The sequence below is a fragment of the Ylistrum balloti genome, unplaced genomic scaffold (genome assembly GCF_031769215.1).
Source record: "Ylistrum balloti isolate Yb309-2 unplaced genomic scaffold, AGI_CSIRO_Ybal_v1 Utg372214, whole genome shotgun sequence".
Classification (NCBI taxonomy): domain Eukaryota; kingdom Metazoa; phylum Mollusca; class Bivalvia; order Pectinida; family Pectinidae; genus Ylistrum; species Ylistrum balloti.
Window position 1 is genome coordinate 68,150 of NW_026783041.1, and position 70,219 is coordinate 138,368.

At 37.9% G+C, this 70,219-nt stretch overlaps 2 protein-coding genes across 3 annotated transcripts; both read left to right on the forward strand.

Annotated features, from left to right (window-relative positions):
* The first annotated feature begins 14,488 nt into the window (after positions 1-14,488).
* On the forward strand, positions 14,489-15,184 carry LOC132564350 (uncharacterized). The gene has a single exon (XM_060229005.1). It carries the CDS (start codon positions 14,489-14,491, stop codon positions 15,182-15,184), a length of 696 nt encoding a protein of 231 aa, XP_060084988.1.
* A 4,796-nt stretch (positions 15,185-19,980) lies between these two features.
* Positions 19,981-46,453, forward strand: LOC132564347 (E3 ubiquitin-protein ligase MARCHF8-like). Of its 2 annotated transcripts, none has more exons than XM_060229001.1 (4): positions 19,981-20,042; positions 29,792-30,107; positions 35,923-36,012; positions 43,764-46,453. In XM_060229001.1, the coding sequence occupies exons 2-4, from the start codon at positions 29,805-29,807 to the stop codon at positions 44,127-44,129; spliced, it is 759 nt and encodes a 252-aa protein (XP_060084984.1). In that variant the 5' UTR covers positions 19,981-20,042; positions 29,792-29,804; the 3' UTR covers positions 44,130-46,453. The 2 variants fall into 2 exon arrangements, with proteins under 2 accessions (XP_060084984.1, XP_060084985.1); XM_060229002.1 differs by lacking the exon at positions 19,981-20,042 and adding an exon at positions 27,745-27,804.
* The last annotated feature ends 23,766 nt before the right edge of the window (positions 46,454-70,219 follow it).

A 70,219-nucleotide genomic window follows, 5' to 3' on the forward strand; every position in this document is an offset into this window, starting at 1 on the left:
GACTACAACAGGAAACGGACTATTGACGCCGGACTACTGGACTACTGTTGAAGGACTACCACAGAAGAGGGACTATTGACGCCGGTATATTGACGAAGGACTACCACAGTAGAGGGACTTTTGGCGCCCGACTACTGACGAAGGACTACCACAGAAACACGGACTATTGACGCCGGATTACTGACGAAGGACTACAACAGGAAACGGACTATTGACGCCGGACTACTGGACTACTGTTGAAGGACTACCACAGAAGAGGGACTATTGACGCCGGAATATTGACGAAGGACTACCACACAAGGCGGACTATTGACGCCGGACTACGGATTACAAACTTTTGACGAAGGACTATTGATGACGGGGTATTGACGCCGGACTACTGACCACGGACTATAGACGTAGGACTATTAACAAACGACTAATGACGATGGACAACCACAGAAAACGGACTATAGATGCAGATCTAGTGACGAAGGACTACCACAAAGACGGACTATTGACACCGGACTACTGACGAAGGACTACCACAGAAGGCGGATTATTGACGCCGAACCACTGATTATATATTATAGACGCCGGACTACTGATAACGGACTAATGATGACGGAAAACTGATGCCGGACAATTGACGACAGACTATTCACACCGGACTATTTACGCCAAACTACTGATGATGGATTATTGACGAAAGACTTCCTAAGAAGACGAACTATTGACACAAAACTACTGATGACGGACTACTGATGACGAAATATTGACGAATGACTTTTCTTGACGGACTACTGACGACGGACTACCACAAGAGGCAGACTATTGACACCGGACTATTTATGACGGAGTATTGCCGCAGGAATATTGACGACGGACTATTGACGCCGGACTACTGACCACGGACTATAGACGCACGATTATTAACAAACGACTGATGACGATGGACAACCAAAGAAAACAGACTATAGAAGCAGGTCTAGTGACGAAAGACTACCACAGAAGACGGACTATTGACGCCGGACTACTGAGGAAGGACTACAAAAGGAAATGGACTATTGACGCCCGACTACTGACGAAGGACTTCCACAGAAAAGGGACTACTGACGAAGTACTACCACAGAGGGCGGATTTTTAACGCCGAACCACTGATTATATACTATTGACGCCGGACTACTGATAACGGACTAATGATGACGAACTATTGACGAAGGACTTTTGATGACGGACTATTGACGCGGACTATTTATGACGAAGTATTGCCGCAGGAATATTGATGACGGACTATTGACGCCGGACGACTGACCACGGACTATAGACGCAGGACTATTAACAAACGAATAATGACGATGGAAAACCACAGAAAACAGACTTTAGAAGCAGGTCTAGTGACGAAGGACTACCACAGAAGACGGACTATTGACACCGGACTACTGACGAAGGACTACCACAGAAGAGGGACTACTGACGAAGTACTACCACAGAAGGCGGATTTTTAACGCCGAACCACTGATTATATACTATTGACGCCGGACTACTGATAACGGACTAATGATGACGGAAAACTGACGCCGGACAATTGACGACAGACTTTTCACACCGAACTATTTACGCCAAACTACTGACGATGGATTATTGACGAAGGACTTCCTCAGAAGACGAACTATTGACGCCGGACTACTGACGAAGGAATTCTACAGAACACAGACTGTTGACGCCGGACGATTGACGAAGGACTTCCACAGAAGACGGACTGTTGACACCGGACTACTGTTGAAGGACTACCACAGAATTGGGACTATTGAAGCCGGAATATTGACGAAGGACTACCACAGAAGAGGAACTATTGGCGCCCGACTACTGAGGAAGGACTACCACAGAAGACGAACTATTGACACCGGACTATTGACGAAGGAATACCACAGAAGACGGACTATTGGCCAAGGATTACTGCTGATGGACTAAAACAAAAGACCGACTATTGACACACGACTTTTGACGAAGTACTACCACAGAAGACGGACTATTGACGCCGGAGTACTGTCGAAGGACTACCAAAGTAGACAGAATATTGACGTCGGAATATTGACGAAGGACTACAACAGAAGACGGACTACAGACGAAGGAATATCAAAGGAGACGGAGTATTTACGCTGGATTACTGATAACAGACTATCACATAAGACGGACTATTGACGAAGGACATCCTCAGAAGATGGATTATTGACGCCGGACTTCTGACGAAGGACTACCACAGAACAAAGACTGTTGACGCCGGACGATTGACGAAGGACTTCCACAAAGAACGGACTATTGACACAAGACTACTTTCGAAGGACAACCACAGAACACAAACTATTGATGCCGGACTATTGAAGAAGGACTTCCACAAAAGACGTACTATTGACACCCGACTTCTGAAAAAGTACTACCACAGAAGACGGACTATTGAAGCCGGACCACTGTCGAAGGACTACAACAGAAGACAGACTGTTGACGCCGGATCATTGACGAAGGACTTCCACAGTAGACGGACTATTGACGTCGGACTACTGTTAAAGGACTTCCACAGAAGACGGACTATTGACGCCAAACTACTGATTACGGACTATTGACGCAGGACTACTGGTGACATACTATTGATGCCATGCTATAGAAGACAAACAATTGACGCCGAACCACTGATTACATACTATTGACGCCGGACTACTGGTGACGGACTACTGATGACGGAAAACTGACGCCGGACAATTGACGCCAGACTATTGACACCGGAATATTGACGCCGAACTACTGATAACGGACTTCTGCCGCCAGACTATTGACAACGGATTTCTGACGCCGAACTACTTGTGACGTACTATTGACGAAGGACTTTTGATGACGGAGTATTGCCGCACGGACTATAGTACTACCACAGAAGACGAACTATTGACAACGGACTATTGATGAATGCCTACCACAGAAGACGGACTACTGACGAAGCATTACCACAGAAGACGGACTATTCACTAAGGACTTCCATAGACGACGGACTATTGACGCCGGACTACTGACGAAGGACTACCACAGAAGACGGAATATTGACACCGGACGACTGATTACGAAATGTGAACGCTGGACTACTGATTGCGAACTATTGACGCAGGACTACTGATGACATACTATTGACGCCAGACTACTGCTGACGTATTATTTACTCTGCACAACTGTTTACGAATTATTGATGCCGGAGTACTGTCGAAGGACTACCACAGAAGACGGATTATTGACGCCGGACTTTTTTTCGAAGGACTACCAAAGAAGACGGCTATTGACGCCGCCATATTGACGAAGGACTACCACATAAGACGAACTATTGAGTCCGGAGATCTGACGACGGACTATTGATTACGGAGTATTAATGCCGGACTACTGATTACGAACTAATTACGCCGGACTACTGACGAAGGACTACCACAGGAGATGGACTATTGATGACGGATTACAAACGCCGAACGACTGATGACATACTTTTGACGGCCGACTATTAATGACGGATTATTGACACCTGAAACCTGACATATCATTGACGCCGCAGTACTAATGACGTACTATTGACGACGGACTATTGATGACATACGTTTGACGCCGGACTACTGATTACGAACTATTGACTCCGGAATACTGATGAGGTACTATTGACGATGGACTATTGATGACGGACTATTGACGCCGGACTATTGTTGACGGACTATTGACCCGGACTACTGATTACGTGCAATTGAAGCCAGACAATTGATGACGGACTACTGACGCCGGAATATTGATGACGTACTATTGACGCCGGACTATTGTTAACGGACTATTGACGCCGTACTATAGAAGACATACTATTGACGTCAGACTATTGATGACCTACTATTGACACCGGACTGCTATTAACATTCTATTGACGCCGGTGTACTGATGGCGTACTATTAACGCCGGACTACTGATGACATACTGTTGACGCCGGACTATCGATGACGGACTATTGACGCCGAACTATAGAAGAGATGCTATTGACTTCAGAATACTGACGACGTACTAGTGACGCCGGGCTATTAATGACGGACTAGTGACGCCGGACTATTGATTACGTACTATTGACACTCGACAACTGATTACAAACTATTGACGCAGGACTACTGATTACGAATTATTGACGCCTGACTAATGATGTCATACTACTGACGCAGGACTGCTGATTACGAACTATTGACGCCTGACTACTGGTGACATACTATTGACGACGGACTACAGATGACGAACTAATGTTGCCGGATTATAGAAGACATACTACTGACGGCGGACTATTGATGACGGACTATCGACGCCAGACTACTGGTTACAAACTACTGACGCCGTAATATTAATGGCATACTATAGACGCCGGACTATTGTTGAAGGACTAACACAAAAGAAGATCTATTGACACCGGACGACTGACGAAGGACTATCACAGGAGACGGACTATTGACGCCAGAATTCTGATTACGAACTATTGACACCGGATTACTGATGACATACAATTGACGCCGAACTATTGATGAGGGATTATTGATGCCTAACTACTGATTACGAACTAATTACGCCGGACTACTGACGAAGGACTACCACAGGAGAAGGACTATTGACTCTTAACTATTAATGTCGGATTACAGACGCCGGAAGACTGATGACATACTATTTACGCTGGACTATTAATGTTTGTTTACAGACGTCGGACGGCTGATAACATACTATTGACGCAGGACTACTGATTACGAACTATTGACGCCGGACCTCCAATGACATACTATTCACTCTGGACTATTAATGACGGACTTTTGACGCCGGACTACTGATTACGAACTGTTGACTCCGGACTACTCATGACATAAAATTGAAGCCGGAATATTGATAACGGACTACTGAAGCCGGACGACTGACGAAGGACTATCACAGGAGACGGACTATTGACGCCGGACTACGGACGAACGACTACCAAAGGAGACGGACTACTGACGCTGGACTACTGATTACAAATAATTGATGCCGGATTACTGATTACGAACTAATTACGCCGGACTACTGTCGAAGGTCTACGACAAGAGACGGACTATTGACTCTGGACTATTAATGTCGGATTACAGACGCCGGACGACTGATGACATACTATTTACGCTGGACTTTTAACGACGGATTATTGGCGCGGGACTACAGATGACGTACTATTGACGCCGGACTATTAACGACGGATAATTGGCGCGGGACTACAGATGACGTACTATTGACGCCGGACTACTGATTACGAACTATTGACGCCGAACTACTGATAACGAACTATTGATGCTGGACTACTGATTACGAACTATTGACGTCAGACTACTGATTACGAACTATTGACGCCGGACTTCCAATGATATACTATTGACGCTGGACTATTAATGACGGATTATTGACTCCGGACTACTGGTTACGAACTATTGACGCCGGACTTCTAATGACGGATTACATACGCCGGACGACTGATGACATACTATTGACACCGAACGATTGATGACAGACTATTGACGCAGGACTACTGATTACAAACTATTGCCGCCGGACGTACAATGATATCTGTCGACGCCTTACTACTGGTGACATAGTATTGACGCCGGAATACCGATGACGAAATATTGACGCCTGACTATAGAAGACATGCTATTGACGCTGGACTACTGATGACATATTATTGACCCCGGACTACTGATGACGGATTGTTGACACTAGACTTTTGATGACGCACTAATGTAACTGGACTACTAATGACATACTATTGACGCCGTAATATAAAAGAGATGCAATTAACGGCGAACAATTGATGACGAATTATTGATGCCGGACTATTGATTACGAACTAATTACCCCGGACTAATGACGAAGGACTACCACAGGAGACGGACTATTGATGACGGATTACAGACGCCGGACTACTGATGATATACTATTGACGCCGTAATATCGAAGATATGCTATTGACGTCAGATTACTGACGACGGACTATTGACGCCGGACTACTGATGATGGACTATTGACACTGGACTACTGGTGACATACTATTGACGCCGGACTACTGATGACGAACTATCGACGTCGGACTATAAAAGACATACTATTGACACTGGAGTATTGATGACGAATTATTGACGCAGGACTACTGATGACGAACTATTGATGCCGGACTATAAATGACATACTATTGACGACGGACTACTAATGACATACTATTGACACCGTAATATAAAAGAGAGGCAGTTGACGTCAGAGTACTGAAGACGTACTATTGTCGCCGGACTATTGATGACGGAGGAGTGACGATGGACAATTGAAGACATTGTATTGATTCCGGACCTCCGATGAAATACTATTGACACCGGACTACTGGTGAAGTACTATTGACGCCGGACTAATTATGACGAACTATTGACGCCTGACTATAGAAGACATACTATTGACGCCGGACTATTGAAGACGGACTATTGACGCCAGACTACTGCTTACGAACTATTGTCGTCGGACTACTGGTGACGTACTATTGACGCCGGACTACTGATGACGAACTATTGACGTCTGACTATAGAAGACATACTATTGACGAAGGACTATTGATGACGGACTATTGACGCCAGACTACTGCTTACGAACTATTGGCGCCAGAATACAGATGACGTACTATTGACGCCGGACTACTGGTGACATACTATTGACGCCGGACTACTGATGACGAACTATTGATGCGGACTATAAAAGACATACTATTGACTCTGGAGTGTTGATGACGAATTATTGATGCCGGACTACTGATAAGGTACTATTGACGCCAGAATACAGATGACGTACTATTGACGCAGGACTATTGATGACGGACTATGTACCCCAGACCTCTGATGACATACTACTGCCCTGACGCCGGATTACTGTTGACATACAATTGACGCCGGACTATTGATGACGGATTATTGATGCCGGACTATAAAAGACATACTATTGACTCTGGAGTATTGATGACGAATTATTGATGCCGGACTACTGATAAGGTACTATTGACGCCAGAATACAGATGACGTACTATTGACGCAGGACTATTGATGACGGACTATGTACCCCAGACCTCTGATGACATACTACTGACGCCGGATTACTGTTGACATACAATTGACGCCGGAATACTGATTACGAATTAATTACGCCGGACTGCTGACGAAGGACTATTGATGACGGATTACAGACGCAGGACTATTGATGACGGACTATTGACGCCGGACTACTCATGACATACAATTGACGCCGGACTATTGATGACGGACTATTGACGCCGGACTACTGGTTAAGAACTACACACGCAGTACTACTGATGGCATACAATTGACGCCGGACTATTGATGACGGACTTTTGACGCCGGACTACTTCTTACGAACTATTGTCGTCGGACTACTGGTGACGTAATATTGACGCCGGACTACTGATGACGAACTATTGACGCCTGACTATAGAAGACATACTATTGACGAAGGATTATTGATGACGGACTATTGACGCCAGACTACTGCTTACGAACTATTGACGCCAGAATACAAATGACGCCGAACTATTGATGACAGATTATTGATGCCGGACTAATGATTACCAACTAATTACACCGGACTACTGACGAAGGACTACCACAGGAGACGGACTACTGACGCCGGACTACTGATTACGAACTATTGACGCCGGACCCTTGATGACAGACAATTGCCGCCGAACTATTGATGAGGGATTATTGATGCCGAACTACTGATTACAAATCATTGATGCCGGACTACTGATTACAAACTAATTACGCCGGACTACTGACGAAGGACTACCACAGGAGAGGGACTATTGACTCTGGACTATTAATGTCGGATTACAGACGCCGGACGACTGATGACATACTATTGACGCTTGACTATTAATGACGGATTATTGACGCTGGACTACTCATGAAATACTTTTGACACCGGACTACTGAAGACATACTATTGACGAAGGACTATTGATGACGGACTATTGACGCCAGACTACTGCTTACGAACTATTGACGCCAGAATACAGATGACGTACTATTGACGCCGGACTACTGGTGACATACTATTGACGCCGGACTACTGATGACGAACTATTGATGCGGACTATAAAAGACATACTATTGACTCTGGAGTATTGATGACGAATTATTGATGCCGGACTACTGATAAGGTACTATTGACGCCAGAATACAGATGACGTACTATTGACGCCGGACTATTGATCACGGACTAGTATCGCAAGAATACTGATGACGTACTATTGACGCCAGACTACTGGTTATGAACTATCGACGTCGGTCTAGTGATGACATACTATTGACGCAGGACTACTGATTACAAACTTTTGACGCTGGCCTATTGATGACGGACTATTGACTCCGGACTACTTTCGAAGGACAACCACAGAAATCGGACTAATGACGCCGGACTACTAACGAAGAACCACACAGGACACGGACTATTGACGCCGGACTACTGAAGACATACTTTTGACGCCGTACTATAGAAGATATGCTATTGTCGTGAGGGTACTGACGACGGACTTATTGACGCCGGACTACTGGTGACGGGCTTGTGACGCCTGAGTACAGATAACGTACTATTTGCGCCGGACAATTGAAGACAAAGTATTCACGCCGGATTACTGATTACATATTATTGTCGCCGGACTACTGATGACGGACTATTGACACTGGACTACTGGTGACATACTATTGACGCCGGACTACTGATGACGAACTATTGATGCCGGACTATAAAAGACATACTATTGACTCTGGAGTATTGATGACGAATTATTGATGCCGGACTACTGATAAGGTACTATTGACGCCAGAATACAGATGACGTACTATTATTGATGACGGACTAGTGTCGCAAGAATACTGATGACGTACTATTGACGCAGGACTACTGATTACGAACTATGTACCCCAGACCTCTGATGACATACTACTGACGCCGGACTACTGTTGACATACTATTGACGCAGGACTATTGATGACGGATTATTGATGCCGGACTACTGATTACGAATTAATTACGCCGGACTGCTGACGAAGGACTATTGATGACGGATTACAGACGCAGGACTATTGATGACGGACTATTGACGCCGGACTACTGTTGACATACTATTGACGAAGGACTATTGACGACTGACTATTGACTCCGGACTACTCATGACATACAATTGACGCCGGACTATTGATGACGGACTATTGACGCCGGACTACTGGTCAAGAACTACACACGCAGTACTACTGATGGCATACAATTGACGCCGGACTATTGATGACGGACTTTTGACGCCGGACTACTTCTTACGAAATATTGTCGTCGGACTACTGGTGACGTACTATTGACGCCGGACTATTGATGACGAACTATTGACGCCTGACTATAGAAGACATACTATTGACACCGGACTATTGACGACGGACTATTGACACCGTACTACTTACGAAGGACAACCATAGAAGTCGGACTACTGACGCCGGACTACTGACGAAGGACCACAGAGGAGACGGAGTATTGACGCCGGACTACTGACGAAGACTACCACAGCAGACGGACTACTGACGCCGGACTACTGATAACGAAGTATTGACGCCGGATTACTGATTACGAACTAATGACGCCGGACGACTGATGACATACTAATGACGCTGGACTATTAATGACGGATTATTGGCGCGGGACTACTGATGACGTACTGTTGACGCCGGACTATTGATTACGAACTATTGACGCCAGAATACTGATGACGTACTATTGACGCTGTACTAATGATTACAAACTCTTGACGCCGGACTACTAATTACGAACTATTGACGCTGGACTATTGATGACGGACTATTGCCTCCGGACTACTCATGACATACTTTTGACACCGGACTACTGAAGACATACTTTTGACGCCGTACTATAGAAGATATGCTATTGTCGTGAGGGTACTGACGACGGACTTATTGACGCCGGACTACTGGTGACGGGCTTTTGACGCCTGAGTACAGATAACGTACTATTTGCGCCGGACAATTGAAGACAAAGTATTCACGCCGGATTACTGATTACATATTATTACCGCCGGACTACTGATGACGGACTATTGACACTGGACTACTGGTGACATACTATTGACGCCGGACTACTGATGACGAATTATTGATGCCGGACTATAAAAGACATACTATTGACTCTGGAGTATTGATGACGAATTATTGATGCCGGACTATAAAAGACATACTATTGACTCTGGAGTATTGATGACGAATTACTGATGCCGGACTACTGATAAGGTACTATTGACGCCAGAATACAGATGACGTACTATTGACGCCGGACTATTGATCACGGACTAGTGTCGCAAGAATACTGATAACGTACTATTGACGCCAGACTACTGGTTACGAACTATCGACGTCGGTCTAGGGATGACGTACTATTGACGCAGGACTACTGATCACGAACTATGTACCACAGACCTCTGATGACATACTACTGACGCCGGACTTTTGTTGACATACTATTGACGCCGGACTACTGATGACGAACTATTGATGGCGGACTATAAAAGACATACTATCGACTCTGGAGTATTGATGACGAATTATTGATGCCGGACTACTGATAAGGTACTATTGACGCCAGAATACAGATGACGTACTATTGACGCCGGACTATTGATCACGGACTAGTATCGCAAGAATACTGATGACGTACTATTGACGCCAGACTACTGGTTACGAACTATCGACGTCGGTCTAGTGATGACATACTATTGACGCAGGACTACTGATTACAAACTTTTGACGCTGGCCTATTGATGACGGACTATTGACTCCGGACTACTTTCGAAGGACAACCACAGAAATCGGACTACTGACGCCGGACTACTAACGAAGAACCACACAGGACACGGACTATTGACGCCGGACTACTGATTACCAAGTATTGACGCAAAAGTACTGATTACTTACTATTGACGCCGGACCTTCAATGACATACTACTGACGCCGGACTACTGGTGACATAATATTGACGCAGGACTACTGATTACGAACTATTGACGCCGGACTACTGATGACATACTATTGATTCATGACTATTGATGAAGGACTATTGACTCCGGACTACTCATGACATGCTTTTGAAACCGGACTACTGAAGACATACTTTTGACACCGGACTATTGATGACGGACTATTTACGCCGAATTACTGACGAAGGACTACCACAGAAGACGGGCTATTGACGCCGACCTCATGACGAAGACTACCACAAGAGACAGACTATTGACGCCGGAGCAAAGACGAAGGACTACCACAGGAGACGGGCTACTGACGCCTGACTACTGATTACAAAGTATTGACGCAGGCCAACTGATTACGAACTATTGACACTAGAGTACTGATTCCGAACTATTGACGCAGTACTACTGATGGCATACAATTGACGCCGGATTATTGATGACGGACTTTTGACGCCGGACTACTGACGATGAACTACTACAGAAGGCGGACTATTGACGCTGGACTACTGATTACGAACTTATGACGCCGGACTACTTACGAAGAACTACCACATAAGACGGACTGTAGACGTCGGACTACTGACGAAGGACTACTACAGAAGGCGGCCTTTTGACGCCGAACTACTGATTACGAACTATTGACGCCGGACTACTGACGAAGGACTACCTCAGAAGACGGACTATTGACGCCGGACTACTGACGAAGGACTACCACAGGAAACGGATTATTGACGCCGGACTACTGTCGAAGGACTACCTCAGAAGGCGGCCTTTTGACGCCGAACTACTGACGAAGGACTACCACAGGAGACGGGTTATTGAATCCGGTGCATTGATGACGAATTAGAGAACCCGTACGACTGATGCCATACTATTGATGCCGGACTATTGATGACAGACTATTGACGCCTTACTACTGATGACATACTATTGACGCCGTACTATAGAAGACATGCTATTGACTAACGAAGGACTACCACAGGAGACGGACTATTGACGCCGGACTACTGAAGGACTGCCACAGGGGACGGACTACTTACGCCGGACTACTGATTACGAACTGTTGACGCCGGACTACTAATTACGAACTATTGACGCCGGACTACTGATTGCGAACTAATTACGCCGGACTACTGACGGATTACAGACGCCGAACGACTGATGACATACTATTGACGCAGGATTATTGATGATGGACTATTGACGCCGTACTATAGAAGAGATGCTTTTGACGAAAGAGTACTGACACCGGACTATTGACGCCGGACTATTGATGACGGACTGGTGACTTCGGAGTACCGATGACGTACTATTGACGCCGGACAATTGAAGACATATTCTCTCATATCCCGCCATTTTGGATAGAGTTTGCCCATGTAGGATAGCTATGTAAGAAATTTCTATCTTACATGGGCAAACACGTGCGCGGAGTAATCTGTGTTCAGGGGAAACAACTTTTACAGCGTCCGAAAATCCCTTGTACAAAAAATGACCGACAACCATGTACCCGATACCTTGCAGGTTTATGTCACGGGTCATAAAACACACAGTCGCTGAATAATTACAGGACACTGAATGACAGACAGAAGTACATGATTTCCAATATGTTGTCAAACACAAAAAGCTCCGAATTAATTCCATCAAACCGAACACCATCCTCTGCCACCATTTCATCAACTTCAACAGTTACTAGGCCTACATCTGATGTCACAGTGTGTTTACCATCGTCATCACAACAAGAAAACACGGTTAACACCTACAATCCTGTATCACAGAAACAATCTGAAACTCGCATCGAATTCTTGTTTGCTGGTTCTCACATTGAAAATTGCCAAATCACCGTAAATATCACAAATATTCCACCACCCAAATGTCGTCGAATCATGGTGATTGAGAGCGACAGCGACTCGGAATAGGAGATCGTGTGACGTCACGCCTTGAATTTATGAATGGAATTCCTTTGACTATGGTGACGTCATGTCAGCGTCACAGTATTTTGAAAAAAATGTTAAAACAGTAAAAAGATACATTGATATATTTCTTAAAATGATCAAATATGTGATTTTGATGATAAAACTATATGTTGAATTATAAAAATCCGTTCCTTGTTGATTTCTTTGAAGTATTTGACGGAACAATTTCTTTTCGCGGATGTTTACTTACGCATACTATATAATCACACAGAGATCATTTTTGTTTTTTTTTCATCTGCTAATAATATATTCATCCTGGAATATACCGAAAAATGGTTTGAAATTAGACAGCAAACTCAAAAAGTTTGCAAAATATGGGTATGATCGTTAAGAATATCCAGTTCGTTTTTTATAAAAACCTCGGATTAAAAAAATGAGAAAAAAAAATGAAGATAATGGCCGACCGACAGTCCTTTTCCCAAAATTTTGGTAAAGACACGAGAGAAAAAGACTCTTTCATTATGTGTGTATGTAGGATAGGGATATTCCACCCTCGTGGTTACAAAATATGGTAAAACCCTCGGCAGAGCCTCGGGCTTCACCATATTTTGTGACCCTCAGGGTGGAATATCCCTATCCTACATACACGCATATGAAAGAGTCTTAAAGTATTGACGCCGGATTACTGAAGACATATTATTGACGCCGGACTACTGATGATGGACTATTGACACTGGACTATTGATGACGTACTTTTGACGCCAAACTACTGTTTACGAACTATTGACGCAGGACAACTGATTACGAACTGTATACGCCGGACCTCTGATGACATCCTCTTGACGCCGGAGTACTTACGACAGACTATTGATCCCGGACTACTGACCAAGGACTATAGATGTCGGACTACTGACGAAGGACTACCACAGAAGACGGACTACTGACGAAGGACTACTGACGACTGACTACTTATGCTGGATTACGGACGACTACCGACACCAGGCTACTGTCCACGTGCTACCGTCGACAAATTACTGAAGACGAACTACTGACGACGAAGGTACGTCAGCAGACTAATGACCTGCATTATTTTGTAATTTATAGATGTAAAGAGTACAGAAACAATAAACAACATACACATATTCACCTAGATGTATACTAGCGGAAAAAAGAAACGCAAGTTCAGTTTTGGATATATGATTTTTTTATCCGTAGACCAAATGTTGTGAAATGTGATACATAAATACCTCAGTTAACTGTCTAAATAATCGTCGGCATAAATTCGGTCCACCGTGACCACGGGCGACGCTGCACGATTTGAACAGATTTTCCAACAAAGCGTGCGTCCGTACCACTACCACGTGCTATCAACTTGAAAACCATACCAAATCCAAGTTTTGAACAGCACACATCCGGTGCACAACATTTCATTCCAAGGCGATTAAAAAGCAGCATGTCGCGAATGTCCGAAGTTGATAGGGGTAGGGCTATTGCCCGAATTCTACAGTGCCAATCGCAACGTCTCGTCGCCCAGCAATTTGGAGTCGATGAGTCAACGATAGCTCAATTAGTTGGGCGTCTCAGGGCCACGGGAAGATTAGCTGACTGTCCCAGGAGCGGACGTCCACGCGTTACGACGCAACGTCAAGATCAGGGCATACGTCTCTTACACCTACGTAACCGATTTCAGACAGCGACGGAGACGGCAAGTCATATTGTAGGCACTCATGGTCGCCGTGTGTGTCCAAGAACAGTTAGGAATCGGTTGCGGGAGTTCAGTTTAAGGCCACTACGTCCCTACGTTGGTCCGCAACTTACACCCAGCCGACGTCAACGTCGAATGCAATGGCTGCGTGCACATCAGTTTCGCTTGGCCCGCTGGAGACGTGTGCTATTCACGGACGAGTCTCGGTTCACGCTGTATAGGTCAGATGGAAGAAAACGTTGCTATCGACGTCGCGGTGAGCGATATTTTGACGCATGCGTTAAGGAAAACGACCGATTCGGGGGAGGGTCTGTTATGGTTTTTGGCGGGGATTTCTCATGGCGTGAAAACACCTCTCGTGACCGTCCGATATTGGAATCAGTTCCTCATTCCTCATGGCCTTCCATTAATCCAAGCGCGAAACCTTACGTTGCAGCAGGATAATGCGAGGCCGCACATTGCTAGGGTGTGTCGTAACTTCCTCAACCAAAACAATGTCCCAGTACTCGACTGGCCACCCTACAGTCCAGATCTGTCCCCGATCGAGCATTTGTGGGACGAGCTGGACAGGAGGCTCAGGAAGCGCGTCAACGTCCCAAACAACGTCGCTCAGCTCACGCAGGCCATTCTTCAGGAATGGAATAACATCTCGCAAAGGACCATAAACAATTTGATGGGGTCAATGGTAAGGAGAGTTAGAGCAGCGACTGCAGCTTGAGGTGGGCACATCCGCTATTGATTTTGATCAGGAAATGGCGTAGGGTATCCACGTTTAAACGCTATCCATGCCAACGCCGTCTGTGTTGAGACAACAGAACTTATCAAATTTTAATCAGTCAGGAGGAATTAATATAAACATCTTAACAATGATATGATCATCCATAAAACATTTGAAATATTTACCACCGGACAAAAACTTGCATTTCTTTTTTCCGTTAGTATATCTCAAAGCATTTATCTGTAATTGTCATAGTAATAAACATATTTGTACATACGTTTTGACTTAAAACAAATTATAGCTATTATAATTCTTCTGTCAGCAAGCTTTGTATATAAAGCTTCATCATATTTACACTCTGTATATAGTGTCTGAACAAATTCGAACCTATTAGAACGTTTATAGATTTAATTGGTCTGTGTACATTGACATAAAAGATAAAAACCCTTTAATATATAAACTCTGGTCCTGTAAATAATGATATTTACCGAAGTCAATATACAGCTTGTGAGACAACAATCTTATACTATATAGGCCTATCTCCCTCTTAGCTGGTACTAATTCTTTATGTTTCAGATGAGCTATATAAGCTGTAAGACATTATTAAACACTTTGTGGCATTGTTAATAAGTAGTTTTAATTCTTACATACAATATGATAATCTGCTGTAATGTGTAGCGAAATAATACTTTAGATTTGATAAGTTCGAAGTTGCCGCCAGCAGCGATCTTGGATAATTTTTAAGCTCAAAATTTCACAAGCACATCGATTTCTTGAAAGTGTCATAGCGTTTGAATTTGTTCACTGGAAAGACGTATGGACGTACGGGTCGCTGATACAAAGCAATTTGAAATATGCTGGTGGTTAAGTAAGTCCCTGCTGAGCACCAAATCCCTTTGGAGGATTCTGAACCAAGAATATTCCCCGAGAGTTATTCCCCGTCACCCAATATCATGCGTGGTAGATGTTTAGTCGAAGATTTACAATTACATATACATAGTGTGTAAGATCTGTGAATGGTTCGGAAACCAAGAGTAAATGACCTACACTATTAGTGAAAGTGAATCGATCACAAATCTTTGCCTCACAGCTGCATCGATTTCTAATTGCAAAGCTATAAAGCATTGTCAGCTTCATTTCCATGATATTTATAAAGAGAAAAACCATTCTTTACTTCGAATTTCTTTGGTCTTCATTGCATTCATATTTTTATATGCTTATCTTATGCGTGTGCTTTAGATGTTATTTTTTTTCCGGCCATGCGACGAAAATCGTTTTACTTCTAACGACATGTCAACGACCAAAAGGTGAAAAAACCTATTGTTTTTATGTTTCTTATTGTTATTCTTCTTTCGAATTTGTGGGTTCGTAATCTTTTAAACGGTAAGGGATATGCACGCAACCTATATAGTATGTAATGGAAGTACATCCGAACTTGTTAATGCCGCATTTTAAGTCGGTCAAAAAACCAATATGGCCGCCATGACCCAATTACCAGAAATTCTAAAAACAGCAATAACTCGAAAATTATTTGTCCTTCAGATTTGCTACAGTGTATCTTATGTAGAGGAAGATCATATCTAATTTTTTTACATGTTAATAGAAATTCTTTTAACTAAAAAAGCTCGCCTAGGGGTCAATCTCACCTAAAAATAGAAAAAAAAATTATTATTTTTCGATTTTTCCCCCACAGTTCAATGCAGAATATTTATCCGATCATTTAAGTGTGAACATTTCTTCTGTGACGTCTTTCTTTCACGTTTTACATCTTTTTTTTAATTCCCATAGTTTTATGTAAAGTGCAGAGAAAAAGTTTGAAATTAAAATCACACCAAGATCCTACGATGGAATTTTGTTTAATTATCATGGAATATGTTTACTAACGTGCTCTCTAAATTCTGACGTGATTTTCAACTTTATCGAAAACCAAAATGGCCGCCATGACTAAATATTTGATTTTTGCCCTAATGACGTGAGATTTTGAAATTACCATTGGATATGTTATGTAGAATTGAAAATAAATGGCACGTCTCATGGGACATTTTTGTGTAAAACGTCAACTACCGGTTTTCGGTAGGGGTCAACGTTTAAAAATGCAATTGATGGTACCAAACTACCAGAAACTTCTTCTCGAGTTTGGAAAGGCCTAGAGAGTCGATAGTTCACATATACTGCTAAGGTAATTTTCTTTTAAGTTTGTTACTATTTGGATGACCTTGACACACTTTCTATGTCACGTGGGTCAATTGTATCAATATCATTAAATGACGTTTTCTTACTTTTAAAGAGGTAAACAGTTACGTGTTTCGGTTAACAACCTTCTGCGGAGACTTGCTTTTGATTGGAACAAGCAAAACTCCACAAAAGACAAACTTCCGGTTTTCCTTAGGGGTCAAATTTTAAAACTTCGATGTAGGGTACCAACGTATACGGAACTTCTTCTCAAGTTTGAAAGGGCCTAGAGACTTGATATCTAATACATATAGATTTAATATGATTGTCTATAACTGTTGTCAATATGGATGACCTTGACCCACTTTCAAAGTCTCATTACTTGCATATATTGATATCATTAAAGGATGTTTTCTTACTTTTAAAGAGAAAAACAAGTACGTAATTTGATTAAAAACCTTCTGTAGAGACTTGCTTTTGATTGGTTTAAGCCAAAGACCAACTTGCATATCTTTGTTGTTAATATAATTGATATCTAATATATATAAAGTTAATATAATTGTATATAACTGTTGTTGATATAGATGACCTTGACCCACTTTCAAGGTCACATGGGTCAATCATGTCAAACATTTTAAATAACGTTTTCTCAATTTTGAAATCGGAAACAATAATGAAATTAGGTAATTTTCCTTTTGTTAACAGTCGTCTGTTATCAAAACTTTTTGGAGAAATTAAACTTCCGTTTTCCGTTAGGTGTCAAAGTTTTCATTAAGTGCTATTTGGGCTACCAAACGTTTAGAATCTTCTTGAGTTCTGTGAAGCCTGATGACCTGATATTTCACATACGAACATAATGGACAATCGAGTTTGATAATACAAATGACCTTTACCCACTTTCAAGGTCACAGGCGTCAATCATGTAAAAGAATTCGTAAGAATTCATTTTAATATTTTTAGCAGTAAACAACTGTGGAATTTCCTTAAAAACCTCTTGTGGTCCTGTGGACACTTACTATTGTTAACAATAAGTAGTATTTTCCAAAAATTCAATTTCTGTTTTTTTCGGTACTGTTAAAAATAACGTTATACTGCATTATTTTGGATAACAGTATGCTCAGTGCTTTGATATTTAACTACTGGTGATTCCTTTTGTACAGAGTGCCACTGTATTGCAGGCATTGCCTTTAATTCCAGGCTAAAATTGGTGAAAAGCCCGTCAAAATTTCTGGTTAATGTCTATATAAGTACGCTATACATAAAGATATTATCATTCTCTTTTTGTTCCGTTGGGATCAAATATAAGCGTGATCAAAATTAGTATGACATGAAGGTCGGCAACCGATCTCACGACGTACCAAATGTGGGTCAATCTGAGAGAATGGCCGCGAATGGTCAGTAGTTATTGCTTTTCCCTTTCATTCCGGTCAATGTCCGAACTTTCAAATACTTATTCAAATTTTAATCAAAATATATATAATAGTCAATAGTTCTTTTATTCCGGGTCTTACAGAGAACGTCTCGCAAGATAGGTGTGTATTCTATAATACTATAATTGGATATCCACCATAGTAAAGTTAATTGTCAGTGTAATATTACACACGTGTCCCAGTTTTCTTCAACCTCGATTTGGTCATATTTTCACTCGGGTCTCATTCGCCAGAGCGTACTATCATTGGACTTCGAACGGTCGGTATTGAAGATTTTGCATTTTAAGAACGTCAAGGAACCACAATTAAAAAGCGACTACGGTTTCGACCAAAACTAATTAAATAAAATAAAGATTTCAACTCCACACTGGTAATGTGCATTGAAGGAATTGCACGGTACCTGTATTTACAGTAGATAACACTACTATATTGCATTACATTTATATTTAAAATCCTGCGTCATATAGATGACTCAGACATTGTGGTTTCCATGCAGTTGAGTATACCGTTGTCTTTACAAATCTTGAACGCATAAATCAAAGACATTAGGTGTTCACCAGGAATTCAAAATCCAGAGTACTCCGGATCTAAAAAAAAAATCTCGATGTGAGTACACACCGATAGGTGTATTATGGTTGCAGATTACCATCATCCAAGGGAGATAATGAGATATAACATCGCGACAAGCAATATGCAAGATGTTGTAAATTACAAGTTTTATCTATATCAGAAGGTTCTGACGTTTTCATAATACATAGTGTTATCTTAATGATGTATTTTTGCGATGCATTTACAATCAGGAATTACACAGCCAATGAGAAAATATTTCTTATTCATTCACCTTTTGAGAACGTCCCCAGTTTAGATGGGTTAAGCGCATGTAAACACATTGATCACGTGATCAAATATAAACCGGCCAAAACTGGTGACAGCTGAAAGTCGACAGGACTGGAACGCGTCGGATTTTTATATCTCGTTCAAGGTAAGCACTGGTGTGAACGCTGTATCGCAGATAAAATGACGGGTTTATGGATAAGCTTCCGTAGGAACAAACTTAAGCACTCAGTTATCATATTTTGAGTTGTAACTGGTGGTCGAGTTGCTGAACCTTGCAAGATCAGCCATGGAACAGCTGATCTTTCGAGGTCACGACAAGAATTTTCAGCAAACAACCATTTGGCTCATTTAACAACTTATTCTACATAGTCATGGATATCAATTGTTTCATTTTGAAACCATTTACATTGACCTTGTGAATACACGTGTAAGCCTTCATAAAAACAATACTCTTTGTTTATAATAAACTGCGTTTCACCTACTAATCAGGCCATTGTACGGTATGAAAATGTAAACACCCTACAGCTAACCCTTCGGTGAGTATACTGGGCAGTGCGCACCGAGTTTTGAAAAAAGGAAAACATGAACTATATTGGACCAGTTTTATTTTGTTTTATTTTCTAATATCAAAAGAAACAGTGCATGGCATCCTATTAGCTTTTGTAGTGATCGTGCGTTACAGGGGTCTAATTAGCAACAGTGACAACGTTACGTCGTCGGTAGCAGTTCAGTATTAAACTATTATTCTCGGATAATAGATATAAATATTTTTACCCGAGGCTTTAGTATTTGGTAGCATAACCATCTCGCGGTATGGAGTGGAATAGGTTATTTATGTATGTCAGGGAAAACGTAGCCCAAATTCTTTTGACGGCAGCGATCAAGTCGGCGCGGTTTGTGATTGCTTGTATTTTTTCTCCAGTCGGATTTTTATTATCCTCCACACATTTTCAATCACATCTAAATCTGGAAACTGGGATGGCCAGTCCAAACAATAAATTTTGTTTTCCGTTTTCCATTGAAAAGTCTTCGAAGAGTTGCGAATGGGCACATTATCATCCTGGAATACAAACTCTCCATTGGGAAAATGGTTGGCAATTACAGGCCATGAGTTTTATTCCTGAATATCTCTGTATTTCCTAGAGTTTATATTTCCATCACTGATAGCCCTCAGCTTACTATCTCCACTGAATTGTGAAACAGGCCTGTTGAATTCAATCATTAAATCCTTCAAACACTGTCGTTATTACTTTCACATGCTGATTTAGAGTGCTAATTAGAACACTAGTTGACTAACTTTTCACGGCCATCCACTTTTGGGTTTATTTTCAAAATTTTCCACCTCTTCATATCTTTTCAAAATCTTTGTAGACCGACTATATCCTAATGAATTTGCGACCTCTGTACCCAGTATCATCCATTCCTACAATCTGCTGTTTCTGGTCAGATGTCAGCTCTTTTTTATTTACTCGCCATGGTTTGCTGGATTGACAGATGGTGCAAAAAATGACAATTTATTAAGCAATCAGTGACGACACATGCATCCTAACTCAGGAATTCCAGTGTAAAAAATAAACATGATCTGTCTAGTATCAATAGATTTTAAGCAATGCGACATCATAAAATGTGAAATACTTTTGTCACCTCACTTTACCTTATGTTTTATAGGTAACGTTAATCAATCCACAAATATATTGTACAAACCATGGCCCTCTGTGATTTTTCCCCAGAGGACTGAGGGTCATCATTGCTTTAATTATTGGCTTACCTGTCACAATGGTCAACCTCACTTGCTCCAAAGGAAGGGCAACCTGATTCAGCTTTTCCAAAGGACAAGCTCACTTCTCTGAAAATGAAAGCTGACACATCTTGTTTGGATCTAACATCCCATCAATGTCGGTTAATATTAACCTTTCCTTGATTTCTAACTTTTGGTCTTTTGTGGTTAATTTGGTAAAGGGTCATCATGCATTACCAGTAGCTTTAAAAAGTAGCCTGACAAAAGTTTTTGAAAAAGAAAGGGCCTTGACCTTAATGAAAATACACTGTATCCGCTGGGATTTGAACTAGTGACCGGTTGGTCTCCAGCCAGAAAATATACTGCTTGACTAAAGGGAAATTCCCACTAGTCCAGGCTACTAAGGTCACCTGTACTCTTAACTTCTTGACTACTCCCTCATTGGACCCAGAAGACAACAGCAATCAAGGTTCAATATCTCTATCTAAGCATCTCCCACTGGACTAAAGAGAAATTGCTCTTCATTTCAACTTTAAAATCTGTGAAAATGTGACTTTCCTGACTTGTATGTTTATTTCATACATAGAATAAATTGTTGTTCAGAAAAAGTCACAGAATTATTAGCATGTCCTTTAAATTTAATGTCAGATAGTTTGGGTTACACTCTTCAAGATGACAGAATTTGGAATTGGTATTCATACATTTTTAGCCTACCATCATCAGATGGTGGGCTATTCAAATCGCCCTGCATCCATGGTCTGTCAGTCCATCCATAAACAATTTTTGTTATCGCTATTTCTTGAGAAGTACTGGATGGATCTTTCTTTCATTTCATATGTAGGCTCCCTTTAGTCCCTAGTTGTGCCCGTTTGATTTTGGGTTTGATCAGAAACACAAAATGGCCGATTGGTGGCATCTTGGAACTCCGCAAGTTTATTATCGCTATTTGTTGAAAACTACTGTATAGATCATTCTCAAATTTCATCTATAGGTTCAATTCAGTCCCTAGTTGTGCCCATTTGATTTAAAGTGTACATTTAATGGCAACTTTTTTTACATATAAATATTCTGTCGTGTTAAGTGAAATAAATATCGAAAACCCTAATAAAATCTGTTACGGCATTGCCGAGATATCGCTGTTTAAACTTCCCGGTTTGCACCTGTCATACACAAGCTCATTAGGGACTAGCCTCAACACCTGGATTTCCACCTGGATTCGTGTGACGTCACTAGTGTGAAACAATACAGAAAATGGATTCAGGAGTGTAAGCCTGGACATCTATGTTCTAAGGACGGCGTACTACCAGTACAGAGTACTGCATGGGAAATTCCTGAATCACCTGAGTATGTCAAAAGTGAAGTTACTTTATTCACAATAAACAATAAATTATAATTCTTTATATTTATTTACACGGATACATTATAATCATAAATGTGCAATTAAAACGTTAAAGATAAAAGATAGTATATATACAAAAGTTTCCCTTTTCATATGGAATACATTATATTTCACCAGTGTGGCCACTTTTTTTTTTTATATTTTTAGCCCACCATCTGCAAAGTCACACTCGCTTGTAATTTGTACTGGCATTATCAGTGTCTGTTTTCATCATGTGGAATGGATTCAGCAGTCATCAGCTAGTATTTGGAAAGAATCCTAATCTACCCTACGTAATGCAACCTGAACCACCAGCTTTGGACGGGACAACAACTAGTGAAACATTTTTCAAACACTTGAATGCTTTACATTAGACAAGAAAGGCATACATACAAACAGAGGCTGATGAAAGGATAAGGCGGATAAGTCAGTGGATCTATCAAAGACAACAATACACATGGAGAAGGTATCACAAAGGAAAATAATGATTTTGTCAGTCAGAACGACACTCCCAAGTCTACACAGGATATTTCAGAAACAATTACTGGTCAAGGCACGTCAGAAAACTGTGAGAAGAATGGTGACAGTGAAATAACCTTCCCCCAGAATGAAGGTCACATCAAGGTGAATCAGCATATTCAATACAAGTTGCCAGAATCTGAAAAATGGGCAAATGCTACAGTAGTGAGCAGAGCAGGCAAGACTACAGGAAGGAACAAAAATTGGTATAATGTAAAGGATGATGTCTGTAATGAAATGAAAAGTGTTGATTTGGGCCATGTAGAATGGAAAACTTTGAACAAAGGTCAAGAGGAAGTAAATGCTACAACTGATGACTAATCCTGATAGTGAGATAGCAAAACAAGTAGAATTACAGAAACTGCGTCAGTTTGATACATATGAAGAAGTGGAAGATAATGGACAAAACAAAATTTTTACAAGGTGAGTGATTACAAGTAAAGACAGTGTAACCAGAGCACGACTCGTGGCAAGAGGGTTTGGAGAACATTCATTTATACCGAAGGATAGCCCCACTGTTGGAAAAGGGGTTATGAGAATTTTCCTTACGATAGCATCTAGCAAAAACTGGAATGTCAAAACCACAGACATCAAATCAGCATTTCTACAAGGAAAGGAATTAAATTGTGATGTGTATATAAAAAGTGATACACAGGAAGGCTATCTTTGGAAGCTCAAAAATGGCCTATATGGGCTGAAAGATGGTGCAAGACAGTCCTTTTTGAGTGTGAAAGATGAACTTACAAAACTAGGTTTCAAACAGTTGAAACTTGACCCTGCTGTTTTCACTTTGATGAATGATGGAATCCTTGTTGGAATGATATGTTGTCATGTTGATGACTTTCTTCACGCTGGTGATGAGGCATTGGAGGAAATGATACACAGACTTAGGGAGCAATTTCTAGCAGGGAGAGTAGAGGAAGGGTGTTTCAAGTACATAGGTTTCCATATTAAGCAAAACAAAGATGGAATCATGCTTGATCACTCAGAGTATTTGGATAAACTTTATCACCCGCATACTGACCCTGGTTGTGCATCTCAAAAACAATGTCAGCTTACTGACAGTGAGCAGTCTCAATTTTGTAAGTTAGTCGGTCAATTGAACTGGGCAGTGCAAGGATCACGACCGGATATGGCGTTTGAACTAGTTGATCTAAGTACAAAACTTTCCAAAACATTGGTTAGTGATTTGTTGAGAGCAATCAAAGCCATAGGGAAGTTGAAGGATATAAAACCTATTCAGTTGTACCCACCCCTACAAGGACATCTGATACAGGACTGGGAAATTTTCCTTTTCACCGATGGCGCATTAGGGAACATCAACAATGGCAAAGGTAGTACTGGAGCGCACATTCTGTGGATTAAAGATCGGCTGGGAAACTGCTGTCCAATATACTGGAAATCTAACAAAATCAAGAGAGTAGTGCGATCTACTATAGCTGCTGAAGCATTGAGTTTGGAGGAAGGACTTGAATCTGCGGTGTACTTTAGAAAAGTAGTAGAAAACATTTGTGGGATTGAGGAGCACAACATACCTCTTGCAGCCTTCATAGACAACAAAAGCATTACAGTCTTCAAAACTTGTAGATGACAAACGACTAAGAATAGATATTGCTGCTATCCTGGAAATGAAACTTAACTGTTTTGAAGTCAAATGGTGTCCTGGAAAGATACAGCTAGCCAATTCTTTGACAAAGCGAGAAGCCTCAGGAATTGAACCGTTGGACGTGCTTCAAAGAGGAAAAATGCCAGAGGAATTTGTTTAGTGTGCTGTGCTTGAGAGGGGCATAATAATCCCTGTGACTAGAGGATGGTCTAACCCAATGATGGTCACTTGTATCAATATTTATCTGTATACATTGTTCATACCAATTGAACTTTTAATAATGGAACTGTCAAGTTAATTTGTTTTGTTTGTTTTTTTTTAAGATATATTTTCTTCAATCATCAACGTTTTAAGAATAATTTCTGTCACTAAATAGATGAATTGTAATTAATGTTAAGCTACTATAATGAGATAAGGGAGATAATCCTTACCATGTTCCATTCAGTTATTACCTCCCCAGTACATTCACTCTTACTCTTTTGAAGATAACTTTGTTGGGAGAAGTGTGTGAATAAATTGGTGGATAAAAGGAGTGTGCTTGTCACAGTGTTATAGGTGCATTAACATATTCTTTATAATATCTGTCCAAATTCTGGTATTATGGGATGTCATCGCCATATTTCTTTCTTGTATATTTAATTATGCTACAAATATCACTACTTAATTTACATTGATTGCTGATAAAAGCTAAAGACAGTCATGAAACCATTAAAGATTTATTACAAAATACACATACTAAAAAATTCAAATGTACATATAGCTAGTACACAAAAGTTACAGAAAATAATATCGCCATTCAATTTTTCATTATAATGTTTTACAGGGGATGTCACAAATTTATTTTTATAACTCATTGTTAGGGTGCTAATATTGAAAAAGGGCATTTGTGACACGTCATGTTCAATGAAAAAGGGCATTTAGCCATTGAAATAATTTACAAACAATGAGATCACTCAGAAAGGGCAGGGTGACAACAAAAAAAGGCAGGGTGGCAATAAATAGGGGCAGGGTACTGCGCCCTTAAAAAGGGGCCTAGGGGGAACACGGTTACTCCTGCGGAATGAACTGTCACAACCAGGCACATCCAAATGCCACGCATCTATTGCCGCGTTTGGACGAACTTTTCATGTTTAAAACTTAAACAAACCGCGCATCTGTCACAAGTTTTCGTTCTCGATCACACTTGTGACGTCACACATTCCCACTGATTTCAACAGACTGTAATGCGATATTGTAAAGGTGTCATTTCACAAATCTATGAATATCTGAAAAAATCCACAACCAATTTTTTAGTCCACCATTATCAGATGGTGGGCTATTCAAATCGCCCTGCGTCCGTGGTCCGTCCGTCCGTAAACAATTCTTGTTACTGCTATTTCTGGAAAAGTGCTGGATGGATCTTTCTCAAATTTTATATGCAGGTTCCCCTTGGTCCCTAGTTGTGCATTGTACCTTTTTTGGACTAATTCGAATTCAAGATGGCCGACAGGCGGCCATCTTGGAGTTTGAAAGTGAAAGTTTGTGACCGCTATTTCTGGAAAAGTTCTGGATGGATCTTTCTCAAATTTCATATGCAGTTTCCCCTTGGTCCCTAGTTGTGCATTGTACCTTTTTTTGGACTGATTCGAATTCAAGATGGCTGACAGGTGGCCATCTTGGATTTTGGAAGTAAAAGTTTGTTACTGCTATTTCTGGAAAAGTTCTGGATGGATCTTTGTCAAATTTCATATGCAGTCTCCCCTTGGTCCCTAGTTGTGCATTGTACCTTTTTTTGGACTGATTCGAATTCAAGATGGCTGACAGGCTGCCATCTTGGAGTTTGGAAGTAAAAGTTTGTTACTGCTATTTCTGGAAAAGTTCTGGATGGATCTTTGTCAAATTTCATATGCAGTCTCCCCTTGGTCCCTAGTTGTGCATTGTACCTTTTTTGGACTGATCCGAATTCAAGATGGCCGCTTGTCGGCCTTCTTTTATTTTAAAAAGAAAAATTTGGTACTGCCATTTCTGAGAAAGTACTGGATGGATCTTTGTCAGATTTCATAGGGAGCTTCCCCTTAGTCCCTAGTTGTGCAGTGTACCTTTTTTGGACTGATTCGAAATCAAGATGGCTACAGGCAGCCTTCTTGGATTTTGAGAGTAAAATCTTGTTACCGCTATTTCTGAAGAAGTACTGGATGGATCCTTCTGATAGTTCATAGGTATTGGTTTCCCTTGGACCCTAGTTGTGCATTGTACCTTTTTGGACTGATTTGAAATCAAGGTGGCCCACAGGCAGTCTTCTTGGATGTTGACAGTAATACAGCACAAGCATATTTTCTTTGATATTCTATCATATTGATTCAAGACCATGTCCATTATCCACCTGTAACTGACTGATATCTAATAATACTTTGGGATATTTTTCAAATGATATTTACTAATAGGTGCTTAATAGAAATATCTTGTGCCATCATTGAGTACATTTACAACACCTGTAATAAAAAAAAAATAAACAAAAATTCAAGAACTGAAAACAGATCCTCAAATGGTGGGCGCCAAGATCCCTCATGGATCTCTTGTATAATTTATACATTGACCGTTTTCTTTTTTAGATAAATGGCGTTAGTAATGTCTGCCAATGAATGTACACTTTAAGGCCTGATCAGAAAAAACTAATTGACCAAAAGGTATCCATCTTGGATTTTGACTTTGAAAGTTTTTATTGCTATTTCTTGAGAACTAGAGCATAAATCTTTCTCAAATTTGATATGTATATTTACCTTGATTCCTAGTTGTGCCTGTTTGCTTTTGGTACTGATAAGAAAAAACAAAATGGCTGCCATCTTGGATTTTGCCTAGTAAAGATTGTTATCCCTATTTCTTAGTAAGTACTGAATGGATATCTATCAATTTTCATACATATGATCCCTTTGGTCTCTCCTTGTGCTTGTTTGATTTTGGGTCTGATCAGAAGTAACAAAATGGCTTCAAGGTGGCCAGTTTGGATTTGGCGGGTAAAGATTGTCATTTCTGTTTCTGCAAAGGAATGTTCACATGTCTTATCATTAAGAGCAAAACAGAGAAGAAGGGAAAAGATCCAACTTTCAAAGAGCATATCAAGGTCGAACAATGTTTGGTGCCAAGATCTTGAAAAAAATGTAGACAGATTGATGGAATCTTGACTACTATTTGTCTTCATTTACGTATAAACAGAAAATTTGACAAGAAAGCACCAGTGTGCTTGGTCGAAAATACTTAAGTTTTATCACCATAAGAAAATTTATTGTTGTAATTTTTTATGAAATTAATAAATTTCTATATTCCACCGACAAAAATGTAATGAAAACCTATTTGTGATGTTCACCAATAGAAGCCATCAAATTTTCTTATTATCCCTAAGCAAACAGGCTTGTGATGCTGATGATGTGAAATTTGGCTTTTTATATATGTCTGAGGAGCTTGTCTGGGCTGCAATATGAAAACTGATATTTTTGATCTGAAGCCCTTCAGACAGTTTCTTGGTCAGATACCATATACTGGAAGTTAAAGCCATCTTGTGATTTTCATTTTAGTTTCTAATAGAGAAAAATAAATAAAAGATGGCTTCTGCAGGCATCCATCTGGATCTACTTCTGATAGTGATATGTACATTGAACTAGTCCCATCTCTGCATTACACAGCATGTGTAAAGTTTAATTTCTATATATAATAGCCATATGGTGTTCTTGATTATACATAAAGGATGTACATGCATGTGTATGCATTGTTCAAGTCAGTAATGTGTCCAGTATAATCGCAGAGGATTGGAGCTTAGGTTGAATCTTTTGCAAGTCTTAAGTTCATTAGAAAATGTGTGTGGTATTTTTAGCCCACCATCTGATGATGGTGGACTGTTCAAATCACTCTGCACCTGGTCTGTCGTCTGTAAACAATTTTCGTTATCACTTTTTCTTGAGAAGTACTGAATGGATGTTTTCTCAAATTGCATATGTAGGTTTCCCATGGTCCCTAGTTGTGCCTGTTTGATTTTGGAACTGATCAAAGCAACAATATTGCCGACAGGCAGCCATCTTTGATTTTTCAATGAAGTTTGTTATGGTTATTTCTTGAAAAGTAAGAGATGGATCTTACTTAAATTTCATATGTAGCTTTCCCATGGTCCCTAGTTTTTCTCGTTTGATTTTGGGTTAGATCAACAAATACGAAGAGGCTAACAGGCAGCCTTCTTGTATTGTTATTGCTATTTCTTAAGAAGTACTGAATGGATTTATCTCAAATTTCATAGGTATGTTCCCTTTTGTCTCTCCTTGTGCTCATTTGATTTTGGGACTGACATGTGGCCATTTTGAATTTGGCCGGTAATGATTATCATTACTGTTTCTGCAAAGGAATGTTTAAATGACAGAGAAGAGAAGAAAAAAGATCCAACTTTTAAAGAGCATATAAAGATCAAACATTGGTGGATATCAAGATCCCTCTGGGATTTCTTGTTTCATGATTGGAAATTAATCTGTTTCAATGATTTGAAGTTGCTTTGTGTAAAAGTTTGGCTTAACTGTTCTTTCAGTATTGTCTTATTCTGTACAATGAAAACGTTGGATAAAAAAACAGAATTAAGAGAAACCAGTTACTTCAAAAAGAGTAACCTGTGAATTTACACTTTTGTATTTTCAGGAATGTGTTATTCATGAAGAAAAACTCAGAAGAAATGGAGGAACCAGATTTTAATGTGTTGAACCTTGCTCAGGTTGCAAGCTCAAATTTGACTGTTGCAAGTATTCACACCATCGGTACCGTGAGCATGAGCAGTGCTAACCTTACACCTCTACCTCAGAAAAAGTTGTTCTACTCCAGGGAAGCTTCTGTTACAGGAACAGACCTCTTGCCGATTTGTAGGATCTGTCAACTTCCAGGAGATATAGCTGATCCGCTTTTCTCTCCATGTAGATGCTCTGGGACATTAGGCTTCATTCATTACACTTGTTTAAAGGTAAGGCTTTGACCATAACATGTATTAAGCTGTTCTAAGTTTGATAGGAGATGGGAAGTAGAATAAGATTGCAGTGTCAGCAAGCATATACATCATATATATATTTTGAGCCCACCATTTGATGTTGGTGGGTTATTCAAATCACTCTGCGAACATGGTCTATTGTCCGTCCATAACCAATTTTTGTTATCGCTAGTTCTTGAGAACTACTGTATAGGTCTTTCTCAAATTTCATGTATAGGGTTCTTTAGGTCCCTAGTTGTGCCTATTTGAGTTTAGGGCTGATCAGAAAAACAAAATGACCGACAGGCAGCCATATTGGATTTTTCCGTGTAAAGATTGTTATTCCTGTTTCTAAGTACTGAATGAATACCTCAAATTCCATATGTATGTTCCCTTTTGTTTCTCGTTGTGCCTATTTGATTTGGACTGATCAGATGAAACAAAATGGCTTCCAGACAGCCATTTGGGATTTGGCAGGTAAAGACTATCATTGCTATTTCTGCAAAGGAATGTTCAGTTTCTTATCATTAAGAGCAAAAACAGAGAAGAGAAAAGAAGGGAAAAAGTCTTACTTTCAAAGATGAAGTAAAGATCAAACAATGGTGGAGGCGAAGATCCCTCTGGGATCTCTTGTATAACTTCAGTCATAGCATTTTAACACATTTCAGATCTAGATTTGTCATGAATTGTAATGATTGCATGCACCCCATTCACAGAGCCAATGATAAGGTATTGCAGTATGTAGCCTTCTGTACATGTTCATACATAAGTGTGTGCAATGAACCACTTAGTCCAAAGAACTAGAAGGCCTGTGATAATTACTGCAGAAGTATCCACATACTTATAGTGTTTATTATGATGCACAATTGAAAAACCCTGACAGTTAATGTTTCTCTGGAAACAGGAATGGACTGTGCCTACACTTCATGTTTACCCATCAGTCTCCTTAAAATGACCCGGGCTTTTTGAAGGACGATAAAATACATATACACAGGACCCTGGGAAATGTTAGGATGGGCCTTGAAAAGACACTGGTTCACTTGTCCTGAGTGGATTTTACTGAAGGACAAATAATTTTTGGCAACTAGCTACACATGTAGTCCAGATGAGTTTTTTTCATGTAATTTCACAAACTTTTAAAATAGAACTACAGACCTAACCATTGGCCATTACATATTACTTTTGTGAGACGTTGTGCAAATCATCAAATGTCAGCACTTAAGCAGGCTATTTTGTGTTTCCTAGAATGAAAAGTGAACACAAGGAAACAAGTAACAAATACTATACCTACTTTAGTGGTAGAGTTAAAGTGTTCCGAGTTATCACAAAGTATAAGCAGTGGGTCCAAAAGTTATCTGAATGTCACAGCAAAAATTACTTCTGTCAACCAAATCAAAAACAAAGACATTTGCCATGAGAAATCTTACCGTATTTTACCGCAAATAAGACCCCCCCACCCAGTTCAAAAAGACTTGTCAAAAGAGGGGAGGGGGCTTATTTGCGGGCAATCCCCCTGATGTCATGTGTCCGTCATCTTGGATTTTTTGTCATAAGGAACAATAACTTGGCCTATCTGTCATCAAAAATAACCCAAAGACAAAAATGGGATCAATAATTTTATTAACAATATAACAAAATATATTTTACTGAGATCATCGTATTCCAACGCTGAAACACTGTTTCCACCGGCGTAACCATCCATTGGAGGCTATGAAGTTTTCAATGCGGAGTTGGCTGGCGAGTTCTCTCCCCTTAGACTGCAGCTGATAATTGGAGACAGGTCGACCCTCGGCGCGTTCCTCGACGATCCAGTCAAACACGTTGTCGTCAAACTTAATGGACCTTGGCGCTGGGTTGGTGCCAAGCTTCTTCTTGGAGTCTGTTCCTTTTCCATGGCCAAGGAGTTTCTCAAAGTCTCCATCCCACTGTCTGACGAGTTTCCTGTCGACGGAGAAATCTCTTGCTGTCTGATGGAGATTTCGGCCATTGTTCCAGCCCAGTTACAATGTCTAAGTTCTCCTTAACTGTTTAATGTCTTTGTGTAGCAGGCATGATGATTTGTGTCGTGGTTGGATTTTTACTCTCTATTTAACGACACTGATATGGCTTGAGACTCAACGTGTCAAAGTCTTCTCAATACGTCAAAGCGACACTGTTGTTTTTGCATGTTTTTAGCGTTGCCCTCTCGCTCAGTCACTGTGATTGTTAGCTAATTATCCCCAGTTGAAATAAAAAATAAGTGGACACATGTGAACACTAAAAACACAACAAATACCCTCCTATTCCTGGCAAATTGGAAAAAATGATGGGGAGTCTTATTTGCGGCAGGGGGCTTATTTGCAGTGAAATGTGGGTATTTGCAATTTAATAAAACAAAAACCAAAATGATGATTCACAAATATAATCTAAGTTAGCATTTTGTTATATGCTCTTAATGATTTTGATTTATAATGCAAGATCAGCCATGTTTACTCTATCTGCTGTTGGTAACAATTTCGACTAAACATTATACATGTATCAACAATTGATTCACAACTTAATTGAATTGATTTAATTAAAACTTGTTGCACAATGTGTCAATGCTGAAAATGTTGTTTTGAAAATTTCTAAATGTAAATTTTCAGAACTAGTAAAATTCTTGTCAGCAGACAAGTACTTTTAATCGGGCCACAAGCCTGTTGGACTATTAGCTTTGTGTTTTGTTTGTCAGTCTCTGAGGTAGAAAAGTGGGGGTAAACATTGGAGTAGCTTAGTAACGAATAAGCACAAATTTATACAATTATAGTATACATGTATATTTTCCATTCCATTCCAGAATCCATTTTTTTCCTTTTCATAAGATGGCCTCCTTTAAGATTAATTTGTACTCATAAGCTGAACATATTTTTCCAGTACTATTTACCATAGCAGATGTTATTCTCAGGGAAACTATTCATTTGTAATGCATATGAACCGATCATCATTGAATTAAGACATGAATAATACACATTAACATTTTTGTTATTCAGACACTGATTCTTTGGTGATTCTAATGCATGTTCGCTGCATGATAATGATATGCTATTTGAAGTGACAGCAATAAGATATAATTAAAACTAGAAATTCTCAGATACAACAGAGCTAGACTAAAATCACAGATTCTGAAGTACAACCACATATAGTCCTGTGCTTGGCTGTTTGCCAATATGTGTATAACGCATGTAAACACACACATGCACATGATCAGCTATTTCATGATAGTAATCTGTCATGATATTATTGAATTGGTTTCTTCTGTGTTTACAGCAACATTTGAAGAAGCTCAAGTCACTTGAAAAATTGTCTGTAATCTAAAGTTTAGTTTGGCCATCCTGTATTTTGACAACAAATAGTATTGTCAAATACTGATTTTATCATTTTTACCCACAAGAGCTGAATCATCTACAAACTCTAAAGATGCTATTATGGTGTTAGTAGTTTCAACATCCTGTAAATGATATCAGTCTGATACACCAAACATTGTTAGTTGACGTTCATTTCTGATTGCCCAATTGTTTTCTGTTGATAAAATGTGAAAAAAAAACCATTAAATTTGCTTTACTTGTGTATCTTACTATTTGATAACATGCGTTACTGACATGGTCTGTCAATGTGTCTTTGTGTTCTGATGTTTGCATGTTTTTATCACACAAATTGTTATTGATGACTGTTATTTGTGACCTTGGCTGAACAGTGTGTAAATTTAACAATATTTTATTTTCTGTGTATAAAATATTTTTCCTACCTACCATCATCTTTCGCTTCATACCAGTGTTGTCATTTTAAACTTTATTTTTGTCAGCTTTTGTCCATGAATTCTAAAAAAAAAAAAAAAATAGTGTATATATTATGACTTGTTATTTGTGCTTTTGTCAGAGCATGTACATTGTAGTGTATCAGTATTGACTGAAAAGTGTAAAGACGTATCAGATCGTTGTGAGAGTCACCAGCAGATATGTGGCAGTTGTATGCTTTCTAACATAAATGTATTACAAACAATAAATAACTTTGTATTTTAGCAGATCAGTTGACCCACTTATAGAAATACTGCATATTAAAGTGTTGAATTGGAACATGTTGTAGTTTTGGAGTAGGTACTTGTCTGGGTTTTGTTAAATAGCTGAAATGTTTGGTGTTGAGAGGCACTGGTACAGAAATCGGTCAGCTATAGCTAGCTGGTAAGGACTACACATGTACATTTATACACAAAGTGGAGGGAGTTATTGTGTGTGAGATACATAAAGCCTTCACTCAGGAATCCTAATACCATCTGGTTCCTCTGCACTTGGTAGACCACAATGACTTTTCCACAGCTGATATAGAATACAGCCTTAAGATATGCTACAATTGTGTTTTATCTTCTCTTATATATACCATTAAAATTATTTTGCTTGGATTTCTTTCATAGGCAGGCAGCTAGGCTTCCACATTGGATGTTCGTTGATGAAATGTATTAAAAACACTCCAAAAGATGGTCACAAATTTCAATTTTGATCTAGCTAGTTTCCCAAGTCTGAGATTTTCTCAAATGATTGTGTGTATGTGTGTATTTAAGGTCGAGCTACCTAATATATTGTTCACCAATTTCAGTGCTGGCATTAATGTGAGGACTTAATGAACTAATCTGACATTGCATAGCACACTTTCATATAATAGTTCTGTCAGACACCAATATGAGCCCTACAAGGAAGCAGATCTTTGTATTGATAAAAAACAATTCAGTATATATCACAGAAGGAAAGAGGATGTTTGGGACCTACTATGGAGTTTACTCTGCAACTTAAAATCTGCCTTTGATTATGAATTAATGCTAAGAAAGAAGTATTATTATCATATCCAAAACCTGTAAACAACTGGTTTGTACCAGAGGATGTGTACATATAACAAAGAGTACACATAGAATTAGCACAACAAATTAAAGTTATGGAAATATGCCAAGATTTAATTGGTCAATCTTACGTATAACTTGTTCATGTATATATATACATAAAATATTCTAAATACAGGGTTACTGTCCTGCTTACAGCTGGTATGTAGGTTAGTGGTATTGTATGGACCAGTGCTGGGAGATTATGGCTTTGTGATACGCACAGCTGATGTAAATTTTAAGAAGTTGTAGATATGGATTAGAACTTTTTAAACCTAAGAAAAGGAATATTACAGAATATACAAAAGCTGTCTTTTATACCACATTGATAAAAGCAAATGGTGAGATTGATATTGAAGTGGAATGTATTTTAAACTTTGCTTAACACTGCAGCAAGCCATATAGACAGAACAAGTTAAACATTCTTATTGTAGAATATTGATCCCAAATCTAAAGATAAGAATACATAACAAAACATTGATTATCATAACCCACTGTAGGAACACTTATTCATAATTACTGAAGTGATAGTGCTGAAGCAGTAAATGTGTCCCTTGCTGAAGGCAAGCGGTACCAAAGGGTGCCTGCATATGAACTCTGCTGAAGCAGTACAGAAATATGGTCCCTGCTGAAGCAGTACAGAAATATGGTCCCTGCTGAAGCAGTACAGAAATATGGCCCCTGCTGAAGCAGTACATGTAATATGTAATTATGATACAGATAAAGAAGAGAAAAAAATTTGTACTGAATATGATATTGGACTCATTTGATGTATTCGATTCATGTGTTTTCAACAGAAATGAGTTTTATTGTTAGTGTTACCAAACTTAATGACCTTGAACGATGGTTTAGCTATATATATATAGCTGTACCCAACTTAATGTGACCTTGACATTTCTGATGACACATTAATCTCATCTTTTGTAGAGGTGGATTGATATATCAACCAGAAAAACGAAGAAGCAACCACGCTGTGAACTTTGCCACTACCAGTTTCACAGACACAAGCGTTTCAAGGTAAACATACTTGACTATTTAACCTCGTTTTTGAGAGGAAAAATGACTTGTTGACAATTGTGAATTTATATTGTTTAAAAATTTGATAACTTAGTTGTGAAACACGAAAGAATTTTATTTTAAGCATTAGCTATAACTTCAGTAAAAGATATGAAAACGGAAATACGCCTATAGGAAGCACATTTAGATAATTTAGATAACAGATTTATATAATTCTGCTCTACTTAGGTTTGGTTATGGTTAAGACAAGGGGATAAAATTCCTCTCAGTGTCATCAAAAATGTATTAAAGAACATCATCATGACTGTGACTCTTAAACTTTATGTACTTCAATTGGTCTTTTCACTGGTTTCAGCTTGGCGACCCCTTTGTTGCTGAGTTTATTTCAGTCTGGTACCTATAAACATGTAGGCCTGTACTCTTATTATACATACTTATAAAAGTAGATTTTTCATACTCTCCATCAATCAATATGATTGTAGATAGGAAAAAATTGACAGATATAGAAACAGGTAGGAAAATTGGACAGGTATAGAATCAGGTAGGAAAATTGGACAGGTATAGAAACAGATAGGAAAATTGGATGGGTATAGAAACAGGTAGGAAAAAATGGACGGGTATAGAAACAGATAGGAAAATTGAACAGGTATAGAATCAGGTAGGAAAATTGGACAGATATGGAAACAGGTAGGAAAACTGGATGAGTTTAGAAACAGGTAGGAAAAAAATGGACGGGTATAGAAACAGGTAGGAAAATTGGACAGGTAGGAGAATTGGACAGATATGGAAACAGGTAGGAAAACTGGATGGGTTTCAGGTAGGAAAAAATGGACAGGTATAGAAACAGATAGGAAAATTGCACAGGTATAGAAACAGGTAGGAAAATTGGACAGGTATAGAAACAGGTATACAAATTGGACAGGTATAGAATCAGGTAGGAGAATTGGACGGGTATAGAAACAGGTAGAAAAGTTTGACAGGTAAGAAACAGGTAGGAAAACTGGACAGGTATAGAAACAGGTAGGAAAAAATGGACAGCTATAGAAACAGGTACGAAAATTGGACAGCTATAGAAACAGATAGGAAAAAATGGACAGGTATAGAACAGATAGGAAAATTGGACAGGTATAAAACAGGTAGGAAAATTTGGAAACAGGTATAAAAATGGGTAGGAACGGGTATAGAAACAGGTGAAAATTGAGTATAGAAACAGGTAGGAAAATTGGACAGGTATAGAAACAGATAGGAAAATTAGACAGGTATGGAAACAGGTAGGAAAATTGGATGGGTATAGAAACCGGTAGGAAAATTGGACAGGTATAGAAACAGGTAGGAAAATTGGACGGGTATAGAAACAGGTAGGAAAATTTGACAGGTATAGAAACTGGTAAGAAAAAAAAGTCGGGTATAGAAACAGATAGGAAAATAGGACAGGTATAGAAACTGGTAGGAAAAAATAGACGGGTATAGAAACAGATAGGAAAATAGGACAGGTATAGATTCAGGTAGGAAAATTGGACAGGTATAGAAACAGGTAGGAAAATTGGACAGATATAGAAACAGGTAGAAAAATTGGACGGGTATAGAAACAGGTAGGAAAATTGGACGGGTATAGAAACAGGTATGAAAAAATGGACGAGAACAGGTAGAATTGGACAGGTATAGAAACAGGTAGGAAAATTGGACAGGTATAGAAACAAGTAGGAATATTGGACAGTTATAGAAACTGGAAGGAAAAATAGACGGGTATAGAAACAGGTAGGAGAATTGGACAGCTATAGAAACAGGTAGGAGAATTGGACAGGTATAGAAACAGATAGGAAAATTGGATGGGTATAGAAACAGGTAGGAAAAAATGGACGGGTATAGAAACAGATAGGAAAATTGAACAGGTATAGAAACAGGTAGAAAAATTGGACGGGTATAGAAACAGGTAGGAAAATTGGACGGGTATAGAAACAGGTATGAAAAAATGGACGAGTATAGAAACAGGTAGAATTGGACAGGTATAGAAACAGGTAGGAAAATTGGACAGGTATAGAAACAAGTAGGAATATTGGACAGTTATAGAAACTGGAAGGAAAAATAGACGGGTATAGAAACAGATAGGAAAATTGGATGGGTATAGAAACAGGTAGGAAAAAATGGACGGGTATAGAAACAGATAGGAAAATTGAACAGGTATAGAATCAGGTAGGAAAATTTGACAGGTATAGAAACAGGTAGGAAAATTGGACAGATATGGAAACAGGTAAGAAAACTGGACAGATATGGAAACAGGTAAGAAAACTGGATGGGTTTAGACACAGGTAGGAAAAAATGGACGGGTATAGAAACAGGAAAATTAGACAGGTATAGAATCAGGTAGGAAAATTTGACAGATATGGAAACAGGTAGGAAAACTGGATGAGTTTAGAAACAGGTAGGAAAATTGGACAGGTAGGAGAATTGGACAGATATGGAAACAGGTAGGAAAACTGGATGGGTTTCAGGTAGGAAAAAATGGACAGGTATAGAAACAGATAGGAAAATTGCACAGGTATAGAAACAGGTAGGAAAATTGGACAGGTATAGAAACAGGTATACAAATTGGACAGGTATAGAATCAGGTAGGAGAATTGGACGGGTATAGAAACAGGTAGAAAAGTTTGACAGGTAAGAAACAGGTAGGAAAATTGGACAGGTATAGAGACAGGTAGGAAAAAATGGACAGCTATAGAAACAGGTAAGAAAATTGGACAGCTATAGAAACAGATAGGAAAAAATGGACAGGTATAGAACAGATAGGAAAATTGGACAGGTATTAAAACAGGTAGGAAATTTGGACAGGTATAAAAATGGGTAGGAAAATTGAACGAGTATAGAAACAGGTAGGAAAATTGGACAGGTATAGAAACAGGTAGGAAAATTAGACAGGTATAGAAACAGGTAGGAAAATTGGATGGGTATAGAAACCGGTAGGAAAATTGGACAGGTATAGAAACAGGTAGGAAAATTGGACGGGTATAGAAACAGGTAGGAGAATTGGACAGGTATAGAAACAGGTAGGAAAATTGGACAGGTATAGAAACAGATAGGAAAATTGGACGGGTATAGAAACAGGTAGGAAAAAATGGACAGGTATAGAAACAGGTAGGAAAATTGGACAGGTATAGGAAAAGGTATAAAAAAAAGGTATAGAAAAATGGAAACGGGTATAGAAACAGTAGGAAAATTAGGAAAATAGGAAAAGGTATAGAAACAGGTAGGAAAAAACAGGTAGAAACTGGTAGGAAAAAAATAGACGGGTATAGAAACAGGTAGGAAAATTGGACAGGTATAGAAACAGGTAGGAAAATTGGACAGATATAGAAACAGGTAGAAAAATTGGACGGGTATAGAAACAGGTAGGAAAATTGGACGGGTATAGAAACAGGTAGGAAAATTTGACAGGTATAGAAACAGGTAGGAAAATAGGATAGGTATAGAAACTGGTAGGAAAAAATAGACGGGTATAGAAACAGGTAGGAGAATTGGACAGCTATAGAAACAGGTAGGAGAATTGGACAGGTATAGAAACAGATAGGAAAATTGGATGGGTATAGAAACAGGTAGGAAAAAATGGACGGGTATAGAAACAGATAGGAAAATTGAACAGGTATAGAAACAGGTAGAAAAATTGGACGGGTATAGAAACAGGTAGGAAAATTGGACGGGTATAGAAACAACAGGTAGAAAAATGACAGGTATATGGACAGGTATAGAAACAGGGTATAGAAACAGGTAGGAAAATTGGACGGGTATAGAAACAGGTAAGAAAATTGGACAGTTATAGAAACAGTTAGTAAAATTGGACAGGTATAGATTCAGGTAGGAAAATTGGACGGGTATAGAAACAGGTAGGAAAATTGGACAGGTATAGAAACAGATAGGAAAATTGGACGGGTATAGAAACAGGTAGGAAAAAATGGACAGGTATAGAAACAGGTAGGAAAATTGGACAGGTATAGAATCAGGTAGGAAAATTGGACAGGTATAGAAAAAACAGGTAGGAAAATTGGACAGGTATATAGGAAACAGGTAGGAAAATTAGACAGGTATAGAATCAGGTAGGAAAATTTGACAGATATGGAAACAGGTAGGAAAACTGGACAGGTATAGAAACAGGTAGGAAAACTGGATGGGTTTCAGATAGGAAAAAATGGACAGGTATAGAAACAGATAGGAAAATTGCACAGGTATAGAAACAGGTAGGAAAATTGGACAGGTATAGAAACAGGTTGGAAAACTGTACAGGTATAGAAACAGGTAGGAAAATTGGACAGGTATAGAAACAGGTATAGGAAATAGGTATAGAAACAGGTAAAATTGGACAGGTATAGAAACAGGTAGGAAAATTGGGGTATAGAAACAGGAAAATTAGGAAACAAGGAAAATTGGACAGGTATAGAAAAAAACAGGTATAGGAAAATTGGACAGGTATAGGAAAAAAACAGGTAGGAAAATTGGACAGGTAGAAACATAGGAAAAAACAGGTATAGGAAACAGGTATAGAAACAGGTAGGAAAATTGGACAGGTATAGAAACAGGTAGGAAAATTGACAGGTATAGAAACAGGTAGGAAAATTGGACAGGTATATAGAAACAGGTATAGAAAAGTTGGATGGGTATAGAAACAGGTAGGAAAATTGGACAGGTATAGAAACAGGTAGGAAAATTGGACAGGTATAGGAAAATTGGACAGGTATAGAAACAGGTAGGAAAATTGGACAGGTATAGAAACAGGTAGGAAAATTGGACAGGTATAGAAACAGGTAGGAAAATTGGACAGGTATAGAAAACAGGAAATTTGGACAGGTATAGAAACAGGTAAAAAATGGACAGGTATAGAAACAGGTAGGAAAATTGGACAGGTATAGAAACAGGTAGGAAAATTGGACAGATATAGAAACAGGTAGGAAAATTGGACAGGTATAGAACAGGTAGGAAAATTGGACAGGTATAGGAAAAGGTATAAAAATTGGACGGGTATAGAAACTGGTAGGAAAATTGGTCGGGTATAGAAACAGGTAGAAAATTGGACAGGTATAGAAACAGGTAGGAAAATTGGACAGGTATAGAAACAGGTATTGGGGTATAAAATTGGACAGGTATAGAAACAGGTAGGAAAATTGGACAGGTATAAATTGGACAGGTACAGGTAGGAAAATTGGACAGGTATAGAAACAGGTAGGAAAATTGGACAGGTATAGAAACAGGTAGGAAAATTGGACAGGTATAGAAACAGGTAGGAAAATTAGACAGTTATAGAAACAGGTAGGAAAATTGGACTGGTATAGAAACAGGTAGGAAAATTGGACAGGTATAGAAACAGGTAGGAAAATTGGACAGGTATAGAAACAGGTAGGAAAATTAGACAGGTATAGAAACAGGTAGGAAAATTGGATGGGTATAGGTAGGAAAAAAACAGGTATAGAAACAGATAGGAAAAAAAGGTATAGAATTGGATGGGTATAGAAACAGGTAGGAAAATTGGACAGGTATAGAAACGGGTATAGAAACAGGTAGGAAAAAATAGAAACAGGTAGGAAAATTGGACAGGTATAGAAACAGGTAGGAAAAAAATTGGACAGGTATAGAAACAGGTAGGAAAATTGGACAGGTATAGAAACAGGTAGGAAAAAAGGTTGGACAGGTATAGAAACAGGTAGGAAAATTGGACAGGTATAGAAACAGGTAGGAAAAAGGTATAGAAACAGGTAGAAAAACTGGACAGGTAGGAAAATTGGACGGGTATAGAAACAGGTAGGAAAAAATGGACAGGTATAGAAACAGGTAGGAAAATTGGACAGGTATAGGAAAAGGTATAAAAATTGGACGGGTATAGAAACAGGTAGGAGAATTAGGCAGGTATAGAAACTGGTAGGAAAAAAATAGACGGGTATAGAAACAGATAGGAAAATTGGACAGTTATAGAAACAGGTAGGAGAATTGGATGAGTTTAGAAACAGGTAGGAAAATTGGACAGGTAGGAGAATTGGACAGATATGGAAACAGGTAGGAAAATTGGACAGGTATAGAAACAGGTAGGAAAATAGGAAAATTGGACAGGTATAGAAACAGGTAGGAAAAAATGGACAGGTATAGAAACAGGTAGGAAAATTAGACAGGGACAGGTATAGAAACAGGTATAGGAAAATTGGACGGGTATAGAAACAGGTAGGTAGGAGGAAAATTGGACGGGTATAGAAACTGGTAGGAAAAAAATAGACGGGTATAGAAACAGATAGGAAAATTGGACAGTTATAGAAACAGGTAGGAGAATTGGACAGATATAGAAACAGGTAGGAAAAAAATGGACAGGTATAGAACAGATAGGAAAATTGGACAGGTATAGAAACAGGTAGGAAAATTGGACGGGTATAGAAACAGGTAGGAGAATTGGACAGGTATAGAAACAGGTAGGAAAATTGGACAGGTATAGAAACTGGTAGGAAAATTGGACAGATATAGAAACAGGTAGAAAAATTGGACGGGTATAGAAACAGGTAGGAAAATTGGACGGGTATAGAAACAGGTATGAAAAAATGGACGAGTATAGAAACAGGTAGAATTGGACAGGTATAGAAACAGGTAGGAAAATTGGACAGGTATAGAAACAAGTAAGAATATTGGACAGTTATAGAAACTGGTAGGAAAAAATAGACGGGTATAGAAACAGGTAGGAGAATTGGACAGCTATAGAAACAGGTAGGAGAATTGGACAGGTATAGAAAAACGTAGGAAAATTGGACAGCTATAGAAACAGGTAGAAAAACTGGACGGGTATAGAAACAGGTAGGAAAATTGGACGGGTATAGAAACAGGTAGGAAAATTGGACAGGTATAGAAACAGGTAGGAAAATTGGACGGGTATAGAAACAGGTAGGAAAATTGGACGGGTATAGAAACAGGTAGGAAAAAATGGACAGGTATAGAAACAGGTAGGAGAATTGGACAGGTATAGGAAAAGGTAGGAAAATTTGACAATTATAGAAACAGATAGGAAAATTGGACAGATATAGAAACAGGTAGAAAAATTGGACGGGTATAGAAACAGGTAGGAAAATTGGACGGGTATAGGAAAAGGTAGGGAAAATGATGAGGTGTAGCATCATTATGCATGTGTAAGTAAAGAAAAATACAGGAATATAATTAGGTTTTGAAGTTTATAAATAATTCATAAGTATTACAATAGCCTTGCCAAAAACAGGAAATGAACAAATACCGGGTAATGTAGGAAAACTTTTCCCATACTAGTAAATGAATTCATAACTTAAGTAGAATTAATCAAGGTGTTGGTTTAAACTGAGATAGTGCAGTGTAATGAAATGCATTACTATCTTTAGTAGATATCCACATACATTGTATAGTGACCACATTGACTTTTATTGTGGCTTGTTGTCCGGCTGCATTTATTAACTGACCTTCACCAGATGGTAGGCTATTCATAATATCCTTACTACATGTGTCATCTGGTCATCTTCCATCATCTTTTCATAACCAATTTTTGTTATTGCTACTTCTTTAGAAGTACAGGATGGATTTTTAAAGCTCATCTGGTCCAAGGGAATGGAAGGAATGTGCAAGAAATGTATACATACCAGTCATTAGTATTTAAACAAAAGCACAACAGGTGTGGAAAGTGTTTAGGTATTGGTAGTATCATATTTTGATCCTCATGGAATTCATTTATCAATAACTAGTATTTCCTATCATTTGTTAACTTTTAGTTCAAGAACTGGAGGTGGCCAAAAGTGAACACACGAGACAAGATACTCCATATCATATTCTTTTTGAATCTCCTCATAATGATTGGCTGTGCAATAGCCACAGTGATGTGCTTTTTATCGGACAAAGGGCAGATAACCAAGTTTCCCAAGAACAAGGTGGAGCTTACATTGGAGGAGATCATCACTCTGGCATGTGGTGTCATGTTTTTTGTGGCTTTCTTCATTGCAATGACAGTAGAAATAAAGGCCAAGCATACAGTCTACAAATTATGCATGAAGTTCATAGTGCATAACACAGAGTGGAATGTTGACTCATACGACCGTAGCAAGGACTCTGGGCTCAAGGTGGCTCCTCAATATGTCTGATGACAGACTGACTCAAACATGTCTACAAGGCTTGTTTCTCTCAATGTAATGACTAATGAATGTCTCCTGAAGAAAAAAACTCAAGGTTATATTTGGTAGTCAATAGAACATGTATATCAGTATTATCTAAAAACAAGAGCATAAATTATCCTGATTCACTAATCTGCAAAAGGAACAAAATATGTCATATCAGGTACTATTGGTAATGAAGTAACAAAAAAATGAGAATCAATCAACCATGCAGAATATATTCTTTTTGAATTGAAGGGAGAGTTTATTATAATGAAAATGAAGTATTGGATCAGACATATATTTTGATGAACTTTGAGAAAATCAATTGGTGCAAGAAAGTGAAAGTGAAATATAGCTGTTTAGCTGTTCAATGTCATGAGTTAACTAGGACTTGTATGTCTGAGGAAGGAGGTGATGAGTACAAATTCTTTTCTTGAATTTAATGGAAGAATTGTATTAAAATCTTGGGAAAGTGCAGGCAAATGCTATTCAATGTTTTGGGCACATGAAGACATGTCACACTACTATGTCAATATGTCACACTACTATGTCAATTTTAATTTAGAATATAACATAATGTGATACAAGTATTGCTGATCCCATTGTTTAAATTTCTTTCAGCCAATAGAGAACGATGCATCAATACTGGTAATTACAAAATTATATCTGGTGTATTCAATGCTAAACAAAATGATCATACATAACTAATTACAACACAGAACCATTAAACATGTCAAACTAGCTGTTATCAATTACAACACAGAACCATGAAACATGTCAAACTAGCTGTTATCAATTACAACACAGAACCATTAAACATGTCAAACTAGCTGTTATCAATTACAACACAGAACCATTAAACATGTCAAACTAGCTGTTATCAATTACAACACAGAACCATTTAACGTGTCAAACTAGCTGTTATCAATTACAACACAGAACCATTAAACATGTCAAACTACCTGTTATCAATTACAACACAGAACCATGAAACATGTCAAACTAGCTGTTATCAATTGCAACACAGTTCCATTAAACATGTCAAACTAGATGACCTGGAGAGCCTTTATTTGAGGGTTGGTGTGATTGTCTGGTTGGACCTGTTATGATAGTAATATGTACCTAAAACACTGAATAAAATTGCTTATAAACATTGGAAGATTTTAGGGGAAATTTTCTACCTTTATGTGCCTTGACATTGAAAGTAAAAATCATGTTTTATTTCTTTCTTTTTCTGTTGAATAAATGAATAAGATTTAATCATATATGTGTCATGTTTCACAAAAAAGTAAAAACTTTGAAGTTTGTATCTCATCTTATTCTGCCACAGCAACTGTGTTATTGGGTCACATTTTAATTACTTTTATAGCATTTTCTTTCCTAACCCTCAGCGTTCATTCGTTTGAAATACTCTTTAGTATTGTTTTCTCCTGCAAATGATTATATTTTCACATTTCATTGATATCCGTTTATATATACTGTCACCATTAAAATTATGAATACCAGTATCTGGTTGGTTTTTAGGAGCTCTTTCACCTATTCATGCTTTGAAGATATGGATATTAGCTCTCTGAAAATTATTTTTGAACAAAATGTAACTTTTATCAACCATAAAATCTGGTGGAATCTTGGCCGTCCATGCTATATATATTGCCTAGCCATTTGTAGAGCTTGCACATTTTTCTAAGCTGAGAAGACTATGTTATGAGTAGAAACTAAAAGGAATATATATACAGTGGGATGTTTTCTAACAGCGAAAATTGATCTCTGTATTGTACTGGTATTCAACCATCTATTTTGATATGGTTGGATTAAACCTACCCAGTATAACCTGTTTTTATCTGTACTACTTTTTGAATGACTGTCAATTATGTGTTGCTGAATAACTGTGATATTTGCGTAAGTGTGAGGTTGTTGCGGGAGGTCAGTGATTGATTGTGAAGTACTTTATTATGAAAGGTTAGTTAAGGGAATTTTCTAAAGGGCAATTGTTTTCTGATGGACTTTTTATTTCTTTTTAATATTGTTTGTTATGAAGAGAATAAATTGAAATCATGAAAAATGTAAACAAAGTGAGCATTTCTTCCTCCTTGTAGGTACAGCTTCTATATGCTCCAATATTCTATGTATATGTGCACCTTACTTTGTAGAAGCCTACTTGGGCAGTCCCTCTGTCACCATTGTCAAGGGATCACGTCATTTTTTTTTCTTTTTTGATCAAACTAATTTAGGCCCGTGCTATCCTCATGAGTGACATGTCAGTTAAAATAGGCTTGACATTGACAGTGATAATATATCTTATGATATGGTCAGGTTCTTTCCTATGACATGGTCAGGTTCTTTTCTATGACATGGTCTGGTCCTTTTCTATGACATGGTCTGGTCCTTTCCTACAATGTGGTCTGGTCCTTTCCTATAATAAGGTCTGGTCCTTTCCTATGACATGGTCTGGTCCTTTTCTATGACATGGTCTGGTCCTTTCCTACAATGTGGTCTGGTCCTTTCCTATAATAAGGTCTGGTCCTTTCCTATGACATGGTCTGGTCCTTTCCTACAATGTGGTCTGGTCCTTTCCTATGATGTGGTCTGGTCCTTTCCTATGACATGGTCTGGTCCTTTCCTATGATGTGGTCTGGTCCTTTCCTATGACATGGTCTGGTCCTTTCCTACAATGTGGTCTGGTCCTTTCCTATGATATGGTTTGGTCCTTTCCTATGATGTGGTCTTGTCCTTTACTATAATATGGTCTGGTCCTTTCCTATGATATGGTCTGGTCCTTTCCTATGATGTGGTCTTGTCCTTTCCTATGATGTGGTCTTGTCCTTTCCTTTAATATGGTCGGGTCCTTTCCTATGATGTGGTCTGGTCCTTTCCTATAATATGGTCTGGTCCTTTCCTATGACATGGTCTGGTCCTTTTCTATGATATGGTCTGGTCCTTTCCTATGATGTGGTCTGGTCCTTTCCTATGATATGGTCTGGTCCTTTCCTATAATATGGTCTGGTCCTTTCCTATGATGTGGTCTTGTCCTTTCCTATGATGTGGTCTTGTCCTTTCCTATGATGTGGTCTTGTCCTTTCCTATGATGTGGTCTTGTCCTTTCCTTTAATATGGTCGGGTCCTTTCCTATGATGTGGTCTGGTCCTTTCCTTTAATATGGTCTGGTCCTTTCCTATGACATGGTCTGGTCCTTTTCTATGATATGGTCTGGTCCTTTCCTATGATATGGTCTGGTCCTTTCCTATAATATGGTCTGGTCCTTTCCTATGATGTGGTCTTGTCCTTTCCTATGATGTGGTCTTGTCCTTTCCTATGATGTGGTCTTGTCCTTTCCTATAATAAGGTCTGGTCCTTTCCTATGATGTGGTCTTGTCCTTTCCTATGATGTGGCCTTGTCCTTTCCTACGATGTGGTCAGGTCCTTTCCTATGATGTGGTCTGGTCCTTTCCTATAATATGGTCTGGTCCTTTCCTATAATATGGTCGGGTCCTTTCCTATGATGTGGTCTGGTCCTTTCCTATAATATGGTCTGGTCCTTTCCTTTAATATGGTCTGGTCCTTTCCTATGACATGGTCTGGTCCTTTTCTATGATATGGTCTGGTCCTTTCCTATGATGTGGTCTTGTCCTTTCCTATGATGTGGTCTTGTCCTTTCCTATGATGTGGTCTTGTCCTTTCCTATAATAAGGTCTGGTCCTTTCCTATGATGTGGTCTTGTCCTTTCCTATGATGTGGCCTTGTCCTTTCCTACGATGTGGTCAGGTCCTTTCCTATGATGTGGTCTGGTCCTTTCCTATAATATGGTCTGGTCCTTTCCTATAATATGGTCGGGTCCTTTCCTATGACATGGTCTGGTCCTTTCCTATGACATGGTCTGGTCCTTTCCTATGACATGGTCTGGTCCTTTCCTATGATGTGGTCTTGTCCTTTCCTATGATGTGGTCTGGTCCTTATCTATTATGGCATCACTGTAAAAGATGTGTCTACAGGAACAGTACATATAGTTCTCTGATTTAGTAAAGAATGATCTACTTAACTGTTCACATGTTCCCTCCAAGAGAATTGAAAGTATATTTTTAATGACTTTTTATTTGCTTATTAAGTAAAGGTAACTGAATTTGAATGGAACATCATATTGTATGAAGCAATTTGTAGATGTTATTGAAAAATCTACTCAGTATTTAGTCCTCATTCAATTCAAACACATAATCTGTCAGACTAGAATAGGGAATTATATTGCAAAAGGGAAGTAATGAAATAGTCTTAAAAACATAACTGTTACCAGTCTTTTACATTCTGGATCTTTTCTAAGCACAACACCATGGAAGTTTTAGGAATATCCATATTTTAATCATTGAAGGAGATTTTGGTTGCAAGAATGGACAACTCTGGGTAAAGATGTAATCAGATATGTGTTTAACATATGTTCATTAGAGGTTAGATAACACTTGAAGAAAGTAAGGAGACAACTCTGGTTAACAATGGTATCAGATATGTATTAACATATTTTCATTATGGGTTAGATAACACTTGTCAAAAACATAAAATTCATAGGTTTGGTCATTAGATCTTCATAAACTAGTGTGCTACATCAAATGGTTATGTAGTTTGCTGGTCCTTCTATAGGGATATGATGTCTGTTTTGAACATGTATTGTAAATTATGTGAATGTTTTCATGTATAAATAACACTTACAAATAATATAATGTAATATAATCACTTGGTAACTGTTTTTGTGGGATATGAATACCAATGTAATGATGATAAGTATGTTTAATTATTTGCTACTAACAGATGTGGTACATGTGAGAGTGTAGATTAAAGAAGTAGGTAGATGTGTATATTTTACACTCTGATTATTTGTGATCAGAAATGGTCTTTGTGTTAGACTTTGCCAGAAGGTTTTCCAATGATCTTTATGAAAACAAATTTGAAAAATAAGGATGTGGGACATCTGTTTTAAGTTCAGTGTAATGACATACATATTAACAATATGTTACTTATGAACATTTTAGGATGTATAGATCTGAAAGATTTATAAAAACCACAGGATCAGAAGTAGATTTGGTAGACAGCTTACTGGGTGTCAGCTGGAATCTGTACAAGTAATTATCAGTCAACATCATGGTTTTGATAGTGTTGTCTGTTACACACATTTAGAATGGGAGACAAGCTTGCATGGTTTGACTACCCCTTACAATACACACATTTTTTGGAATGTACTGATAAATTCTCTGTTTTATTTAGTTTTTTTTCTCTACTAGTTGACTGTAAATGTCATTGGAAATCATGAATTTGGCACCTTTAGAAAGAAATGTATCAGAACATTAATTGATTTGTGAAATTTGTTGATTTTTATCCAGTAGTTGAATCACAATTGCATCTCTGGTTTTTCACAACTTTACTTGTCATTTCTTGTGCAATGTAAAAATGATGAAATGCTCTTAGATCTGTCACCATGTTATGTGGTACAGGATTCAATGATTTGCTTGTTCTGTCAAGTATGCTGTGAATACAACACTATTGTAACTACCGATGTTTTTTAACTTAATCACTTAGATTGATATTTATGAAATCAAAATATTGCTGGTTGTCTTTCTGCTGAACTTAAGCCCCAATATTAAAGAGTAGACAAGTAGGGATTGAAGTAAGTAATATATCTACGACCAAGCTATCGTGTCATTCAGTCTTTGTGGTCTCATCACAAAACTTAAAAGGAAAAAAATTGCCTTTTTGCAAGAGTGATTTCTAATGAAATATGATTATCACTCAGACTAGGGTGTTTTTGTAACATTTGTTCTGACATGTTTTATAGTGAAGGACAAACTGAACGAAAAGGTATGTTTTCAATAGAAATGAATTATTTTTCCATATATTAGAAAAATTTTGCTTATTTGCTAATTTACCGATTCTGAAATTGCTTAGTAGTCCTAGGCTCCGATCGAGGGTACTATCAAGTAACAAGATGAAACCTGCTGTGTTTTGATGAAAAGGAAGAAATACCTAGCAACAATTTTTTGCCCAGATTTGAAAATATTGTATGATGTAGTAGGACTGCATGTATCATAATCTAGATTAAGGGTATTCCAGATTGGATTAAGGATGTTCCATTTTGGATTAAGGGGGTTCCATTTTGGATTAAGGATGTTCCACATTGGATTAAGGATGTTTCATTTTGGATCAAAGGGATTTTACAATGGATTAAGAGGATTTCACATTGGATTAAGGATGTTCTGTTTTGGATTAAAGGGATTTGACAATGGATTAAGGGGGGTTCCACAATGGATTAAGGGGATTCCACTTTAGATGATTTAGAATCATGTATAGTGCCATATAGGGATCTCTTAAGAATCAGAATTATACAGAACTTGTTTAGTGCCACCTACTTGTTAATAAATTTTTGTTGTTAATTTTTTTAGATTCTTTTACTAATTGATCATATATTGCAGCGATTTGGGTCAGTTTAAGATAACACTTGAGAATTTGCTGAAACTTGACATGATTGTAGTTCTTGAGGTCATCTACAACTCAGGTGGGGTAGTATCAGGAAAAGTTGATTAGATATTTAGGATTGAACATGAAAACATTAAATTTTCCCTCAAATTTTTATATCACTTTCCATTACTTTTTAAACAGGGTATTCTGCTCTCATAATTCGCATGAATACTCTCATTGTTTTACTGAGGATGTCTTCAGTTTTGTTGTATATTCCCTGTGACAATCCCATTAACATTTTGAAAGGCATTGTTTTGTGAATTTCTGGCTTTGAATGATCAATAAATAGTGATCAAAGGCTCAACAAATTTTGAATTTGGTCACCACTTCATTTTGTACAGTAGTTTGAATGACAAAATCTGATGTGTCAGATAACAGTTAACATTATTGGATAAATGAAATAATTTTTCTGAATATTTTATTCATTGATAAGGAGAACGAAAACTACAATAACAACAAAAATTTGATTTGTGATTTCATTCAAGTCCCTCGAGCTACAGAATACTCACCACATTGGATGCTCAGTAATGGAAATTGAATGAAATTACCTTACATTGCTTAACATAACTAAAAAAAAAACAAAACAACAACATCAAAATCTGTGTTTTGAATGTGCATAAATGGGGGTAGATTCCATTCATAGTTAAATACTACCCTTACTCTTGAAAATTATTCTAAGCAAATGGATTTTGCCATATGTCTGAAAATTCATTCACTCTGTGTGCTGGTTTGTCTTTTCCAGTATTTCCCTGTTGTCATTGATATTTTGCATTTGGTTTTCTTTAGAATGTGAGAAAAATAATATGTTTGTTCTTTGAATTAAAGTTCTCCTCTTTCATTCTATCTGTGAAACCCCTAAAGGTGTTGCCCTCTAGTACTGTCACAACAATGGTCACATGAGTGTATGCTCTAACAAGTCTTCTAACAAATTGCATTCTCTATGCATTGCCATGGTGAAAATAGATATATATTTATATGAAAGTTGCAAAGAAACAAATTATTTGTGTACTGAATTGTATCAATTCAGTCACTTGGTTTGAACATTATGTAGTCATCAGAAATAGTACAAGTCACTGTCTGATGTGGTGGTTGAACAGGATTAATGTCTGCACCAACTTTTTTTTTTCGTTTTTAGTTATATGGTTGAAATAAACATTAAAAGTTGAAAATTATTATTGGTTTTGATCTATGACCAATCCTTTGATTAGCAGGACTGTAGGTGAATACACACAAGGCAGCTGTTGAAGGGTTATTTCTTACTGCTAATCTACTTGTACCACAATATCATCATTACTGTAAAATAGTTTACAATTGACAGTGCTATCATGATTATTAACTTTAAAATTTACTCTTGACAGTGCTAACTTATTACCTGATAATTCTTTACTTCAAATTTAAATTTGAGAATGTTGTTGTAATTGTTTACTGTAAAACTATGCTATTATGGTTAATTTACCGTATAATTTTCACTATTAATAATATCATATATGATATGTATACATTTGACTTTGTTTTTAAGTTACTACTGTATATATACTCACTGTGCTATCATAACAGCTATACTTACAGTGTTAGCATCTATATATTTTCATTATTTGTGATATGTTATGTTGAAATAATGTTTTCTATCAAATAAAATAATAAAAGCACCCATTTCTCTTGTTCTTTATAAATGATAATGAAGCAACTACAAACTAGTTGCTGAAAGTTAAGCCCAAGTGAGGTATACCTAATGAGAACTGCCGACCGGTTGAATGGATTAAAAGTGATTTTGACCGACAAAATATCTTTTTAAACTTTAATGTAGAAATGAAATAATACTAGAAGTCTTAAATAATTCAAATGAATATAATAAACATATACTTTAATTGTTTGAAACACATATAACAAATATCTCTTTGAAAAACTACAAATTTGACCAGTCAAGATTAGAGCACATTCGTTCTCCAATGTACCTGATTTCCGGTTTAACCTTCGGGAACTTTCGCACTTTCCGTGAACGAGAAATACATTTGTCTCTTACATGGCAACATCTGGTGTTAAACCTGTCCCGTCTCCTAATTACATTCAAACTGCAAGATGTGGACGTTCTTTCGATAACTGTTTGAAATCAATTATGATCAAATATTTTTAATGTTTAGAATTTTTCCAGCAAACACTCATAAGGCACAATGATAAAATAACTTTGTGGTGACTTTGATTTTTCACGACAAATTCATTTGAATATATATATTGATTTTCTGAATTACAATGTATAACATAAATAGTAAAGTGCAGATACCTTTGTACATCTACCTATATGAACATGCAGGGAGATACCTAGTAACTTCAGTAATATCTTCTTAATTGACAATTCATGATATACCGTGGATATTCATATCGCATTGTAAATGCATAGTTATTATTTTCCCACAATATTATCATCATCTATGCAGAGCTCATTTGAGATGTTTGTCTATGCCACCCCCAAATGGCTCATGTACCACTTGACTCGTCCTATTTAAGTTTACCCATGTCCTAGACATAGGTACTAATTGCTATATACACCCCAAGGCAGTTGGCCTTGACACCTCGGCAGCAGGCCATTTTTTATTCCCTGCTCCCCATCCGTCCTATCAGAAATGAGATGATAATGAATGGTCAATTATAGATTCATACGAAAGCCTATTAGAGTCATTTTAGTAGGGGAAAGTATTTTTTAAAATGCGTTATTTCGCGAAACTAACGCGTTATTTCGCGAAACTATACTATATATATAAAAGGTATCGGCTAGTTTTAGATACAGACGTAGTATCATTATGAAGCACGATAGCTCAGTGAGATTTTACTTTGAACTTGGTCTATCCCAAGCTGAAATTTTGAATTTTTAGCAATAGTAGACAGGGTTGTGCTTAGTAAGTCAACACTTAAACGACATTTAAAACGCCTGCGGTTAACAAGAAGGACAAACTTTTCAGACATATACGATGTTGCATTGTTCGTTATTAATGAACTGCAAAATTCTGGACAGCATCATGGAAACAGATGGATACACAACAAATGTTTACATGCTGGGTTTACTGTGCCTCGTGACGATGTGTATAGCCTTATGGAAATTCTGGATCCGGAAGAGATATAAAGATATCAAAAAGAAGACTTCATATGGAACGTGCAGCCTAGCTTTGCACACGGCGGGTAAGTCTCTGATTCCTTGCAGAGATACTAGCTAACAAATGCCGATATATACATATAGCGTTTAACAGCAAACTCTACCTAAGTTAACAATAAAACTAATGAACGAACTAGTATTCACATGGACTGCTGTCCCGACACAGACTGTTCCGACTAGCATGTGAGCTTGAGTGCGAGCTCGACACCCAGTGACTTCACCTAGAACCCTAGTTCCAACTACTGAACTAGTCGCCGAGCAATACCACTTAGTCGGTCCTGACTAAGCCCTTGTTTGTCCTACCAACTAAGTCAACCCTTGCTCGTGTTCCTAGTTCGGGCTCTAACCTAACCCTATGGCTAGCTACTCACAGACCAAGCTTCGGTGAGAACTAAACAGCCCTCTCATCAGCTTGACAAGCGGTTTCTGAAAAGCCACTATTTCAGACTTTCACCCACCACCTGTTACAAATAACCGTGTTACGTACTTTGTAAGAAGTCTTTCGTCGTCTGTGTATCTTTGAAAGCTTCACTAACAGTCAGTATGACAACGATCTCAATCATTCAATGTAATTTCTATTTACACATAGACGGCAATATGTGAGCAATGGTCCAGACTACGACTCCTACGACAAACAGACGCCATGGGAGAAAATGCTTTCTGTGGCGACTTTTTGGATAAAAGCTTGGTGCACTTCTGCTTTATGGGAGCAATTCAGGTACGACTTAAAATACCTTGTCGCCTTTGACGTCGGAACTATCTTTCGTATCTGTTTCAATTGCATAAAAGTATATTTCATAAATTTTCGTACGCAAACAAAATGTCCAAGCACAAGCTATTGTACGTCCGTGGTAACTTTCTTCTCTATAATGATATGCTTATGATTGTTTTTAATTAAGTCCTTCAAATAAAGTGGGGGACTTCTTATTTTTCCCTTAATTTTTCGCCTAAATTTTGTCAGACATGTTTCTCGAAAACCATGCATCGGACTTAAGTAAAACTTTACACGGACATAGATGACTATCTGAAATTGTACATTTGACTATTGTTTTCAACTGGGCATCAAATATGGCAACCAGAGATTCTTATTTGACGAAATGTCAAACTGGTGTAAACTATTTCACATTTTGACAAAATGACTGCCATGTGATGGCATCTGGTTGGTCAAACTTTTAAATATCATCTGATTTTGGTATGTAGAAACACGATCGAATAATTATCACTAATGAAACCTAACTCACTTTCACAGTTTAAAAAAATGGTCACCATTTGCAAGCCTCCGTCTGGCCAATATCTAAATGTTGTCGCAATTTAATTAATGTTGATATGTAGGTATATTATAAGTTTACAAACACTACCAAAATCTGGGATTCATTTTTCAACTATGATATCCATCTGTCGGGGCCGTTTGGGGGATTTATGTAACAGACTTTATACCAACATTTCACCCTAATAATAATTTAAACTCAAAGTCAATTAAACCAGGGCAAAATATGAACAAAAGAAAGATTTACACGAAGACTCATGAAAAAGTACAAAGAGAATAATGACGCTCTTGCTCTTACAATTAAACTTATTACTTATTTTATTGATTACTTTTGCAGAAAGACTTGGATAATTTGGTGGAAATCTGAAATACACATACCATCTCTGGTGGAATGAGGATGCGTGGTGGAAATAGACCAATTATGATGTATACACTACCGGAACTTTATTACAAACAACATTGTATTTGTTTAGTAGATGAGGCAGAAATAAACGTCTGTGCTGAAGAAACAACCCCGAAGTCAAATTTTCCATGTGACGAAACTGTCAGAGAACTTTGCCTTTTGTTAATGGAGGGAAACGGATATGTTCTTCCGGACGACGCTCAGAACGCGAAAAAAATGTATATTCATCTGAGAGAATTGATCCTATCGCTACTATGATGCGCTGTGACAGAACAAACGTTTTGTTAACATACATTATAAATGGTTATTAAAATCCATATTCCATTTGAAAATTATCCCATGATTTTCCGTCTTGTCACTATTCGTCGTCATGCTTGGTCTGTGTGAAGAATATCTTTATAAATTATGTATGTTGATATCTGATAATTGGTACGCGTACCTACATTTGGTGATAATAAATAATGCCATTGATCAATTTAGTACCATTATTTTTTCGTCTGGTGAAAGTGAAAGCAGTCGCACAAGACAAATATATATGCTGTACGTTTTTACCGCTTCAGGCCTCCACTACTGGGTCGCGAGTTTGAGAGCCACATTGGGCAAGTGCCATGTACTGACTGCAGGTTATATCCGGGTACTTCGGCTTTCCTCCGCCGTCCAACCATGGCACGTCCTAAATGACCCTGGCTGTTAATATGACGTAAAACGAAAATACACTGAACTAAAGCACAAGACCCTCCCTACAAATATCTGTTAAAATACATAGACTGGATTTTATTTAAGCCCGAATAAGATATCAGAAGATATTTTAAATTCACTCATTAACAAGTTTAACTAACTCTGATTTAACCTACTCAAGAATCCAAGCACAATTAGAAAGAAATGTGACAGCCAAAGTTTTAGTTCATTCATCCATAGTACAACCTTGTTAAACGTTGTTGTAAGTTCGATGGCAAACATGACATAACAATTTTAGAGGATATATAGACATAACCTTTATTCACTACATTTAATGTAACATCATTCTTTTGTAATATTTGAGGACTATATTGGCAACAAAATAACATTTTCATTTGAGAAATAGCTAGCTTAAGCATCTTTTGACAAATCAAAGAATAGCGGTGGAGATATTAATCGTTCCCTTTAGTTTAAAAAGACGATTCATAGGCAATCAAACCTAATTGCCAATTTAAAAGATGTTCATAACATAATTAGAATTGCATGCATTGCAATTGATTACCCGTAAAACCTCTCGATATTTTAACTGGAATCTTGTGTGAAACAAACGAAAGAGCATACAATGGAACAAGATGTAAATAAAATCCTCTTGGTGATAAAATTGTCGATTAATTGTCTTATCGCTACTATGATGAAAATATAACGACAAAATTGTTGTTTAAACTACCCCGACATTAACAATTATATGAAAAATGTATGTTTGATTATTATAACGAAACGTACAGTATGCCTAAAATCTATATAATTCCACGATACTTTTTCAGGATGTTCTGGTATAAGAATTATCACGTCTCCTGGTATCTACCTGATACATGTTTAGTACATAATCGTTCACATTGGCATAAGCCTTATACCTATATGGTATCCATTACCCAGATGTTGGCATTCAAAACTGAGATAAACTCTGACCGAAATTGCAAGAAGTTTCCATACTGCTTTGGCAGTTCCAACAAAGATGAACATGTATGGGCTACTGGACGACGTGCAAGACCTACTACGTTCACAAATGAAACTGTGATACATTCCTCAGTGAACAGATTAGTACAAGTGCTAAATCTCAAGAACCGTGTTACCAGATCCATGTCCATCTCTCTGATGAATCGTTTCAGATGATTGGATGTTGCAGTAGCATCAGCACACATGTCCTCTGGGAATCTGAGAAGCTTGATGACACGTCTTTGATTAGGTACTAAGTCTTCATAGAGAGACTGTAAGTTTCCTGGTAGATGCATCTTTCTCAAAAGAGGGCTCCAACAGTCTATGACAAACATGGCCGATTGTATTAATTCTTTATGGGCCATTCCAGGGAGTATCCGTTCCATGTTGTTCTGTCTTGGGACTCGCTTGAGCTCATACTGGGTGAAAATGCCATACAGTTCTGTTTCGTCAACTGTACTGACATATGTCAGTGCGGCTTTTAGAACTTCGGCATCATTCGCGGGAATGTATTTCATAAATGCGTCTAAGATGTCTTCCTTAATTTCCCCATAAATACAATATTGCATGACTACAGGTGAAATGTGCACAGGGAAATACTTGACAACTTGCTAACCAAATCTGATAATTTTCCCAACTGCTGTCCATTCCGCTTCACCGCAGTCATGTCTCAGACATGGTACTTTATGCAGGTTTCCTAGAGTGCATTCTGCATAAATAAAAACTCTATCAAGACATCCCTGGTAATGCCAACTGCGTCTTCTGCTGCCTCCATTTCGCCGTTTGGCATGATCAACTGAGGCTTTATGATTTTCTGCAATCGATCTCCTATGTTCTGTTAGTGTTGCATCGATCTCATTGCCGCTGTCCTCGTACGTGACTGTGCGTTCCATTCCATGATAGCATGTCTGTCGATGATGAAGTATGCTGTGTATCTCCTGTTCTTTTGTCTTGGAGCATTAAGTTGTGGTAGGTCATCGTCTGCTGCAGGTTCTTCATCTGGCACGTAAATCACGGTATCAGTATCTGTTTCAACAGAGGCAAGATAAAATCTCAAAACTGGCATCTTTGTACTATGGTACATATTCCCAATCTTTGTACTTTCGTCCATACTTCGGTCTTGGTAGTCCCAAACATCGAAATCAAATTCATGTTCCCTTCCGTGTTGTGAAACACCGTTTGGGAAAAAAACTTCTTTAGTGATATTGACTCACTGCTTTTATGCTCAAAATATACAAATAAAAACATTTATTAAATAATGCACGCTGCTGTCGTGCTATATTGCCTTTCTATAAAAACACGACATTTAAAAGACGTATGCAAAAATCATGCAAACTAGCCTGGTCACTGTAGGAACAGCATTGTGACGTCATCAAGAAATGATGTCATGCAAATGTACATGGCGTCATGCCATAGCTTTTATAGTGAAAAATGTGTCTCCATCAATTACTTCTATAAAGAGGGGAATATTGAAAATATGTTTGTAAGCCTGCTTCTCTAATTATGTATATAATCTAACACTAGTGCTCACGAAATCTAATGTATTTAACTCGTTTATTAATTTTATCGCAAATAAGATAATTGACGTATGCAGAAGCTTGTTTTTGTTACTTTTTTCATTTTAAAACGGTCCCTTTCAGGAAGGAAAATATTCGCCATACTAACGATTCAGTACGATCACCCTCAAATCCGAGCATGCCAAGCTACAGTCTCGTTTTCAGGCCTATGATGTATTTGGGATTCTACCAGTCCTACCAAATCGTACCTTGGTGATATTAAAGTCTCATACCGATATACTTAATTTGATAATAAATGTGGGTTTATTCATCATGTATATCATACTATACTATACTATATCCCTGGCCTGGTTTTATCTCTTTATCTCAGCCTGGTCCAATTGTTTGTCTGCGATGTAGTACATTATACTTCATGAATAAAAACACTTAAAACTTGAAACATGTCCGACACTTACTGCAGCTCTAAGTAGGTCTAACCATGCTTAACCAATTTGTAAATAAACAATTGAAGAACCATACGAGAAAAACCAAACAAGCCTATTCTTTCTTCATTTCCTCCTTTATATTTTCCGAGGCAATGCTCACTGTCACCCTCCATTGTTAGTCAGTATCTGATACTCTGAAACCTTTCGCCGTATTATATGGCCAATAATTTAATATTTTAATAATTTCGCGAAATAAAGCGAACGTTTCGCGAAATAATGCGTTAGTTTTGCGTAATAACGCGAAGGTTTCGCGATATATTGCGTTAGTTTCGCGTAATAACGCGATTTAAAAAATATCTTTCACTACGAAAATGACCCCAATAGGCTTTCGTATATGTACAATTAATGGGGGTGTTACATGTGGTAATTTCCAAATTTCAAGCCGGCCAACATGATCAAATAGAGACATTTAGGTCTCGAATTCAAAATTATAAACAGGCATTTTGCCCATGAACATATTACCGAGAGTAGTGGATGCTTTTCTGGTGTTAACTTGTGTGTTTGCTCATTGAGCCATGAAAGCCTTCATTTTGTTAGTTACCTGTGGCCCGTTAACTACAAAATATATGCTGTCATTGCACTGACCAGCATGACCACAGCCAATTTGTCTAACAGTGAAATAGGAATCTCATTTTGTTAACAAATATACTACTAATGAATTAAAATGACAAATAATAAAAATACCATTGGTTAAACCAAGTTGAGATGTTTAGTACCACGGATTTACTTCCTTCGATATAGGGTGATATTTCAGTTGTGAATAACTCAAACACGCTTTTTGTTTTTAAAAAAATCTTAAGTAAACGGAAAGTATTTGTAACAAAAAGGTAGCGAGAAAAATTAACTTATCTAATTCTGGAACACCGTTAAATGTGAGTTGGAACGGTCAACTAAGGTTGGACCAGATAAAGTCAGGAAGATATCAATCATTATTACTGGTCCAATTTCAGTTTTTTCCTGGCTGTCAGTTTTGAACTGTTCACGACATCTTGATGAAACTTGAAAACTAGCTACATCATCCACAGTCAGTATGTAGGGAATATAATTCACTTAATTGTGACATTTATCACTGCAAGGTCAAGGTAAACAATTTTGTCTGGATTCGAAATTCCGGAATGACGGAGTGTCTTGGCAAAAAGGATGCAGTATAGAAAATGCTTCAGGACTCAGATTATATGTGGTTCTGTATAGACTGCAAACAGATCGTACAGAAATCAATAGTTACAGATATGAAGATAGAAACAAGAAGTAAGGAGATTATGGATGAATTTGAAGCCAGAATAGCTAAACTTGAGGAAGCCATTACCAGCAAATGTGATGAGGAAATGGTCCGTAAGTTAATTAATGAGGAGAAATCAAAAGGACTTAAAGATGAATGGGGCAAAATAGTCAAAGCCTCAGCAAAAACACCACCACCTCAACCTGAGTATACAATGTCGGAAATAAATGAAAGAAAATCCAGAGAGTGTAACATTGTGATACATGAGGTTCCAGAATGCGACCTCAAGCACAAGCGATATCAGAATTTCCCACGATACAGACAAGGTGAAGGATATACTACAAAAATGCGATGTTAGGACTGAGAGTACAGAGGAAATTATCACTGAAGCAATTAGGCTTGGGAGTTATAAAAAAGATTCGCTACAGGAGGATAAGCAACCTTTGCTTATCACACTGAGTTCAATAAAACAGAAGAAGACACTGATCAAACATATAAAAAACCTAGGAGGAGATGAAAGTCTCAGGAACAATGATGAAGCCAAGGTTTGGCAACAATGAAGAGAAAGACAAAAGGTATTAAATAGACTTGGCAACAATCAGTTACTTAAAAGAGTAGGTTTCAAGGTCAGATAAAAGACTACAGCACATGCCTGCACTCCACAGGATCACAATACTGTACAGTGGCAACATCAATGCAACAAAGTGGCAGCAACATGTCATGCCTGCACTCTACATGGTCACAACTATGTTCATTGTCAACAATGATGGAGCCAAGGTTTGGCAATGATAAAGAGGAAGACAACATGATTGATCAAATACATTCAGTATTCGAGTTGATTCTGTAAAAGTTCCCTTGCTATCTGATGTCTCATGTACTTTGACAAATTGTTCTTTAGAGGAATTCTTCTGTCAAAAAGGATGGCTTTGGCTATTTCGCATATATACACCCCACAACTGCTGCCATCTGTTTGTTTTGGGAAAAATTTGCTTTCACAATAATAACATATCCTCCAGTCAGAAACATCTTTAGTTTTCCCAGAATGCACCAATAAGTCATATGACACATATCTCAACACTTGGAAAATAATTAGATTGCTTCTGTTTCCTTGTGGATCACAATAGTACACAATATTGTTTTCAAAGTCAATCACTATTAATACCCAATGCCTGTCTTCAATATTGACTGGTAAAAAAATCTTTGTAAATATTGCCCATGCCTTTTTTTTGTTTTCTGTCTAAAAATATTCCCATTTGGGTTTGTTTAAACTGCCAGATACAAATAGACGTTGACTAATCCAACCACTGTCAACAAAGTGAACTTTCGAAGAAGCATAACATAGTAGCAACTTCATGTAGAGATTAATATCACTACTTGAAAACCAATAAGTTGGTCTACACAATTTTTTTGCCAGTATTCCATCTGAATTAAGAATAGGGATGTAGCAATTTGATTCAGGTACAGGTATGTTTTTTTTAACAAATTCATAAAATTTGTTGGGTGAGTACTGTTTTGTAAACATAATATATTTGTTTTTAAGTAAAAAAACAATAACATGTCATCATAGGATGATAAATTTATTACAGTATCTTCTTTACCACCATTTGTCGAAATAAGGTTATTGCCTGACCTCTTCAAACAAACAAATTCATGTCCTGTCCTGGCTAAAATTGATGATACTCCATAGGTTTTACTTATCAATGGTACAGTTGTAGGTAAGTCCTACTTCAGATCCAATTTCATTAAATTTGACAGTGTCACATCACTAGTGACAGGCAGAAATATTATCAGAGTATGTGGTAGAGAGGTAGTGTACATAATGCTGTCAGGTTGCATACAGTTACATATAACTGATTTATCTCTCTTTGCTGCAGACTTTATGAGATTTGTTTGTGATTTTTTTACCTGCAGTTTACAACTGCTGCAACTTTTCACAAGCTCAAAAATTATTTTGAAACATTTTGCCCCAAGACATGACAGGTCTGATATAAAGTTCATATTGAAAAGGTAATCTAATATATATATCACAAAGTCTTCACTTGCCATTGAACTTGAATCCTCATTGTGATTTTGAACAGCATAACTGAACAATTCTGCTATCTTGTTGACACTTATGTCGGCCTTCAGATTTTGTAAAATTTGTTTTTGAATTAACGAGGTTAATTGCTTCTATTTTCAGAATGCACCATCTCCATTCCTTTTGTCAAAAACAAACATTTAAGTAAAGGTTCAACATATGCAGGTAACTTTTTTTCAGGTCATAAAATAACATATAGCATGATTTTTCAACTTCCCTAATACTTCCATTACATGTAGATAAATCTTTCATTTTTGAAAAACTGCTATCCTGGTCCAACACATATGTTGTATAGTGGCCAGAATTATATGATCTGCCATGGTGACAAATAACACTTCTGAGGTTATACTCTGTCAGCTTGTTATCTTTCACCAATTCACTGATATTTATATACTTGTCAACAGCCACATCAGTGTCTATCTTACTGGCACATCCTGATTGCTTATTATATTTATATCATTTAAGAGTAATCACTAGAGTCTTGGGTGTTGTGATCAAATGTTGCGACAGTGATAAGTTGTTATTACATACTGGGCACCTACCAACAGTAGATGTTTGAAAATATTCTTTAATCATTGGACCAATTGATGAAACTTTGTCATCTGGAATATGTAGCTCTATATCTTTTATGTGTTCATCATTTTTAACAGTTGAAGATTGGCAATGATTACATACATACTCCTGTTTAATTATTAATTTTTCATCAATTATCTTCGATATCTTAGATATAACATTTGTGTAAAAGTCATTAACATCTTGCTGCCTTGCCAATACCTTAAACGTTTCATCAAAATCAGAAACTTTTTGCAAAGCTAAAAAAATCATGTCCCTAGGCACATCTTTACCGCTATTATCAAAATTGGCCATAAATTCAAGTATGTTAATGATGCATCTAAATATTTCTTTTGATTCATAATCGTCACCGTTTTACTTTGTTCATAAAAAGGCTAGCACACAAGTGAACAATGTTGTGTTTTTTAATAAGTTTCTGCCTTTTAACCATTGGATAATTGCCAAGATCTTTCTAAAATGTCTAGCAAGGTTTCAGTATTGAACACCTTGAGAGCAGAAATTATGAACACCCATGCCTCATCACTTACAATCAATTTTGGTTGGCAAATAGAGCTGTGACCAAATCTTTTTTTTTCTGCATGTTGAAAAGATGTCATCCAATCCAATATTATAGGGAAGCTTTGATTTTCACTGATCATAGCAGTAAGTGGGATGCCCATTTTTCCATTCTCTGGATGTTTTATTGCAAGTTCATAGTATAGATATCTCTTGCCATCTTCATTTTTTCTCACCACACTTCCAGTAGCATCCCAATATAAAGGGTAATCTTTTACCAACTTGTGATATATATTGAGACCTTCCTCTGACCAATATAAAATGTAATTTGGTTTTGTACTTATCTTCTGAATGAAGCCTCTTCCTGATCTTTCCCTATCTTCCATTTGTTGTATCATGCTAAGAAGCATATTTTGATCATACCTACCCAATTCTTGAGTAAAAAACTGATCAGGTAATTTAATTTTCAATATTTCCTCTATTGTCTCTTTATCTAGACAATTACTCTCATCAAAATAGCTTGCATCCGTTTCAGATTCTTCAGGTTTGTGATCAATGCAACAAGTAGAAGTGTCTTTTGAAGAATCAGAATAAAGTTTTGAAGACATATTTTTTTCATGTGTACTTTCTTGTTCATTTTCACTTTTGCTTTTCTTTGAAATATGACTGAATTCCTCTTTTGTTTTCTTAATTTTGTTATGTTTTGATCTAGCAAATACTAAGAAGAGTGTCTCCACCATTGCATCCATTTTGCACACATTTAAAAACAACTGTTTTAGATTGGATATTTTTTGGAATGTTTGATATTGAAAGACATCTGCAGTGATACCATTCACTACATATGTCGCAATCTACCATAAGAGCGTCATTAATTGACTGCCAATTTGTTGACTGACATATACAATATTTGTTGACACCTGACATCTATACTAGGAGGTGTGACACTCTATGGTATATGTATTCTAGTTTGTATAGCCTAGTGGTACATGTAGGAGTATAGCTGTCTTCAATTGGGTCAGACGTTTTCTTTTTATAAAACACCAAACTATTGCCTCTCTATAAGTATACTATAAGAAGTGACACAAAAACTTTTTGATCCCAGACCTCTATACTAGGAGGTATGAAACCCTATGGTATATGTATTCTAGTTTGTATTGCCTAGTGGTACATGTAGGAGTATAGCTGTCTTCAATTGGGTCAGACGTTTTCTTTTTATAAAACACCAAAATATTGCCCCTCTATAAGTATATTATAAAAGAAGTGACACAACAACTTGTTGACCCCTGACCGCTATACTAGGAGGTGTGACACCCTATGGTATATGTATTCTAGTTTGTATAGCCCAGTGTTACATGGAGGGGTATAGCTGTCTTCAATTGGGTGACAGGTTTTCTTTTTATAAAACACGAAACTATTGCCCCTCTATAAGCATATTATAGAAGTGACACAAAAACTTGCTGTCCCCTGACCTCTATACTAGGAGGTGTGACACCCTATGGTATATGTATTCTAGTTTGTATAGCCTAGTGGTACATGTAGGAGTATAGCTGTCTTCAATTGGGTCAGACGTTTTCTTTTTGATAAAACACCAAAATATTGCCCCTCTCTAAGTATATAATAGAAGAAGTGACACAAAAACTTGTTGACCCCTGACCTCTATACTAGGAGGTGTGACACCCTATGGTATATGTATTCTAGTTTGTATAGCCTAGTGGTACATGTAGGAGTATAGCTGTCTTCAATTGGGTGAGACGTTTTCTTTTTATAAAACACCAAACTATTTCCCCACTATAGGCATATTATAGACGTGACACAAAAACTTGTTGACCCCTGACCTCTATACTAGGAGGTGTGACACCCTATGGTATATGTATTCTAGTTTGTATAGCCTAGTGGTACATGTAGGAGTATAGCTGTCTTCAATTGTGTTAGACGTTTTCTTTTTATAAAACACCAAACTATTGCCCCTCTATAAGTATACTATAGAAGAATTGACACTAAAACTTATTGACCCCTGACCTCTATACTAGGAGGTGTGACACCCTATGGTATATGTATTCTAGTTTGTATAGCCCAGTGTTACATGTAGGAGTATAGCTGTCTTCAATTGGGTCAGACGTTTTCTTTTTATAAAACACCAAACTATTGCCCCTCTGTAAGAATATGATAGAAATGACACAAAAAAACTTGTTGACCCCTGACCTCTAAACTAGGAGAACTGACACCCTAGGGTATATGTATTCTAGTTTTTATAGCCTAGTGGTACATGTAGGAGTATAGCTGTCTTCAATTGTGTCTGACGTTTTCTTTTCATAAAACACCAAACTATTGCCCCTCTATAAGTATAGAAGTGACACAAAAACCTGTTGACCCCACCTCTCCCTATGGTATATATGTATATAGCCTAGGGGTACATTAGCTGTCTTCAATTGTGTATATAAAACACCAAACTATTGCCCCTCCATAAGCATATTATAGAAGTGACACAAAAACTGTAGGGGAGTATAGCTACTTTGTATAGCCTAGTGGTACTTCTCTTCAAATGGTAAGATGTTTTCTTTTTATTAAGCACCAAACTATTGCCTCTTAAATATCTACAAGTATACTTGCTATACAAACTAGAATACATATACCATTGTATAGCCTACTACATGTAGGAGTACCTGTATTCAAATGTGACAGACGTTTTCTTTTGATAAAACACCAAACCATTGTCTCTCTATAAGTATACACCCTAGTTTGTATAGCCTATTGGTACATGTATAGCTGATAAGGTAAGAGTGTTTTATAAACAGAAAACTATTGACCCAATTGAAGAAGCTACACTCCAAAAACATGTACCACTAGGCTATACTAACTAGAATACATATACCATAGGTGGACACCCTATGGTACAAGTTTTTATGTATTCTAGTAATATAGCTTATAGTGGTACATGTTTGGTGTTTTATAAAAAGAAAACGTCTGACCCAATTGAAGACAGCTATACTCCTACATGTAGCAATAGGCTATACAAACAAGAATACATATACCATAGGGTGTCACACCTCCTAGTATAGAGGTCTGTGATCAGCAAGATTTTGTGTCACTTCTAATAGTATATTTGTAGAGAGGCAATAGTTTGGTGCTTAATAAAAAGAAAACGTCTGACACAATTGAAGAGAGCTATACTCCTATATGTACCACTAGGCTATACAAAGTAGAATACATATACCATAGGGTGTCACCCCTCCTAGTATAGAGGTCAGGGGTCAACAAGTTTTTGTGTCACTTCTATAATATGCTTATAGAGGGGTAATAGTTTGGTGTTTTATAAAAAGGAAACGTCTGACCCAATTGAAGACAGCTATACTCCTACATGTACCACTAAGTTATAAAAACTAGAATACATATACCATAGGGTGTCACACCTCTTAGTATAGAGGTCAGGGGTCAACAACTTTTTTGGTCACTTCTTCTATTATATACTTATAGAGAGGCAATATTTTGGTGTTCTATAAAAAGAAAACGTCTGACCCAATTGAAGACAGCTATACTCCTACATGTAACACTGGGCTATACAAACTAGAATACATATACCATAGGGTGTCACACCTCCTAGTATAGAGGTCAGGGGTCAACAAGTTTTTGTGTCACTTCTATAATATGCTAATAAAGGGGCAATAGTTTGGTGTTTTATAAAAAGAAAACGTCTAACCCAATTGAAGACAGCTATACTCCTACATTTGCCACTAGGCTATACAAACTAGAATACATATACCATAGGGTGTCACACCTCCGAGTGTAGAGGTCAGGGGTCGACAAGCTTTTGTGTCACTTCTATAATATGCTTATAGAGGGGTAATAGTTTGGTGTTTTATAAAAATGAAACGTCTGACCCAATTGAAGACAGCTATACTCCTACATGTACCACTAAGATATAAAAACTAGAATACATATACCATAGGGTGTCACACCTCCTAGTATAGAGGTCAGGGGTCAACAAGTTTTTGTGTCACTTCTATAATATGCTTATAGAGGGGCAATAGTTTGGTGTTTTATAAAAAGAAAACGTCTCACCCAATTGAAGAGCTATACTCCTACATTTGCCACTAGGCTATAAAAACTAGAATACATATACCATAGGGTGTCACACCTCCTAGTGTAGAGGTCAGGGGTCAACAAGTTTTTGTGTCACTTCTTTAATAAGATAATTATAGAGGGGCAATAGTTTGGTGTTTTATAAAAAGAAAACGTCTGACCCAATTGAAGACAGCTATACTCCTACATGTACCACTAGGCTATACAAACTAGAATACATATACCATAGGGTGTCACACCTCCTAGTATAGAGGTCAGGGGTCAGCAAGTTTTTGTGTCACGTCTTATAGTATACTTAGAGAGGGGCAATATTTTGGTGATTTATAAAAAGAAAACGTCTGACCCAATTGAAGACAGCTATACTCCTACATGTACCACTAGGCTATACAAACTAGAATACATATACCATAGGGTGTCACACCTCCTAGTATAGAGGTCAGGGGTCAACAAGTTTTTGTGTCACTTCTTTTATAATATACTTATACTGGGGCAATATTTTGGTGTTTTATAAAAAGAAAACGTCTGACCCAATTGAAGACAGCTATACTCCTACATGTACCACTAGGCTATACAAACTAGAATACATATACCATAGGGTGTCACACCTCCTAGTATAGAGGTCAGGGGTCAACAAGTTTTTGTGTCACTTCTATAATATGCTTATAGAGGGGCAATAGTTTGGTGTTTTATAAAAAGAAAACGTCTGACCCAATTGAAGACAGCTATACTCCTACATGTACCACTAGGCTATAAAAACTAGAATACATATACCATAGGGTGTCACACCTCCGAGTGTAGAGTTCAGGGGTCAACAAGCTTTTCTGTCACTTCTATAATATGCTTAGAGAGGGGCAATAGTTTGGTGTTTTATAAAAAGGAAACGTCTGACCTAATTGAAGACAGCTATACTCCTACATGTACCACTAAGTTATAAAAACTAGAATACATATACCATAGGGTGTCACACCTCCTAGTATAGAGGTCAGGGGTCAACAAGTTTTTGTGTCACTTCTATAATATGCTTATAGAGGGGCAATAGTTTGGTGTTTTATAAAAAGAAAACGTCTGACCCAATTGAAGACAGCTATACTCCTACATGTACCACTAGGCTATACAAACTAGAATACATATACCATAGGGTGTCACACCTCCGAGTGTAGAGGTCAGAGGTCAACAAGTTTTTGTGTCACTTCTATAATATACTCATAAAGGGGTAATATTTTGTTGTATTATAAAAAGAAAACGTATGACCCAATTGAAGACAGCTATACTCCTACATGTAACACTGGGCTATAAAAACTAGAATACATATACCATAGGGTGTCACCACTCTTAGTGTAGAGGTCAGGGGTCAACAAGTTTTTGTTTCACTTCTATCATATTCTTACAGAGGGGCAATATTTTGGTGTTTTATAAAAAGAAAACGTCTGACCCAATTGAAGACAGCTATACTCCTACATGTAACACTGGGCTATAAAAACTAGAATACATATACCCTAGGGTGTCAGTTCTCCTAGTGTAGAGGTCAGGGGTCAACAAGTTTTTGTTTCACTTCTATCATATTCTTACAGAGGGGCAATATTTTGGTGTTTTATAAAAAGAAAACGTCTGACCCAATTGAAGACAGCTATACTCCTACATGTACCACTAGGCTATACAAACTAGAATACATATACCATAGGGTGTCACACCTCCTAGTATAGAGGTCAGGGGTCAACAAGTTTTTGTGTCACTTCTATAATATGCTTATAGAGGGGCAATAGTTTGGTGTTTTATAAAAAGAAAACGTCTGACCCAATTGAAGACAGCTATACTCCTACATGTAACACTGGGCTATACAAACTAGAATACATATACCATAGGGTGTCACACCTCCTAGTATAGAGGTCAGGGGTCAACAAGTTTTTGTGTCACTTCTATAATATTCTTACAGAGGGGCAATATTTTGGTGTTTTATAAAAAGAAAACGTCTGACCCAATTGAAGACAGCTATACTCCTACATGTACCACTAGGCTATAAAAACTAGAATACATATACCATAGGGTGTCACACCTCCTAGTGTAGAGGTCAGGGGTTAAAAAGTTTTTGTGTCACTTCTATAATATGCTGATAGAGGGGCAATAGTTTGGTGTTTTATAAAAAGAAAACGTCTGACCCAATTGAAGACAGCTATACTCCTACATGTACCACTAAGTTATAAAAACTAGAATACATATACCCTAGGGTGTCACACCTCCTAGTGTAGAGGTAAGGGGTCAACAATTTTTTGTATCACTACTCTCATATTCATAGAGAGGGGCAATATTTTGGTGTTTTATAAAAAGAAAACGTCTGACACAATTGAAGACAGCTATACTCCTACATGTAAAACTGGGCTATACAAACTAGAATACATATACCATAGGGTGTCACACCTCCTAGTATAGAGGTCAGGGGTCAACACGTTTTTGTGTCACTTCTATAATATACTTATAAAGGGGTAATATTTTGTTGTTTTATAAAAAGAAAACGACTGACCCAATTGAAGACAGCTATACTCCTACATGTAACACTGGGCTATAAAAACTAGAATACATATACCCTAGGGTGTCAGTTCTCCTAGTGTAGAGGTCAGGGGTCAACAAGTTTTTGTTTCACTTCTATC

Bases quoted from the DNA above. Each gene is read 5' to 3' on its own strand.
- LOC132564350 (XM_060229005.1), top strand. From the start codon at position 14,489: ATGTCGCGAATGTCCGAAGTTGATAGGGGTAGGGCTATTGCCCGAATT.
- LOC132564347 (XM_060229001.1), top strand. From the start codon at position 29,805: ATGAAGAAAAACTCAGAAGAAATGGAGGAACCAGATTTTAATGTGTTG. The intron at 30,108-35,922 runs GTAAGGCTTTGA...CATCTTTTGTAG, and splicing joins TTCATTACACTTGTTTAAAG to AGGTGGATTGATATATCAAC. The intron at 36,013-43,763 runs GTAAACATACTT...GTTAACTTTTAG, and splicing joins ACAGACACAAGCGTTTCAAG to TTCAAGAACTGGAGGTGGCC.